The 54,416-nt window shown below is 40.9% G+C and overlaps 1 long non-coding RNA gene across 1 annotated transcript; it reads right to left on the bottom strand.

Moving 5' to 3' along the window:
* Nucleotides 1-21,598: 21,598 nt before the first annotated feature.
* Nucleotides 21,599-36,049, bottom strand: LOC116695657 (uncharacterized). The gene is made up of 4 exons (XR_004333509.1): nucleotides 35,796-36,049; nucleotides 35,201-35,206; nucleotides 26,945-26,948; nucleotides 21,599-21,609 (listed from the first exon to the last, which is right to left on the bottom strand). It is a non-coding gene; the product is annotated as an uncharacterized LOC116695657 (long non-coding RNA).
* Nucleotides 36,050-54,416: the final 18,367 nt, after the last annotated feature.

Raw genomic sequence — 54,416 nt, 5'->3', positions numbered from 1 at the left:
TCCAATTTGAAAATAAAAGTAAACAGTGAGTTTTTTTTAACTAACTGTGGAAGAAACGGAGACACGTTTAGCGTCAATCATTCAGATTTTAATCCCAAACCATGATCGTTTTCTTAATTGAACTCGTTGGTGTTGGTGCCTAAACATAGCCACAATGCGACCAATTCACACATTAACGCGTTTTAACCACGACCGTTCATGTTACGTTCTCTGGTTTAGATATAAGTTTGGATTTCCTGCCATCGCCAGGGGCGCTAATTTATGAAAAGCTTGTGAGGGTCGTATTAGAGGTAGGAATATCGTTAGACACCTCCTACCAAGAGCCTGGCTCGGTCCCAGGTTTCTTCCTAAAAGGAGTTTTTCCTCACCACTTTCCGGAGGGAACTCCTAAAACTGTTGGGTCCTTGTAAATTATAGAGTGTGGTCTAGACCTTCTCTATCTTTAAAATGTCTTAAGATAACTCTTGTTATGAATTGATTCTTCAAATCCTTGTTTCTTTCAAAACTTAAAAAGTCTTAAAGCACCATATTATGCAGGTTCATTTTCAGGTTCATAATTGTATTTTGAGGTTGTACCAGAATAGGTTTCCATGGTTTCATTTTCCAAAAACACCATATTTTTGTTGTACTGCACATGGCTGCAGATCCTGTTTTCACCCTGTGTGTTTGTAGCTAAAACAAGTGCGATGTCTCACTCTGTCACTAAAACAGAGACCCGGAGTGAGACATCTCACTTCTCTGCTATCTTTGTTGGGAGTTGCACATGCTCAGTAGTTCAGTAGCAAATATGAATCCCCACTGCCTACAGGCCTACAGGTCTAAGGATTATCTGGGTCACATATAATACATTTATAAATCATGTCAACAATTTTTATGTTATTTTAATAGCCTAGTATTCTATGCAAAAGAGGTATGTATACAGGCTTTAGGGAACCCTACTGGTTATTATAGGCCCAGGTTATTATGCAACTTCATTTTCTACAACATATGCGGTAGGAGAGCCCTACTCAGTCCCTCTTTCAGCTTAAGGTTCCCTGGCCTAAAACACTATGAAGACCCCTGGTTTGGAGGACCTGCTGAAAGAGTGAATAGCAGTGATCTATGAAAAATAATAAAATGATGTAATATGGAGATACAAGATTTCTACAAGCACCCGCAAATGGCTGAGCCATTGATTTGCTGATCTCTGATCCGTGTCCAGCCAATCAGTGCCCACTGTCCAAACGCCAGCCTAACACAGGCGGATGCAGAGCAGCACCAACGCATCCCCGTCCTTTCATTACTGAACGGCTGCCAGTGACGTCGTCTGGTCCTCATCTTAATCAGCCATCATCTCCCGCTGATAACACACTCTGGAAACCATCACCATGGGAACTGTTGCATGTTATGGGTGGTTGTCTAGGAAACCTGGCTGAATACATGGTCCCCCTAGGCCTGACTCACTTGTTCTGCGCCGTGTTCCTGCGATGTGAAAATAGCCGCGCGCTCGCGGAGAGTGTGTTCGAGATGGAGGAAGAGGATGTGAAAGGGCAAACTGTGTACTTCTGGTGATAATCCCCCCCCCCCCGACAGCTCCGTATTTAGGATTGTTCATGAAGTTCATTTCCCCCCCGCCCCGCTGGTATCCACATGTAACAGTGGGGACAGAAGGTGGACTTTCTTTGGTACTTTACATGATTGTATATCACATGGGACTCAGCCCAGAAGGTCTTGCAAAGAGCTTTACAGTGTGTACGCGAGAATAAGTTTGGCACTATGAAGCACATTTTAATTAAACTTTGTAATGAATTTATTATGAGTCATATGTCTGTTCCCAATTTTTATTTGGTTGTACACACTCTTTCTTTTTTCTCAGAGTATGCATTTTTTTTTGTGAATCTTTCATTCTTATTTCTTTGTATTTGGGACATGGGACAAGAAATCTTTTCTTGGGGGGGAATTTTTGGTTCCTTGTAAATTGTAGAGTGTGGTCTAGAACTACTGTATCTGTAAAGTGTCCTGAGATAAATCTTTGGATTTGACACTATAAATGAAATGTAACTGGATGAAGTAAAGTGTTGTTGAAGTAGTTCCTTTAACTTGGCTTTGTACTTGTACTGTTCCTGGGTGAGTTCCAGAGTTCTCCTCTGGGTATACATGTATTTTTAGCATGCATCCTAATTAATCCCAGTTAACATATGCAATGGAAATGACTCCCTCACATTGGGGCTAACGACTTTGATCATTAACTGGATTGTGTTAAAGTCCACGTGTTTTACTTCAAAGATTTCAATTCTCAGCATCTGTTCTCTCAACTCATAGCCAACAAACCCCTTATCAACTTACTTATTATTAACTTCATTATTTTATCTAGCCAGTAGGGCTGCACAATGTAGTTTTTTTTTTACTGTCAACATATACATTGCGAAAGGCCGCGACAAATCACAATTACTGATTTCTTTTGTGTTTGTTGAAAGAATAAAAACAATTATCCGGAGAAAACTGCACTTTAAAATGTAACTGTCGCTTTGTTTTTAGTGGAGCCTTTAATATTTAATATTAGGTACAATTTGTCCTTGAATGTTGGAAACAATTTTCTTTTATTTGTTTTAAAGTCAACAAGCAGTTTGTTGTAATGTAATATCGCAATGTATATTGCAAGTAATATCGTTATTGCGATATTCAACAACATTATTGCATATTTTCCCATTTAGTAGCTGTTTTTGAGCTTTGTAACAGCTCATTTTATTTAGCAGATGGAATTCTAAAGAAGATTATCTAAAAACTTTTAAGATGTTTTTTCTGACTTCTCATCAAAAGTTCATTCTTTATTGGGCCTTGAAGATTAGATTTTAAGCCATGTGATGAGAAGTGCTTGGAAAAATTGACTTTTTTTAGAGATTTTTTTCAGGATGTTTTCCTTTATTAGATAGAGACAGTGGATAGACTTGTGAAACGGGGAAAGAGAAAGATGGGGGATGACACGCAGCAAAGGGCCACAGGTGGATTCGAACTGGGCCCGCTTGCAGATCAGCCAACTGGGGCGAGCGCACTTACTCAGTGAGCTATAGGCCGCTGGAAAAATTGAACTTTAAACAATTCCATGACAAATGGGCACAGTCCACCTGCTGATGATATGTGATATGTTAGAAAGGTCCAGAACATTTGTAAATGCCCCTGAGCCAGCATGCACAATACCATATTTCATTAGTTACACTTTCAATACTGTGACAGAATGTTATCCAAGAGAAACGTTACTGGTGTACTAGGCTATGTAACTACAATGGATCCTGCATTGTTAACTCATATTTCTTTTTGTTGTTGTTGCTTTAACTCTTTATGGCCTTTGTGTCGCCCTGACTGCTACAAGACATCATTCCTACCATCAAACTTTACATCACTGAGTGTTATAAGACTCATGTACATAACAATACTACATAGATGTACGTTTTACTTACAGTACACCTTTACAAATACTATTTTTTTAAGGTCCCATGACATGGTGCTCTTTGGATACTTTTACATAGACCTTAGTGGTCCCCTAATACTGTATCTGAACCCTCTTTTATACAGACCTTAGTGGTCCCCTAATACTGTATCTGAACTCTCTTTTACATAGACCTTAGTGGTCCCCTAATACTGTATCTGAAGTCTCTTTTATACAGACCTTAGTGGTCCCCTTATACTGTATCTGAAGTCTCTTTTATATAGACCTTAGTGGTCCCTAATACTGTATCTGAACTCTCTTTTATATAGACCTTAGTGGTCCCCTAATACTGTATCTGAACCCTCTTTTATACAGACCTTAGTGGTCCCCTAATACTGTATCTGAACTCTCTTTTATATGGACCTTAGTGGTCCCCCAATACTGTATCTGAAGTCTCTTTTATATAGACCTTAGTGGTCCCCTAATGCTGTATCTGAAGTTTCTTTTCCAAAAAAGGAGCAAGATTCCAGATCGGCCCATCTGAGCTTTCATTTTCTCAAAGGCAGAGCAGGATACCCAGGGCTCGGTTTACACCTGTCTCCTTTTTTTAGCCACTGGGGGCAATAGGCAGGCTGGGGTAACTCATATTAATGTAAAAAAAAAAACTCATAAAGTAAAATTGTCAGGCCATGGGACCTTTAAAACTATATAATATATACTAAAATAATTGCCCAACCCTAACCCACATTACCAAAAAAAATTATAAAAATTAAAACTGGAGCCCATGAACTTGAAACTTGAAGGTGACAAGAAGGGAGGAAAATAACAAAAAAGACTTAATATTTTCTTCTGTGGGGCCTGTTGCAAACCACAAAACTGATAAAAGGAAAAACATTGTCCACCCATGTACTGTGTGTGTTTGCCCTGACACGGGAGCTGTTCTCCAGCACCCTCCGCCAACTGATTCCAGAGCCTCAGCTACAGCGCAAAGTAGATAATACGGGTCTCCAAGACCTTTCCATATTAAACATTGTCTTCTGCTGAACTTTAAAGTTCAACAGTCTACCTGATGGTGTAACACACGCAATAACTACTCATTTTATCCGCATACATTCACAATTAGGTGCCAGAAGACGTGTTTCGGTGTCAGTAACATAATGTTTTTGTGCTGGTTACTGACCTTTCAGAGATTTGCGAAGACTGCTAAACCCTACCAACACAGTATGCTATACTATTGTTATTAAAGGTGCTATACAAAAAAGTTATTATTACTGTTATTATTGGAAGTTTAGGAAGTTTAACATACAGCATTTTTGAAATTGCATGCTGTATTTAGTAGTTTGTCATCATGTCTCTCATTGTTCCGCCCAACAAGGGGGGATTTGTGCAACAAAAGAAAACAGGTTAGACAACCTAGCTATCACCTGACACCTAAGTGAAACTTCAGCTCTGCCTGGACCTGCTGCATTCTGCTAACGTGCACGCTGTTGAAAATATCAAACGAGTGCAGGATGTCTAATGACTCCTCATGGGTCATGGATTGTGTAAAGCTGCCATCTAGTGTAAATCAACAATACACAGCTAAACAAAAGAGCCAGTGACAGTTTACACCTGCGCCTGTTATCCAAAATCCTACCGCAACTGAGTCACTCTAACGCAGAGGAATTTGATTGGAACTTTTCATTTTTTGTCTTTTAATTAGTGAAATAACCTTGATGAAAACAATAAAGAAGGACTCATTTGACTGACCTGTAATGCTGCCTTCATGTGCCCTTTTTTTACTTTTAAAGTTCAGTAAAACTGTTACAACTTCCTTAACATTTAGGCCTGATGTCTCAGGAAATAAAAAGTCAAATTTGACTTCACGATAGCATAGTCTGTACAAGTAAATAATCAGGATGAGTTGTTTAAATGAGTGTTTAATGGTTTTAGTGGTGGAATGTAAACTGAGTTCCTCCTATACACAGTGAAGTATGAGTTTGAAGGTACTTGCACTTTCATACTACTTTACTCCTACATCATTTCAGAATGAGGCATTCTGCACTAGATCTGACAGTAGGGCTGGGCAACATATCAATATGAATGGATATCATGATATGAGACTAGATATTGTTTATATAGTTATTTTTAACTAACCAGTTACTAAGTTACCAACACTGACCTGTTGTAAATGTTCTGTCCTTTGCCTACACAGTTATTATATCCACATTACTGATGAGTATCTATCACAAATTGCATTATAGGGTTACTCCTTGAGGCAGTGGACGCAGGTTCAACTCCGACCTGCAGCCCTTTGCTGTGTGTCATTCCCTTATCTCTACCCTTTCATGTCTTCAGCTGTCTTTCATGAATAAAAGATGCCAAATGCCCCAAAAATGAATCACTGTGAAAATATTTTGTAAAAGCTCCAATTGTCAACCCTACAGTATCAATGTTGTCATTGAGGCATTTGGTCAAAAATAACGTGATGTTTGATTTTCTCATATTGCCCAGCCCTATTTGAAAGCCTTATTTAATAAAAACTAACTTTTCAGATCTGAATTTTACATCCAAAACATGTGATGAGCTTAAAAAAATACAAAACACTGTTAAAATGTAGTGTTTCCTAACCTTTGTGGCTTGTGACCTCGCACATAAACACTCGTCCTCTTGTCCAGTCTCTTTTCACATGTCTATTATTTGATAGCAGTTCCACCATACATACATGTCCCCTCTAAATTTCTCAGATAGTTTCATTTAAATGGCTGTATGTATATTATATCCTCTAGCTCCGCCACTAAAATGCTGTTTTCAAAATGACGTATCTACATCAACAATGCAACTTTATGCAATATCAGGCACTGTGGCCAGTTTTTCTGCAGAATAAAACCAAAGTACTTTTGATACTGTAAACATATTTTGTTGGTAATAATTTTCTAAGCAGAATTTTAACTTGCAATGGCGTATTTTTACATTATTGTATTAGCAGTTTTACTTAGTAGGTGATATAATTCTACAGTTGAAATACCATTCAATGAATTAAATATGGATTGATTTGATTTATTAAAAGTATTTGGGTGAATTGTATGGCAAGCCGTGTTAACATAAAATCTAAACTTTTTATCTAAAGGATTTGAATTATTTAACTCAATAATGTTTAGATTTTATGTTAAAACGGCTTGCCACATCCAAGAGTTGTTCTGGCTTTCTATCTTTTGATATCTTATTTCATTTTATTTATTATTTGAAGTATATTTCTTGCTATTTGTGTATTTTGTGTGTGTGAGTATGTGTGTATATCCTTGTAACTTGTAACAGTTTTAAACAGGTTTTAATATCTATCTATCTATCTATCTATCTATCTATCTATCTATCAGCACCCACAGATACAAAGTCATTTCAGGTGTCTATGATTTCACACGAGGATGTGAACACACTCTGGAAGCCTGTGGTTTGGCCCACGCTTCCTACAAAATTAGCCTTTAAGCATGCTGACAGTGACAGTTTGTGACTCGATTACTCAATTCCCAGGAGACAGAAACCGGGAGAAGACACTTTGGATCCTTTTTGGATTTCAGATGCCAAATACCAGCTACTTATTCTCGATATTCCTCTCCTCTGCAATATGAAGAGCTGAGAAAATCAAAAAAATCTCAATTGGACATGTTTCCCATTCAGATATAGCTAACTCTGCAACACGTTCTCATGAACAGGCTCGTTAGATATCATACAAAAATGCATGCACATCCATACGCATGATATCGCCTGTGTGGGAACCGCTGTGTGGTCTGGAGCATGGGGCTCCTGGCACGGTCTCCCATGGTAAAGCGGTTTAAGGTGAGGGGCCAGACCAAAAAAAAACCTATGAATCAACAAGGAAGAGGTGAAATAACCATATGAGGAAGAAGTCCGTGGCCCCCATTTGGAGCAAGGCCCAGTTGGAGGGCTCCACAGCGAGCGCCTGGTTGCCTGGTTCGCCTAGAAGCAATGTGGCACCCTCTCCATATCCCATGGGACCAGCTCTTGTGGGAGGCACCCCTAGGGCCGGGTGCGCTACCACGTCGTTTCCAGTTTCTTAAATGGGAGTATTTTTTGACATTGAGTACTTTTAATACTTTAAGATCATTTCTGATGATATTTATATACTTTTGGTTGAGTAAAATATTTAATACAGGACTTTTACTTAACATTACATCACTTTTTGTAATTTATCAAACTTCACACAGCTCTCATTGGACACGCAAAACACTTTATACACAATTCACATGTGCTGTCGGACTCCCCAACGCACTTTCATGTGGAAAATCAGTCGAGTTGCCCTTTTTCTGTAGAGTGTTCTGTAAGGTAGTGGTAGAAAGTGAAGATGTCTCAGGGCTCTTGGCTGTGAGCTTTTAATCATCATAGTATGTTGGCATAAGCCTGACCTCAGCACTGCAGTAAATTAGACTGGCAGAGAATCAGATTTTCTGCCCATGGCTCTGCATCTGCACCACCTTTATCTTGCTTTTACTATGTTTTTGAAGGTAGTAGATAAAAAAAAAGAGCCACTGGGCTTTTTGCTAAACAACCTGTCCACCCAGCCCAAAATCAATAATGGAAATGTTACTTTGTACACAAGTAACACTGGCACAGAGTTCTGTCAGGCCCCAGCAGGATACAGTCTTCTGGCCATCACTGGCGTACATACAGTATGACTCCAGAAGTCAAGCACACCAGCTCTGAGCATCTTTTATTTCTTTTCTTTGCTCTTTGCTCGTCGTCCAAATTCAGCTCCAGCAGGACCATCTTTAATTTTTTTAAGTGCCCATATTATGAAAAGAAATCAATGTTTCTGGGATTTGGGGTGTTATTTTGTGTCTCTGGTGCTTTCACATGCATTCAAAAAAAATGCTGTTCTGAGTGAGATCCGTTTCTGAATGTCCTCTGTCTTCAGTCTCAGGTGAGCTGTTCAACATCTGCATGGCTTTCTACGTCACTAGAGACGAGGTGGCTAACTGTAGCATGCTAGCTCGTTCTCAATGGCAAAACACTGCTCCAACAGCCACTAGTTGATCATAATCTCCAAAAGAACTACTTCCTGTCCCTGTAGTGCAGGTATTCCACAAGTGGCCCTCGTCTAGAAGAAGTCTCCCAGCTAATCCTGCCTTGTACTGACCAAAGCTGGAGAAAGAGTTATCTAGCTGATGAGATCTTACCTAGCTACTGAGCATGTGCAGCTCCCAACAAAGATGGTATAGAAGTGAGATGTCTCACTCTGTAGCTAAAACAGAGACCTAAAGACACAGGGTGAAAACAGGACAATTATGAACCTGAAAATGAGCAGAATATGGGCGCTTTAAAGATTTAAGGTATTTTAAGGTCTTTATTTGACGGGACAGATTAGACTCGAAAGGGGAGAGAGACTGGAAATGACGTGCAGCAAAGGGTTGGAATTGAAGCCGCGACCCCTGCGATGAGGACCAATATCAGGCGCCCCTGGGACCTCCATCTCTGTCAGGTCTCCAGTCTATGTCGATGACGTTCCATTTCCGGGATTGTTCAGGTGCTACCAGATGTCCGTCCCCTTCCACTTTCTTTGGGTGCTTTGCTTTATTTCATCAGCTTTCCATGGCTAATAGTCATTGGCTACATTTCCCCTTCAATCTATCCCCTGGGCATTGAGTATCTACTTGAAACACATGACATTCATGATCCAGACATGCAGACAACTGGCATAGTCCAAGAAAGAATGACAGAAGCCAAATCAAAGCCAGATCAGCTTCAATCTTAAAGTTTAACACAGAAAGACCACCTGGCGGGACCAGTAGCATGAGTGCACCAGCTGGATACTTGACCTGATAGCAGATACACTATTCTATTCCGTTTGCCAACACAGACACACAGATTGTCAGTGGTCTACTTCTGGAGTTTAATTTTTTTTAATCAGACTCAAAGGGAAGTGTTTCTTTTTGCCCCAATTGTTGTTGCCTTTGCAAGATAGATATATAGACAGATGGATAGAAAAGGCAAGGCAATTTTATTTATATAGCACACTTCAGCAACAGGGCAATTCAAATTGCTTTACACAAAACATAAACATTAAGAAATTAATTAATAACAAACCAAAAAAACAAACCAGCAAGAATACAAGAAAAAAATTCACAATGCAGTATAACAAAATGAAAAAGGCAACATCAAAAAGAAAGGTCTTCAGCCTTGATATAAAAGAACTGAGAGATAAGCGCAGCAAAGAAACTGAACGCTGCTTCCCCCTGATAGACAGACGGACAGACAGACAGACAGACAGACAGACAGACAGACAGACAGACAGACAGACAGACAGACAGACAGACAGACAGACCCAGGTTGACGAATACCAGAATTCCCTTTGAACGGTCTCAGTTGACAACAGGTATTACGAACGGCACTAGACAGTACACAGTGCGTGTTGCTCACAACTTTGGACCTTTCTCTCTAGCTCAGTACAGCTCTAAGAATCAGATCAGACTCATGCAATCACAGACACATTCTCCCATCCCTGTGTCCCATATTTTCCCACTTGTCTATCTCCCTGCCGGTTCCCGTGGCTGTGGCGAGGTGTGGCTGAGCCAGTTTTACCCACCGTGCAAATCGTATGTGTTGCTGGCTTGCAGAGTGATAAATGCTCACCTGCTGGCACTATCGTTTGGCTGCACTCAGTCTAAATTAGCGTGCCATAGTAGATTCTGGGTCGTTGACATTTGTGGTTTGCCAGAGCTTGAAGTCTTTAGTGGCATTTTGCAAATGCACCAATGAAACCTCATCCCATTAATGCATGTTACTAACTCAACTTCTTCCCCTTCCCGTAGTCTTGTGCTTTCTCGCCCCTCTCCTCACCTGCTGCCTCCATGTTCCTGCTTGACACCCGCTGCTACAATTCTCCATGTCTCTCTCTGTCTCTCTGTCTGTCTCTCTTCCTCTCTTTTCTGTCTCTGGCTGTCTCTTTATCCCAACCCCAACCGGTCGAGGCAGATGACCGCCCACCCTGAGCCATGGTTCTGCTCGAGGTTTCTACCTCTTAAAGGTAGTTTTTCCTTGGCTCTGTGTCCTAGTGCTTGCTCTTGGTGGTAACTGTGGGGTTTCTGTAAATAACATTCCAGAGTACGGTCTAGACCTGCTCTTTATGGAAAGCACAGTGCGATAACTGTGAAATGGCGCTATATAAATAAAATTGAATTGCACTGTTAAACAAGCTAAACTAAAGATTTCTTTGTTGCACTGCAGCCCTTCCCCCCGCATCTGACAGAAAAAGTGGGCTGTTACTGTAAGTGAGCCAACGCCAGATAAGCTGCTCCCGTTGGCCAATGAGAGGCTCTTGCTGGCATATCATCAGTGTCTTGCCCAAGGACACTTGGGACTGCCAGGGATCGAACCACCAATCATCTGATTGGCAGGCGACAGCTGTACCACTGAGCCACAGCCAGAAAAAGGAAGACATTGATGCATATATGCAAAAGAGAAGGAATACCAGAGGTGTTCAGGATAGTGCATAAAGATAAAGTGACGGCTTAGAGGTGAAGTGACATGTGATGAGCTCAGAGCTCACGAGTTCAAAAGTGGAATGGCAGCGGAGGTAAACTCTTCACCGCCAACACACTAACAGCAGAGGGACACCTGGGTTTCTGATGTTTCTCGGTGTGTTTCTATGCCTGCACATGGCCCGTAGGAATGTGAGAGCCTGAGAGAGAGAGAGAGGAGCAGGAGTAACAGATCTGACACTAGGTTCACACAGTGCGGATGAAAGACACGCTCAGTGCTCTCATCTCAAAGTGTGAACAGTGGTGTTTGCCAGCAGAAAGAACTTAGCAGTCCTAGGAGTCCAGGATTTTTTTTTTCCCCCATGCTGCCTCTCCTTAAGCCCTGAGCTCACCAGCAACTGAATGACATTTGACCTGTTTTTGGAAAGGTGGAGAAGCTTCTGATGTTATTCCTTTTCTCATCTCACCTCCATCGTAACACAAAGAAAGGAAAAAAAAAAAAAAACAGCCTCCCCGAGCCTGAGGCGATGGGATGGTGAAAAGAAAAAAGCTTTTGCTTTGGCATTCGGAGCCTTGACAGCATCATGTACACTTGTATCACGTAGAGCTCTAAAATAACTGCTCTGTGCGCTATGATTCATGCTTCGTGGAGCTTAAAGTGTCCTCAGCCCTTCACCCAAACACCCCCACTTCCATTGATTTTACATTTATACCCAGCTAAAGTGTCCCAATACTGCTATATTTACTTTATTGTATTCATTTAAAAATATAACTAGAGAGAGAGAGCTCCCTGGAATCCTTATCTTATAACTTCAGAAGTATACATTGTTAACCCTCACGTTGTCCTCGGGTCAAATTCACCTTTTTTCTATATCAATGGTCTTTTCAACCCAATTGTAATTACCCAAAAATAACATGATTGAAACGCTCTTTAGCAAGTACAAATCTCTACTTTCATTCATTTTGGGGTGTCCTATTCAATTTTATAGCATTTGATACGTTTCCTGATAACTGTTAGAGTAGGACTCATGTCGCATGCAGCCACAAGGGGGCACTGCTTGGACACAGTTCATTATGTAATGGCCTTAGACAAAAACCAGCACTTGTATTCCATATCAGGAGATGGGAGATTGTTTTCTAATCTTGAGCATTAAAGAATTTGCTATGCAATTTTTGCATCCGTTCATTCTAGATGCATCAACCACTGGAGAGCTTTACAAAACAAGCACCGTTAATGTGTGTGAGGTGGAGGAGCATGCCAACACAGCGTGCTTTTGATGTGCCGACACATGACGTGCATTCTGATTTCACATGAGAAGCTCTCTTCACACTGCGGCGGGTCTGTTGTCATTTCCTGTGGAGTGGGGGTATGTAATTTATGAAAGGGAGAAAGAGAAGATGAGAAACACAGATAGGTAGGTACAGAACGGGGGAAGCAAGGGAGGTTGGTGAAACAAAGGAAGGATAGAAAGGTGATAACATTTTCCAAAACTGCTATGACACCCGTCATCCTCGAGCAAATCTTCTTGAAGATGAAAGAGGTCAACGAAAATAACCCTAATGCCTGTGACACCTCTCTTTCTCTCTCGTTTTCTCTCTCTCTCTCTTTCTCTCTTTTTTTTGTTTTTTTTTAGATAACTGGGGGCTTTTCCTTTTATTTTATAGTGACAGTGAATAGACATGAAAGGGGAGAGAGATCTGGAATGACGCACAGCAAAGGGCCACGGGTCGGATTCAAAGCAAAGGACTCAGCCTACATGGGGCGCACGCTCTTACTGGGTGAGCTAGAAGTTACCCCCCCTCTTTTTTGAGCATCCCCTGTCCCTCCCATACAGGTGTCAGTTAAAAAAGAAGAGGTACGTTAGAGTCCCAGGCTGAAAACGACAGTAGGCACACACGACGATGCTGCAGAGGGACACACACACACACACACCCACACACACACACACACACACACACACACACACACACACACACACACACACACACGGAGGTACAGTATACTCTCTGCTTAGGATAAGGGCCTATCACGTTTTTTTTCTAAAAACAAGCATATCATGTTGAGATGCACTGACACAAATACTTCTAAAATATACTATGTGTTCTCACTGTTAACACTCACAATTACTGCAAAGTTGGGTTTTGCAGTAATGAGGTCTGCTTCTTCCCCAGTCTAAAGTTCTGGTACATAAACAAAACAAAAAGTCATTCCAACCTCATTTTGGTTCCACTTTAACTTCTGCGCTGCATGTGATGCTAGTTAAAGTAACACTACACTAGGTAGATAATGTTAGCCGACCGTTAGCTAGAAGCTCGCTTGAATTTCGTTCAAATTCTGAAAGCTAAACTGTCTAACGTGTGGCTGTACGTACAACAGTCTGCAGCTAAAGACACAGAGGAGAATAGCTGCACTTTGAGACAGCATGGACACTGCCATGCTGCCAAAGACGGAGTTGTAGGAGAAACATCGGGACTTAATGGTGTGTTAAATTGCACCTCGTAAACTCATGGTGTATTCAAGTGCACAGAAAAAAACTCAAGCTGTTGTTGTTGCTGTGAAATACCCTTCTGCCATCTGGTGGTTCTTCTTTTTGTCGTTTAAAAAAAACATATTTTAATTTGACCATATGTCTTAGCAATAAACAAGCAGTTATTAAATGCTGTCAACTGTCACTTTTTTTAATGTTAAGTATTGGTTCAGGCAGCAAAGTATTGTTTAAGCAATGGTAACGGCGGAACCCCCAAAATATCCAACACTTCATGCCTAAAAAGGTGTTTGGGGTGTCCATTTGGCAACTCCACCACTCAGTCCCCTCCAGAATGGTGCTTAGAGCAAGAGGCTATAATGCAGCAGGGCCACTCATAACAAACACTACATAATACATGCAAAATAAAAAAAGGTCTCTTTACACAGTCAGTTATTTATTTATTCAGATCAACCTTGTGGTGCAACTACCAAGAGAGATCCAATAAGCACAGTTTAGTTCATCTACTTTGGCTACTCAGAGACCAAATAACCATTTCAGTACCACTCAGTCTTTCCTTTGAAGAGAGTCAGACAAGGTCTGATTAATCAATTGTCTGAGTGACTAGACTGTGTCCTCACCTGAGTACTGTTTTGGCCATCTGATGTTGTGATGGATGAGCTAAAACAAGCTGTCACATTAATATGTCTCCCTGAGGTGATGAATGGGAGCCCAGGATCTGACAGGGAGGTTAAGAGCCACGATCCACTGCACAGCGACCAAAGGGAGAACACAAAATGCCCATTTCTTATGACAACCCCAGACACTCATGCTTTCTGACACTTTATGCACTTAACAGTGTTCACTGGTCTCTCTGATGCTTTCAAAGACATGTTCACTTTCGTGTTTTCTCTCTGTTTCTCACTTTCTTCCTCCTGTCCCTACCTTCAGGTTGATCTTTCTACCTGTCGCACTTTAGATCTCTTTGTTTTAATTCGGCTTGACATTTGCTCCAGACTGTTTTGTTTTTTCATACCTTTTTTTTTTTACTTTTTCAAAAAAGATTGTGCTTTTCATCTGTGTCCCTCCTTATACCATCTCTCTCCCTTTGTATTGTTTCTGTTATGTATACTTTCATCATTTTCTGTTAGACATAAAAATAATAGGCTTTTTCTCAGCACTGTGCGCTTTCGTTCAGACTTCATAGCCCGCATCCTGCTACAAAAATTAAATGACATACTGGCACATTCCTCGTCATGCAAGAAAAGTAGTCGTTATCAAAATGTCACGAGGAAATTGTTTTGACTATATTACAAACTCCCCGTCTACCTCCCCGGGCACAGCTCCACAGCCCCCAAAAGTAAAGCAGAGGCTGACAGAGAAGCAGGCCCATGAGACGTGTTGAATAAACAGCAGGTTTCTGAAGTAACTGGTGCGAGGTATATAAGGCTGTCACTTCTATTTACCTTTTCCAGTTTGAGCCCATTTGAAGACCCTTTGTGTTTCATTGTAAAGGTCACACGTCCTGCAGCTCCATGATGAAACCGCCCCACTACGATAAGACTTATGTGGCATGTTTTTCCACGGCCAGCATCATGGGTCGAATTTCATATCTTCCAGCGACTTGGCATTAAATGGGTTTTCCCGGGAACACATGTAGAGCTGCAACTAACGATTACTTTCACTCTTTTAATTCATCTATTGATTATTTTCTTGATTAAACTATTAGTTGTTTGATTTCTAAAATCTCCAAAAATGGTGAAAAATGATTTCAGTTTGTGTTTACCAAAGATGACGTCCTCAGATGTCTTGTTTTGTCCACAACTCAAAGATATTCAGTTTACTGTCCCAGAGGAGAGAGGAAACTATCATATAACTTACATATTCACATATATACACATTTAAGCTTTCTTCTCTGATTTGAATCAGAGAATTTTGACTCAAACCGATAATTCGAATTGAATAGTTGGTGAAAAGTTGACAACTAATTAATTAAATTGATTGATCTTTGCAGCTCTACATATAATTTTTACATGCAGTAAAGCCTACGTGATTGTGTAAGTTTCATTTGCCCCGTTTTTAAAATATTTCTCACCGACATTTCTGCCTCCCAGCCAACATAATGAAGGCAGAGGGAATTTTGTTTGATAAAAAACATAAAAAGCAGCATCTTGTTCCAGTGTCCCTCTTACTCTAGCCTGGTTCCACACCTTGCACCAATGCCTGAATCATAGTTTATTTTTTTTTTATTGATCCAAATCTAGCATTGTGCTCATTGATGGCTGTATCCTCAGTGTGCCAATGCAACAAAGCCAATGGGAGTTTTGGAGGCAGGATTAAGAATGGTGACGTCATTGGGCCAGAGCTAGCAACATGGCAGCAGAAAATAACACCAAGAAAGGCAAGAGATTAATAGACACAGCTAAAAGGTTTTTGTAAATTGGCTTACAGAACTTAAAATAGACCGATTTGTGCCCCTAGAGACCATGACTGCTGATCGCCAACTGCGTTTGTGAGGACTGAAAATGGCCAAGTGTCCATCTAAATGTATGTCAAATTTTAACCACATTTCAAGAAAATCTACAAAAGCTAATGAATAAATCTGTGTTTCCAACCGTGTGAATATTAGGAGTTGGTGCATTGAGATAAACCGTTGGTGGTGCCAAATCTCCAGCCAGGTGCCAATTGGTCCACAGCGCTGTGGATTACAGATATGTTCTTTAGAGACTAAATGCAATGAACATGTACTTTTAAATCTTTTACAATCATTCCCTGAAAGAAACAAGCAGGCCTGCTGTGTTGCATGATTCACATTTTTATCAAAACCTGACATTTTCAACATTTCGCTTGCAAGCCTGAAGTTTGTTGTTTTCAAAAGTGAAGGGATATTGAGAACGGCAACACACAGAGAACCAACGGCGCTTGAGCCAGGATTTATTCTGGAATTGTATTTCCAATGTATTTCCATTGATCCAGACCATAAGTAGCAATAAAGCATTGCAGAAGTACAATAGGACAAGGCTGGTGGCTCAGTCTCTGGCCCCTGCAGTCTACATGTTCAATTCAGTTTGTATTTATAGTATCAATTCAGAACAAGAGTTACCTCAAGACACTTTACAGATAAAGTAGGTCTAGAACACACTCTAGAATTTACAAGGACCCAACAGTTGTAGTAATTCCCCCAAGAGCAAGCATTTATTGTGACAGTGGCGAGGAAAAAGCCCTTTTAGGAAGAAACCTGGGACAGACCCAGGAACTTGGTAGGGGGGGGGGGGTCTGATGGGGTGTAATAAATAGTGGAAATAATAGTAACAATAAAGATAACAGAACAGTGACTAGAAATAGTTTTGTAGTAGCTCATGGCATGGCAGAGCCAGCGGGACCCAGCAGGACGTAGCAGGGCACCGCAGAGCGTAGCAGGATGTAACAGGGCATCGCAGGACGTGTAGCGGGACCACGGCACAGCTGCAACAATGGTTTTGGTGCCTCCCCTAATCCGAGGAGATATGCTGGGGGGGAAAGAGCATAAGGACTCTGGGGAATGACTCCCAAGAACTAGGTTAGTAACAGGCATTTCTGGGACATGGATACACACAAATGGAAAGATAAAGGAGAGAGAAGTGTGTCAAAGGAAGTCCCCTTGCAGTCTATTTAATGTTCTAAATGTGGTAATGTAAAACTGAATGCTTAATGTACATATGTTACGAGCTGGCCCGTTGTAATGATGGGCGTACATGAAAAGGATGAAGGTGGAGGAAGTAATACAAAAAGGGAGACGAGGTTACGAAAAACAGAAAGCATTTTAACACAGCAGCTTTTTAACAACAGTGTAGCTACCCGGACCACATGGCGGACTGTCTTTACATTCAGCCGCCCAGACGGATGAATCCAAGAGCACTTTTGAACTCTCACTGGGCTGATTGAAGGAAGTTGATTGGTAGGATCCCCAGCAGCCGCGCCAATCAACATCAAGGCCTGGAACCGGGAAGTGGGCGGAGCCGTCACGCAGGCCAATCCTCTCCGGGCAACCACACAGACAAATTTGAATACACAAACACTAGCAGCCTAAACTAAGCTAGAAGGCCAGGGGCCGTAACAACCTACCTTTATAAAAGGAAAATAGGAAGTAATCTATATAAAAAGTCTAGTAAAATACAAGGTAAAAGACTAAGTTATTTTGTGTAAAAAAACAGAGCTTAGTTCATTCTAATTTAGTTGTGCATTACTCACATGTGGGATATTAGCATCTAATTGGTTAACAGTATTTAGTTAATTTGTAAAAAATTGTTAAATATTACTATTACCTAATTCAAATTGCCATGTTCATCTGCCACACTCTGCGTGCCCAGCTACGTCCTGCTGAGCCTTGTAATGCCACACAGTGCCTGCTATGCCATGAACTGCTACAAAGAACTGCTACAAACTACTATTTTTTTCTATTTTTGTTATTTCCACTCTTCATTCTAACCCCAACCGGCCCGTCAGACACCGCCTACCAAGAGCCTGGGTCTGACCGAGGTTTCTGCCTAAAAGGAAGTTTTTCCTCGCCACTGTCGCACTGTTGCTTGCTCTGGAGGAAACTACTAGAACTGTTGGGTCCTTGTAAATTTTCTTCTGTAAATCTGTAAAGTGTCTTGAGATAACTCTTGTTATGAATTGATACTATAAATAAAATTGAATTGAATTGAAATTGAATTAAATAGAATTGCCATCTACCTAAGTTAAATAATTGCCTTAACTTGTTGAAATACTTACCTTGATCTGTGTTTCCTGCAAAATGATTTAACCTTACCTTACCTTGAAAAAAACCTGTTTAATCTAAATGTTTTTCATTTCTTTTGTATTCAAAGGTTTTTCACCTGTTGACCTGTTCACCTTTGTAACACTGGTACCTGTTTAACTGGTCAAAATAAATCTTTCTGAGTGAAATCCGACATCTGGTCCTTTTCAAGTGTGGACACCTCACAATTTAGAAGAACACTTGACCCAAACTATAAGCTTTATCAAAGAGGAGAGTTTTAAGTTTACTCCTAATTGTGGAGACGGTGTCTGCCACTTAAAGCCAGACCGGAAACTGGTTCCAACATAGAGGAGCCTGATAGCTGAACGCTCTGGCTCCCGTTCTACTTTTAGAGACTCCAGGAACCACAAGTAACCCTGCACTCTGGGAGCGCAGAGCTCTGGAGAGACAGCAAGGCTCTAAGAGCTCTGCAAGATAGGATGGTGCCTGACCATTTAGAGCGAAGGATTTTAAATTCAATCCTGGATTTAACAGGATGCCAATGCAAAGAAGAAATATGATCTCTTTGTTTAGTTCTCGTCAGAACATGCGCTGCAGCATTCTGGATCAGCTGGAGAGTGTTAAGGGACTTATTTGAGCATCCTGATAATAAACAATTACAGTAGTCCAGCCTGGAAATAACACATGCATGGATTGGTTTTTCAGCATCGTTTTGAGAGAGGATGTTCCTAATTTTAGCGAAGTTACAAAGATGAGAAAAGGTTGTTCTTGAGGTTTGTTTTAGATGGGCTATAAAGGATATATCCTGATCAGTGCTGGAGGCCAGGGCAAAACCATCAAGAGTAGCTATATCTTTAGATAATGAAGTTTGGAGGTGTTTAGGGCCGAGCAAAATAACTTCAGTTTTGTCTGAGTTTAACATCAGAAAATTGAAGGTCATCCAGTATTTTATATCATTTATGCATGCTAGAAGTTTAGCTAACTGACTGGTTTCATCTGGCTTGATTGATAGATATAATTGGGTGTCATCCGCATAACAATGAAAATTGAGTGTTTCCTAATGTTATTGCCTAGAGGAACATATAAAGAGAATGGAATTGGTCCAAGCACTGAGCCTTGTGGAACGCCATGGCTAACTTTAGCGTACTTGGAAGATTTACAGTATGGTTACCATTAACAAATTGTGATTGATTGGATAAACACGACTTAAACCAACTGCAACAGTGCAATACCTGTAATGCCAACTAAATGTCCCAGTCTCTGTAACAGGATGTTATGGTCAATGGTGTTGAATGCAGCACTAAGATCTGGTAAAAAAAGTACAGAGACAAGTCCATTGTCTGAAGCAGTTAGAAGGTTGTTAGTACTTTTCAACAATGCCTTCTCTGTGCTATGATGCGTTCTAAATCCTGACTGAAAGTCCTCAAGTAAACTATTGCTATTTAGAAAATCATATACCTGATTAGCGACAACCTTCTCAAGGATCTTGGAGACAAAGGGAAGGTTAGATATAGGTTTATATACGTAGGGCTGAGCGAGTACAGCATTATCTGTATCTGTATCTGTTTACTACTTGAATTATCTGTATCCGGATCCATACTTGGACTGTGTGTGTGAGTGTGGTGTGTGTGTGTGTGTGTGTGTGTGTGGAGTAAGAGAGAGACACAGAGAGAGAGAGAGAAAGAGAGAGAGGGGGCGGGGGGCAGCTGACAGTTAAAAAAAAAAAAAATCTCCGATGGCAGAGACGCAACGGGAGTCGCATTTAAACCAAGCAGCATGTCTGAAACCTACGTTCACCAGAAATCTACTGGTTACTATTTAAGGACTACAAACCCCACGTTCACCAGAAACTACTGGTTGCTATGTAAGGACTACAAACGAAGTTAAAAACAAAACTGAAGCTGAAGAACCTAAAAGTTAACGGAACAGATCGCGGACTGATGACTGACGAGAGAGAGAGAGAGAGAGAGAGAGAGAGAGAGGAGAGAGGGAAAAGAGCATTTCTCGTGTTCTGCGTGTGTGGATACTCGTATTACTCGTATAATACTTCTACTCAGCAAAAGTGCTTTATCCGTACCGGATACTCATTTCAGCCGGGTACTCGGATCACCCCTAGGTTTATAGTTTTCTAAAACCTCAGGGTCGAGGGAGGGTTTTTTCTGGAGAGATTTTATCACAGTTACTTTAAATGACTGCGTTACATAACCTGTTATTAAAGACATAATGATCATATCTAGTAGTGAAGTGTTAACCACGGGTAACGCTTCTTTAAGTAACCTTGTTGGAGTGGGGTCAAAGAGAAAGGTCGATGGCTTAGCTGAAGAGACCTTTGACATCAATTGTTGGAGGTTTATAGGCTAAAAGCTAAGTATATGTCATATGTTGTCATTCTTTCTAGCGGCCCTGCGTTTAAAGGTGAACCGTTAAACCAAAGTATCCTTGGGCACGATACTGAACTCCAAACCCCATCAGCGTGTAAATGTTTATCACTCCACCTCCTGATTAGCAGCTGGCACCTTTCATTGCAGCACCTGCCATTGGTGTATGAAGTGAACATGAACACAATGCCAGACTGAATAATGAAGTGAAAATAGCACTTCACTCTGATTATCAGGCTATAATGCCTTTGCACCACAATAATAGTCCCTATGCAAACTGCTGACAGCATGTTCTGAAGATGAGCAAGAGTAATGAGGACATTGTTTCAGTAAAGATGCCGTCTATTCAATTGACCTCCATTGTAATAAAGGGGAGGCAAAAATATTTAAGCCAAATGTTTATTCTTGTAATTTGGGTTAACCCTTTGGGGTAACTTTCAACTGTTTGATTTTCCCAAATATAGAAATGTATAGAAATATACAGCTGCTTTATAAGTCGGACCAGTGGTGTAGTTTTTATTGACGCAACCCAAGCTGGAGCACACAAATGGTTTATAAGAGGCTCTGACAGGCAGGCTTTGATCTGGAGTAACCCAGCTGTCTCTCCTCTTTCTGAAAGAGGGCCCCAATTGCTCTTCAAGGCTCTGGATATAAGATGCAAAGGAAAAAAGAGTTCTCCTGACACAGATCAGTGTTAAATATTGTATCATGGAGTGTATAAAGAGATGAGTGCCCATTCATATTTAATTGTTTGGCGCAGCATTGCGCCACACTCTTGCTTGTGCATGGTGTGTTGTCCTGTACAAAAAGATCAGATGTACAGCTGTAATGAGCATCTGACTTGTCTTCAACTTTTCTGCATCTGTGCTCTGGTCCAAGCCCCCAGATAGCGACCAAACAGTGGAATTACAACTTCCATGTCTGTCACTTGATGCCGAGGGGGCCTAAAAAAACTTTTCCCCAGAGACTTACATGGGGGTTGGTTTTAGTGTAGCTTCTTACTTTCATAATACGTGGTGTGTAGTATTGTCATAACTTAACTACTTCCAATGAGGACTAGCTTGTAGCACCACATGCTAAAGTTGTAAAGTAGCTTTCCCAAGAGGGTTTGACTCCGACCAGCAGCCCTTGGCTGCATGCTTTTCTCCCGTCACTCCCCCCTTGCCTGTCTACAAAAATGTTTTTGTTGTTTATAGAGTATTGTTCAATTTACAATTCAACAAATGCTATTTCACAAACTCACATGGGATAATCCAACTGGATTAGGGTATCACCTAAATCATTGTTGCCATGGCCCTGTTGCTGTGCCTGCTACACCCTGCTCCGCTCTACAGTGCCCTGCAATGTCCTGCTATGCTTGGGTGCCCGGACGTCCCCGGTTTCCGGGGACAGTACCCGGTTTCCGGGGACAGTACCCGGTTTTGGTGACCGGTCCCCGGCTGGATCTGTCCCCGGAAATGTCCCCTGTTCTCACTGTGACTGGCAGACCCGAAATTGGAATGAAAGAAAGAAAACACTGACAAACGGAGCTGATCGAGCAGCGCAGCTCAGAGCTCAGAGATGTTTTAGAAAGCCGTATTTTACGATGCTAAAATTACTGATTATTTACATGGAGTCTGGTGGGTTTAGCAAATGCAATTTTGTGGACTTTTATGTTTTAAAAAAGGATGTTAATCTTTAACAGAAAGGTTGACCTGCAGTGCCCTTCTACGCCATGAACTACTACAAACTAATATTTCTAGTCATTGTTCCATTGTCTTTATTTGTGACTATAAATACCCCAACCGACCCCGTCAGACACCGCCTACCAAGAGCCTGGGTCCAGTTTTCCCTTGCCACTAAGTGCTTGCTCTTGGGTGGAATTTTTAGAATTGTTGGGTCTTTGTAAATTATAGAGTGTGGTCTAGACCTACTCTATCTGTAACGTGTCTTGAGATAACTCTTGTTATGAATTTATGCTGTGAATAAAATATTTGAATTGAATGGGAACATAACTACTCAGTTCTCAATCTCAGTGCTCAATCTTCTCCAAAAGAAACTGACCCAACCACATTTTTGTTCACAATAACTTCCGTGTAGAAAATCCCTGCTTCCCATATCTAACGGCGCTGAGCAAGCAGGGGTGAGGAAGAAATACTCTCATTTAAAATGCTTGTTTGATGCGTTTATATGTCAATACTTGATTCTTGTCATGATATAGAGATCTTATTGACCTGTTGGGTCACAGACTGAAGAAAATGACTCCACCCATCCATCAGTAAGTCTGACCGCAGACCCAAGGCCCAAGAAATTAAACATATTCAGATTGTGTTCCCCAAGTTTTGGAATGACAATGATAAAGTAATTTATTAGAAAATTTTAAAGGTGACAACCAGCAATCCAGGTGGTGACGACAGTGCTGGAAAACCCACACTGGCTTTCAGGGACGTTACGGTCAGCAAGGATTTGTAGACGTGGTAGAATAGTGCGAGCAAATATCTTGCCGCAAGACAGAGTAGAGCTATTCCCCTGAAGTTGTTACAGTATGCGCGGTCCCCCTTAATGGTGATGATGTTGGCGTCTCTGAGGACATCTGGGAGATAGCCACTGTTCCAACATGTCGCAACCAGGTGATGTAGCACAGAGACAAGAACACCGTCTGGGGAGGCCGTCAATGCCGGGATACAGCTAGATACAGTCTGGCTTATATGTAAGTTTACAATTACTCTGCCTTGCAGTGGTGGAATGTAACTAAGTCAATTTTCTCAGCATTGTACTTAAGTACACATTTTAGGTACTTGTAATTTACTTTAGTCTTTTTTTTTCATGCCACTTTTTAATTGTACTCTACGCTTCATTTGAGAGAGAAATATTGTACTTTTCACTCCACTACATTCATCTTTACACGTTAAGATTCCTGCACACAAAACACATGTCATTTATAAAATCTGATATTTTATTATAAATCAAACTACTGATCAATATAACAGCCACAAGTCCAGCTGAAATGATTATCTGATTAAACATGTAGTTAACTTGTTTGGATCGTTTCCAGTTTGTAAAATGTGAGGATTTCTCAGCATTGAGTGCTTTTACTTGTATTACTTAAAGTACATTTCCCTGATTATATGTATAAACTTTTATATAAAATAAATCATTTTAATGCAGGATGTTTATATTTAAATAGCATTGTTACTGTGTGGTATTAGTACTTTGTACTTAAGTAAAGGATGTGAATACTTCTTCTTGGGTTTTGCACTGCAGTGCCCTATAGAAGCAGGCTGTTTTACTACCCTGGGCCATGCACACTCATCTCTCATGACACAGTGCTGTTCTGCAGTCTCTAATGGGCAGTGTACAGGCATCGAAGTACACTGAATTATTATAAAAGGACATAGTGTTACTGCACCTTGTGAGCTAGTTTTATTCCTCCTGTGTCATGGTGGTAGAAAAAAACCACCAGTTACACTTTCTAAAGCTCGTTTTTGCTTTCAAATGGAAAATGCTGAAAGTGTGCGTTCACTATTTTTAAAGCAGTGCAACACAGTCGGGGGTTTATAAATTTCAATTCCTTTATAAGGAATTTCATTTCAGTGCTGTATTTAAATTTTTTTTTTTTTTTGCTCCAGTTCTCCAGACGTAGTATCAAAAGCCGATGTTCTCCTCAGCTTCTTGCCTTTAATTTTACTTTCATTTTGCTTGCTGTCTTCATAATCAGCCTTCTGCACAGTGACGGGGGCGGAGTCAGATGTTATAAGCATTCTGGGCTCAGTCCATTTTTCTGGGGGGAGTTTGCGTGCTCCATTTAGAGCAACTATTTGCACTATTTTGAACATTTGATAATGAAATGCCTCAACTCTAGATAATTTGGGGAAAACCTAATAGCTGTCAAGGGAAAGATGTATCCTGTAGAATGTAGAGCATACATGCTATTTTGTATCTACTGTCATTGTTTCTGTAACTGTCTTATCTTTCTGAAACACACAAATGTTGAGGTTGACTCATTTCCAGTCCTGCCATCAAAAGAAAAGCAAAAATTGATGTTCCTATTTGGAAGTTACATAACATAGTTAAGGTAGAAATGTGGCATAAACAGTATTATTTTTCAGGATTATTGATTATCCACTCAGAGACTGAGATCAAAATAAGTTATTTTACCCCCCCCCCCCCCCCCAAAAAAAAAAAAAGATTAAGGGCTTTTCTTTGAAGGGTGTTTTTATTGATTTTTTTTACAATCTGATCCACTTCCAAAACAGATCACAATGCATTCAACCCGGCCAATTATTCTTGTGTAGATCTGGATTCAAAGAGACAAACTGGGATGGTTGGGTGGGTTTATATATATATATATATATAATATATATATAATATATACACACTACCGGTCAAAAGTTCGGGGTCACTTCAAAATTTCCATTGCACTCCATTATAGACAGAATACCAGTTGAGATCAGTTGCATTGTTTTTTTAACCAGGGCAGCAGTTTTCAGATTACATTATGTGCTCACATAATTGCAAAAGGGTTCTCTAATGTTTTCTCAGTTAGTTTTTTTAAAAATAATATCAGATTAGTGAACAGAATGGGCCTTTGGAACATTGGATGAATGGTTGCTGATAATGGGTAATGTAGATATTGCATTAAAGATCAGCCCCCCACTCAGATCAGCTGGTATTCTGTCTAACATCGAGTGGAGTGGAAATTTGTAAGTGGCCCCATACTTTTGACCGGTAGTGTATATATATATATATATATTTTTTTTTATATTTTCCCATGTTCAGCTCAAGCACACATCTTGTCTACAAGGTGAATATCATTAGTAGTGTTAGTAATGGTTTTCCTTTTCATTCAAAAAGTGATCACCAATCTTTCTTATTAAATACAATACATTGTTCAGCTGCTCTGGCAAAACAAAAGGGTTGGACAGCCACTTCCTGTCACCTCACAGGTGACCACCCCAGGTTATGAAGAAACAGCAATGAATGCTGATTGATTCATGGAGGAACACTGGATTCAAATGAATAACTGCAAGTCCAGTTTTATTGTCTTAATTGTGTCGACTGCACCAGCTACAGTTTCAGATGGATTTATTGGTACTATACTGTTTTATAGATTTTTAAACATGAAAAGAAAATAGTCATGAACGTGTAAGTGTATGAGTGACTCAGAGAGCTAGTCAGAGGTGAAGGCACATTCAAAAACCATTACTAGGAGGCTGGTTTCACAGTCCTGTGCAGCACTCTACGAAGCATTCATTGTGGCAGCTCAGGGCTGTAGGAGATGTTATTCAGCACCCACAGCAAGACATTGCTTAATGGCCAACATCAGAATATTGTCAGTGGGTTTGAAAGTGCAACTTGAAATGTGGAATTGTAATTTTGTCTTAGTAGGAACAAAATTGTCAGCTTAGAACCAAGAAGTCCTATGTTGTCCTATGTCACTGTGCGACGGGTGGGGGGAAAATCAATGGCAATACTGCATTCACGCCATGTATCGATCTTTTATTATTAATGTGCTGGTCTCTTTGTCTGCTTTGCAATCCTATTTTGCAGTAATAAAACTGTGAGATGAACAAACAGAGATGAAACAGATGTTGACAAAGTTTCCTTCAACTAAATTCCACAGATTTTCATTCTGGATCACCGCTAGTCTGAGGCAACGGAAGTACATTTCTGAAGAAACGGAAGTACATTTCCAGGATAATGTTGCCGTTCTCAAACTCCGAGCTAGTGAGATACATGCGGAAAATACCAAGTTTTGAAGAAAATGTGGATCGTGCAACAAGACAGGCCTGCTTGGATTCTTCGGTGAATGATTGTGAATATGTTAAGGGAATTTCCTCTCTAACTGGGTCGTTTAGGGACTGATTGGTGGGATCGCTGTGGATGAAGTACACACGGAGATACACTGGTTAAGAGCCAATGAGGTGTAACCATGTATCAGCTAATTTAAATAGCTCATGTTTCAGTATTGTGTCAACAGTTAACTTTATTTAATATTGCATGTGGGGTTTTCTTTTTCGGGCACCAGATCAAGTTCCTTCTTGAGACTATTTAGCAGAGCCACTTTCGCTCCCGCCCCACGGTTTGGGGTTACTTCAGTGTTTCTTATTAACAAGAATAGGACCCTATTCTACAGTTGCTTAATTCATAAATCCCTCCAGAGTAAAATCATTTGATTCTGTGCATGTTATCTCGGACTGGGTGAAGTGAGCCTTGGCACTCCATGATTGGATTAGCAGAACCATGCACAGGGAGCGGTATAATACAGCCTAGAAATCTAATTTGATTTAGAAAGGATCGAGGAATGTAATTTGATGTTTCTTATCTCGCTTAGTGCCGGACAGAGGAGAGGTGAAGAAAAAAACACACAACAGAATAGCTTATGTGAAAGCTGTATTGATCCAGTACATATTGAACTTAGTCTATAGGCTGTTAGAAAGAGCCTTTAACACAGTCATCCAACAGCAATGGGAGCAGTGGAGTTTACATCGGTATAACACAGTTCTTTGCTGCTTGTTTTCCTCAAGTTGTTGCATTGCTTGTTTGAGACTAGAGATAATAACGGAAGATCCCGCACTCTGCTCTTGCTCAACATCACAATTTATTGATATTTATTATACTACAACCGTTTCTGCCCTTCTGGGCCTTCATCTAGAGTATTGCTGTTTACAACAATGGTCTTGAATAATGCTCCGCCCATTTTGTCGGACAATTACTCATCTCTTGAGAGTCTCTCGGTAATCAGCTTGGTTTTTCCTGTTCATTATTTAATTCCCTGTTTGTTTCGTGGTGTGTGTTACCCGTGTTCTCTGCATTGTTTTCCTTGTTCTGGCCATGTCATTTATCATGCTTCAGTTTCCTATTTTACCTTGTTGTATCTGTTTCTCTTGTGTCATGTCTTGTTTAGTCTATACAGAGGGGCTCGAAAGTTTGGGTACCCCAGGTAAAAATTTGTATTAATGTGCATAAAGAAGCCAAGAAAAGATTTTGATTTTAGTTCCATCATTTACGCTTTCAAAATAACAGAAAAAAAAAAATTGCATCTGCAAAAGTTTGGGCACCCTGCAGAGTTAATACCTTGTACCCCCCCCCTTTGGCAAGTATCACAGCTTGGAATTGCTTCTTGTAGCCAGCCAAGAGCATTCCATACTTGTTTGAGGTATCTTCAGCCATTCTTCCTTCCAAAAGTCTTCCAGTTCTTTGAGATTTCTGGGCTGTCTGTCACGCACTGCTCTTTTAGGGTCTATCTATAGATTTTCAATTATGTTGAGGTCAGGAGATTGTGAAGGTCATAGCAAAACCTTCAGTTTACGCCTCTTGATGTAATCCACCGTGGATTTTGAGGTGTGTTAAGGATCATTATCCATTTATAGAAGCCCATCCTCTCTTTAACTTCAGCTTTTTCACAGATGGCATCAAGTTAGCATCCAAAATTTGCTGAAATTTTATTGAATCCATTTTTCCTTCTACTCTTGAAATGTTCCCTGTGCCACTGGCTGCAATACAACCCCAAAGGATGATTGTCCCCCCTCCCATGCTTAACAGTTTGACAGAGGTTCTTTTCATTAAATTCTGTGCCCTTTCTTCTCCAAACTTCTCATTGCAGCCAAAAAGCTATTTTAACCTCATCGGTCCACAGAACTTGTTCCCACAATGCATCAGGCTTGTCTATATGTTCATTTGCAAACTTCAAATGCTGATTCTTGTGGTGAGGACGTAGAAGAAGTCTTCTGATGACTCTTCCATGAAGACCATATCTGTATTAGTATCTCTTTATAGTGGAATGGTGTACCACAACTCCAGTGTCTGCCAGGTCTTTCTGGATGGATCGTGGAGTCAAACGTGGGTTTGGACTTGCTTTTCTCACAATCCTGCAAGTTGTTCTGTCTGATATTTTTCTTGGTCTTCCAGATCTTGCTTTAACTTCCACTGTTCCTAATGATGGCCATTTCTTAATTACATTCCGAACAGAGGACATTGGCATCTGAAAACGCTTTGCTATCTTCTTATAGCCTCTCCTGCTTTGAGCGTCAACTATTTTCAGTTTCAGTTTTCTAGACAACTGCTTAGAAGAAGCCCATGGTGCTGATTGTTGGGGCGAGGTCAGATGAGTCTGAACATTTAAAACCTTAAGATTGACATCACCTGGTCTTTCCAGACGATTATTGAGAACAATCCATGACACTGTCAGGTCTCAGCTTTCCAAAGTGGGCAGTCCATGTTAGAAACTCTGCAAGGTGCCCAAACTTTTGCAGATGCCATTTTATTGTTTTATTTTATCATTTTGTTGTTATTTTGAAAGTGTAAAATTGAAAATGTGAAATTTTTTCATCTCTTCTTGGCTTCTTTATGCACATTAATACACATTTTTACCTGCCCAAACATTCGAGCCCCACTGTGTGCGTGTATATACACACACACACATAAACATACACACGTACAGTACCTTTGAAACCTCACGTTGCTTCCTCGTCTGCATTTTTGTGCCCAAGCCTGCACCATTTCTGACCAATCGATTAGTTGATTGACAGCAACTATTTTGATAATCGATAAATCTTTAATGTCATTTTCCCAGGTGCCCAGACAGGGTTTGACTCCAACCTGCGGCCCTTTGCTGCATGTCTTCCCCCCTTTCTCTACCTTTTCATGTCTTCAGCTGTCCTGTCAAAAATACAGGCCAGCAATACCCAAAAAACTCGAAAAATATAAAAATGTTTTATGCCAAAATAGCAGAAAATGCTAGCTTCAGCCTCTCATATGTGGATACTTCCTGATTCCTCTGTTTTCTATCATAACAAATACAACATATTTGGGATTTGTACTGGAATAACAAGACATTTAAAGACATTACCTTGGACTTTTTCCCTATTTTCAGACATTTCAAAGACCAAACAATTAATCAAGAAAATAATTGGCAGATTAATCTGAAATGAATACCTAGAAAACATCTGGCTGTGAGCTTTCATAAGTCATTCAAACTGGCGCAATCTCATGAATCCCGACAGGATATTCTCCAACGCACCTGATCTAAGTGATCTCTGGTCCTAACCTGATTGGATAGATAAGACACTAACATCCCTCTAGGTCCTATAGGAGAATACACTTGGAATAGATGACTCAAAAAGGGAGTAAGCGTTGGGTGACCAGTTGACAATCTGAATGCTTGTCACCATGAATCAACATAACAAAAACTCACAGCATTCACTGTATACCAAAATAACAGAGCTCTTAATACAAATAATAAACAAAAGAATTAAGTCCCTTTTGCGTTGGGTGTTCCAACTCTATTGCTCCTCTGTGTTGATGAGGAAGTTCTCGTTCTACTACTACTTCCCAGGTACGTTAGTGTGTATTTCTTATCTGTGTCAGACTGACAACACCATCCACAGATCTGCTGGGCAAGGCTCGCCATCCTATCCTTCAGTTTGTCAATATTTCTGGTACTCAACAAAAAACAACAACCAGAGTCCAAAGTCATTTAAAATTGCATCCAATAGGTTGACATCTTGCGACCTAATAATAGAGCAACTTATCAACACAGAAAGGATTTGATCTGACTGGATTAATCAAGGTTTTGGAACTGTTTTGGGAAATGCTCCGTTCATATGGGTTACATAACATTACATAACACCACATTTCCTTTCTTTGTAAAGACTAGAGATGAAAAACAGACATATGAATGGAAAATGCTTTCAAGATAAGCATCATCTTGGTCATAATTGTCCCCCCTGTCTGTAAGGCCACGTTCAGACTTCCTGCATCCGCTGTCCGACGGTCTGCTAAAATGCAGGTCTTTCCATCCACTCATATATTCTGCCAACAAAGTTTACTACAAGGGTAAAAAAACAAAAAACGAAACACAAACAGTCAACTGTCAGAGAGTTTGCGTAATAGCTGCAGTTCCTGCAACAACAAAACACTCGTTATGTCTCGCCCGTCTCTTTTCTTTCTCTCTCTCCTGTGAAAAAAAGCTGCCTTCAAATGCAGTTGGAAACGTCGAAATCTATAAACGATCTGACAGGAAAACAGTCATTTTGAAATGTAAGGTCAATATAAGGTCTACTTTTGCTATGTTAGAGGAGTTTAAGAAAACAGGACGTCATACAAAAGGGCCATTTTATTGACACTCCCCCCGCCAAATTGCCGAATCCCTTATTTTGGTCTGAATGCCCCGTAATGAGACCTCAGATTACTCTCTCTCCCTCAACTGGCAGCAACACATGACTGACACTGATGTACAAAAGAATGTGCTATGTGAGCGTCAATAAAAAGGTCACTGAGCAAGAGCTGTAGCAACATCAGAGTCTGTCTGGCTCTTTTATGCACATCAGAACAACGATCACGAGTTGTGATAAGGATGATGTGTGCTGCCATCTACACCTGACGTGTTGCTTGTTAGCCAGTCACTCATTCTGTCAGTTACTTGCTATTGTGCTAATTAGCTCCTCCGCCACTCAGTCAGCCATGTGACAAATTAGTCATTCTGTCAATCATTTAAGTCCCTTTCACACAAAATAAATATAACTGTACTGGCAACTTCATACTTTGGCCTCAAGTTTGAAAAATTACACAGGGTTAGGAAAGTAATATTCTGCCTTCTTAAAATCTCAATGCAATCCCAGAGAGAGCATCTTTAGCTTCTGTAATGTACTGTATGTTCTACTGAAATGTGGACAGGGTATGGTTTCAAAAAGTGTGATTAAAATAGTTCAGGCATTTGTTTTGGTTGGTGTAAAGTGGTTGCTACTTAGCAAGCGTGATGGACCTGTAGCGGGCTGTTAACCTAAACCCCATTTTTGCCAACGGCGATAGAAACACACACTTTCTATAATACACACTCGCTAATTGGAGCCGAGAGTTTACATGTCACAAAACTGCTACGCCACTAGTGGGATTCCTGCCATACCCTCTCTTTCTCCCTGTTTTCTGTCAAGCTGTCCAATATATGTGAAAACTGCAACAAAAAACAAACATTATATATACATATATATAGTAGTTTGTATTAAAACACTCCCATTTCCATTTGGAGGCGAACTCTGCTGGAATGAAAGTCCTGTCTTTTAAGCAAATACTACTGCTTAACTTTTTATAGCTTTTTAAACGTATGGTTCATCATAACAGGCTGTTATTTTCTGTATAGCAGACCGTTGCTAAATAAAACTGACCATTGATAAAGGGATATTTCACTGCTGGAAAGAGGAATATGTATTTTAATTGGCTCATTTATGTAGAAATGTGATTCTTTTTATTTTTGGTTTTTTGTACAAAAGACAAAAACTCCCAGAATGCACTTCCCTACAAGGCCACTCCCAAGCCATGCCTACTGTTTACAAAGGGCAGTCAAGCGAAGTGGGTTTTATTGTCATTTCAACGTGGCTAAAGTGGTGTTACACATTTACAATATATAAAACAACATTTTATAAAAACATGACTATACATGAAGTGCAATTACTACTTAAAGTAAAACATTTATGATAAGAGACAGGGCATAAGTAGACTTGTAACAGAGCACTGATTGTTATAAGTTAGGTTGGATGAGAAGCATGATGGATGAGACAGGTGGCTAGCTGGCATTAGCTTTCCACCTAGCTCAAACTCCTGCCCTCATTCTGCGTTTCCGCTTTCTCGCACACACTGCTTTCACTGCCCCCGGTCTCCGGCATCGCAGGCTGAAGTGAGTCTCTCAATCTGATGCTCAAGTACTACAACACTGCCCATCACTAACAAACATCACTTTTCTTCCATGATATTATTTTCCAAGTGCTTTACCTTCCTCCCATGAACAGGACGTTAAACAGCATAATGAGCAGCTCTGTTTGGATAAAGCCAGAGACCCATTGGGAGAGCCATGTTTGCATCCAGTAATGCCAGTCAGTCTACCCAGTCACTCACCTGCTCACTCCTGCACACTCTCACCCACACTTTAACTTTTGCATGCTGCCTCTCATCAACAAGCATCTCACTAGACAGTGCAGCTGCACTATGCCGAGCGAAGCACACGACAGCCTTGTGCAGGTCATTTATATTGTGCAGCCAAGCTCATTAACTCAGAGCCTAATGTTTGTTTGTTTGAGCTTGTTCCATTTGATCTCCATTAAAATGCTGTTGGACCTTTCCGAGTTGCCAATGGGAGGGGCTGCCAACATTAATGTGCTGCACTGACTGAAAACAGGGAAATAATAATGCGAGAGGCTTTCATGTCACAAAATGCCATATCACAGGAAGAGTTCTGATACAGTGTATATCAAAGTCTTTTTTGATTCCCTTTCTGGTTCCATCATCATTTTATAGCATGCCTTTGATAGTTTGAAAAGAAGGCTGAGGCTCGACTACAAACTTTTCTCTGGGAATGTCCTCTACTGACAAGCAGAGCGACCTTGTCACATTTTTTTTCACAGCTTTTTCACCACAGGCTGTAATTATTTAATGAGAGTCCCAGTGTACGCTGGCCTGACCCCACCTCATATCTTTCCCTCCCTCTACATGTGCTGCGATATTACAGCTTGGATCTTTGCTTTGGATCTTTTAGTCCATTCACTGTCTGCCCAATATCCCAATATTTCCCAGATGATAGGAAACGCAACAGAAATAAAGTTCAACACACAATATATTTTCTGACAGCAGCAAATGCTCTACAGTGAGTTCAATATGTTTCTACTTCTAAACTGGCCCCAACATTTCAACAAAATACAGAGTTGCCACACATTGTGTGTTTAAAGTACATATCCATTTTCCAAATGGAAATGCCGTGATTGGTAGAACAGGCAGTATGTGACAGTACTCTGATCCAATGGAAATCAAATCTGTCATATTGACAGCACTCTAGCCCAGTGGATGGAGTTGGGGCAATTATATTTCAGAGTGGGTGGGGGGCAAGAGCCACACCCATCCCCCCCCCCCCAATCCTGCTAGACCAGCCCCTGTATGTGGGCAGCATGCTGGTAGCGTCCCGGGGACTTTTGAGAAGTGGGGCATGGAGTTGCCAGCTCCTCATTTGTATGAACTTAAATCCAGGCTACTTTTTACAAATCAGGGACATCCACCTCTCAAAAACACATGTAGTGTACATCTCTTAAACTGACAATCTGAAATGAAGACATATTTTGCATTTAAATGTTTTCACAAACCCATTACTGTGAACTGTTTTCCACTAGTTTCCGAACGAGCCTCCATGTTGCTCTGTTTCAAAATTTGGGAGCTCATGAGTGAAGCGTTTGTCCAATCAGGTGCAGCCATTGAAGGTTGTAGGAAGGTGTATGTTTTCTTTGCTTGGTCATTGATGGGAAATGATAACTGCTAGTGGCAAGCCCACCAAGTGTCCAATGCTGAGACAACGCCATTGTGGACATGTACCATGACAGACAGACAGACATTCCTCCCCTTTCTTTCCTGTCCAGACTAAACTGTTGCGATACCACGGCAACCACCATGTCATGTTTGTCATTGTCCGTTTTGAGTCTGAAGACGGGTGCTGCCATGCAACCAAAGATCAATTAAATAAATTGTGCTCAGAGGCATTTTATCAAACAACTAACCATTTTTTTCATTGGTGATTCCCTAAAAATGGGCTGCACTGTATTATTTCATTTTATTTATTGTATGTATTTATTAGCAATTGCCAAGAAACAAGAGTCTACAGCAGCCCTGTGATCTTGGCACAGCAGTGCTTTGAACTAAATGCTAACGGCAGTATTCTAACATTCTCACAATGCCAATGTGAGCAGGTATAATGTTTAATGTCTTAGTTTGGCGTTTTAGCGTGCTAACAGTTTGGAAGTAGCACTAAAACTCAATTAAAGGTAATAGGAATGTCATTAGCTTTGCAGGTAGCATAGTACAGTGTAAGTACAGGGGTCTTCATCTTTTTTAGGCCCTTAGCTGAAAGGGAGACAGGGCTACTACATATATTGTATGTATTCATGAAACTTAAATGCGCCCAAGGACTGCAAAGGACTTGAAGTACTGAGGGAAGAAATAGGTTTGGAGGTTTATAGAACACCGTAGCTGCTTACAGCACACTGCACTCTTGGCTCTAAGCCTGCCAGTAGTGTGGCCATTTGTTTTGCGCTACATACCGTAACCGGGATGTTGTTCTGAGAGGGGCGAAGCAATGTGAGATGAAATACCACAGAAATAGGATCAGTTCACCGGGATCTGAGCACTGCTCCTGCCAAGAAGCAAGCTCCATTTAATCCAGAGAACGGTGTCCTTTGTGTAAAAAGGAGTGTGATGTAGAAGATCCTGCTTGAAGAAGACAGCCAAATGTCTGAGTCATAAACTACTTTTTTTAAATTGAAGGTTAGTTTAGTTTTGGATAAGCTACCCTCCATGTGATTCATGCTACTTTCATTGTCAGATCTACAGGATATTGGGAAGTGGATAAATATAAACACACATCTGCATAATTTGACTAAACAAAGATGTTATCTTTTTGTAATTGCATGGGAGATTCCTGTGTAGATATGAAACTGTAATATCTGTGACTAAATCATCTGTACCATGAAAGCCATTTGACTGAGACAAAATACATGCCTAATCGTATTTATTTTAACATGTATATAAAGTGTGAAGAGTGGCGAGACTTTTCCACTAGGTGGGGCTATGGCGCTATAGGTAGCTCCGTGTATTTTGGCCGTTTTTGTATTTTCAAACATTAGTATTTTGAAAGTATTTCTCATGTCACAGAAACCACTGAGTGAGAACTTTATGTTTTGGATGTTATTATCACATCACATTTCTGTTCTGGTGCTCTGCACAGACACCTGCCCGCCCGTCTGCTCTCATCCCCGGCTTTTCGACCACCAACCCGTTGCAAAAAAAAAATGTTTTAAATTTGGACCTAGAAAAAAAAAAAAGGTTGCATGTCAACGAGAAGACAACAGAACGGTTAAAGAAATTGGGGAATACACAAAGTAATCGTTGGAAGCTATTACATTGACAGGTACTATAGGAGTTCTATGATGAATCCATTTGAGACTTTCCTGTCTTCTCCCGACACATAGATCTAATGCATCATTATAGATTGGCCAATGATTTAATCTCAGTGGGTCTCCAAAAGCCTCTCTGTAGCCTCAGTTGCATGAGTTAATATAGTATTAACTTGTTTAGATGAAAGGCAGAAAACCTTACCTTGGAAAGTCAATAATTCATTATGAAAGAAAAAGCATCTGTTTTAGAATAATCATGGCTAAGGAGTGATGCTACTCTGATCCTGGTGTTATTTGGGACGCTCTATAATCCAATGTGGCTAATGTCAATATTCAAAAGAAATGTCACATTGAAGCCTGTTAATGAAAGGATAAAGTTATTCTATATTGTTCTTATTGTCAACAAATACCATGAACAATAAACAATGGGCTTCATTCACCCACCTTCTTAAGAAGAAATGTGTTCTTAAACCCCACTAACGCAGTTTTCACAAAGATTCGGGCATTGGTTAATGTTTTCTTATAAGGTAAGAAAAGAATCAACGCACACTCAAGAGCACTCTTACACACAAATGAGGGCTGACATGTTGGCGCAAAACCAGTAGCTACGCTGTTTTCGTCCTTTCCAATTTAAAATTTTAAATTTTTCTCAATTTTGTAACTAATTATTTAACACATAATTATGCGTTTGTTTTGATAAATACACACTACTGCTCATTTGTAGAGCACTTTGAATTGCCATTGTGTATGAATTGTGCTAGGCCTATATAACCCTCATGTTGTCCTCGGGTTAAATTAACCCCTTTTGCTATATCAATATTCTGTTTATTCCCCAAAATATCATGATTGATTCCACACAATGTTCATTGGCAAGTACAAATCTCTACTTTCATTAATTTTGGGGCATCTTATTCAATTTTATAGCATTTGAAAAAAACAACTGAAGTGGTTTTGAAATAGGATTGAGTAAAAGTTGACATATTCCAGTCTGTGACTATCCATCAACATCCATTCCTTTAATTTTAGTCAAAATAATTCCTAATTTCTGCTTTTCTAACTCAAACATCAGGCATAATTTCCTATAAATGAGGTTTATTGACCATGAATTCCAAACATAACTGGAAAACCAAAGTTAATAAGTTAGTGTTACATAGTGTTAAAAACAACAAAAAAAAGTGACAAACATCCAAAAAAGCGTCATAAGTGTTGAAAAAAGAAACAAAAACATTAGAAAAAGTGTTGATTTTTAATTTTGAGGGGAGGACAACACAAGGGATGAATAAACTGTCCTTGCTTTGTCTTCAATTCCCTTCGATTATGTTAATGGTTAACCTGCCATCCAATAACAATAGATTAGATAATAATAATACAAAATATATAAATAAATATAAATATAAATAATACTTTATTCATCCCACAGTGGGGAAATTCCCTTATTACAGCAGCAGCGGTTTTCTACAGTAAAAGAAAAAACAAAAAAAGTCAAACACACAAACAAACAGGCATAAAACAGACTATAGACTGGATGCAAAGTGGCATCAAATAAATGTATTGTAAAGTGCCATAGTACAAAAAACAATATTGCAGTGTAAGTGAGTGACGTTAAAATTAAATTGAATGTGTAGTTAAAATAATATAGCAAAAGTAGGTAACCATTATATAAATTATATTAACTGTGGACATAAATAACATTGAAAAAGTAAGTACTTGAAATAGAAAAAAATATAAATACAGATAAAAAAGATATACAGAGAGTGTGTGGAGTAAATGAAACACAGGAACAGAAACTGCAACAATATCAGGTAATGCAGATGTTTTAGAGTCTGACCGGGGCCGGGATGTAGGACCTGCGGCACCTCTCCTTCTTACACCGGGGGGGGTATCAGTCTGCTGCTGAAGGAGCTGCTCAGGGACCCCCCAGTGTCATGTAGGGGGGGGAGGTGTTGTGCATGATGGATGTCAGCTTAGCTAACATCCTCCTCTCCCCTACTTTCTCTATGGGATCCAGAGGATAGTCCAGGACAGAGCTCGTCTGTTGAGTCTGCTCCTGTCCGGTCCTAGCTTCCCCCCCTCCAGCAGACCACAGCATAAAGGATGGCAGAGGCCACCACAGAGTCATAAAAAGTCCTGAGAAGAGTCCTGCACACTCCAAAGGACCTGAGTCTCCTCAGCAGATGGAGGCGACTCTGGCCCTTCTTGTATAGAGCATGGGTGTTCCAGTTCAGTTTATTGTTTAGGTGAACACCCAGGAATTTGTAGCTCTCCACTACCTCAATATCCGATCCCTGGATAATGGGATGTTTTCCTCCTAAAATTAACAATCATCTCCTTTGTCTTGCTAGTGTTGAGCTGTAGCTGGTTGAGCTCACACAAGCTGACAAAGTCCCTGATAACCGACCTGTATTCTAGATTGTTCCCCTCAGAAACATAACCAACAACGGCTGTGTCAACGGAGAACTTCTGGATGTGTCAGTGGGTGGTGTTGTGAGTAAAGTCTGAGGTGTCAAGGGTGAAAAGGAAGGGGGAGAGCACCGTACCCTGAGGGGCACCTGTGCTGCAGTGCACCACATCATCCACACAGTGATTGAGCCTCACATGCTGTGGTCTGTTGGTGAGATAGTCCGTAGTCCATGCAGCCAGGTGTTGGTCCACTCCGTCACTCTCCATCTTCACTTTGAGCAGCGAAGGGTGGATGTTGTTAAAAGCACTGGAGAAGTTGAAAAACATGACTCTCACAGTGCTCCCGCTGTCCCCCAGGTGGAGCAGCAATCTGTGCAGCAGGTAGATCACTGCGTCGTCCACCCTAATCCCAGGCTGGTAAGCAAACCGCAGGTGGTCCAGCTGTGTGCCCACCGGGGTCAAAGGTGATGTAGAATGATCTTCTCCATGGTTTTCATCAGGTGAGAAGTCAAGGCAACAGGCCTGAAGTGGTTTGGCTCCCTGGGGCGCAACTTCGGTACCGGGACAACACAGGAGGTCTTCCACAGGGCTGGGACCTTCTCCAGGCTCAAGCTTAGGTTGAATAAATGCCTGATTACACTACAGAGCTGGTCAGCACAGTCCCTGAGGAGACTTGGGCTGATGCCGTCCAGGCCCGGGGCCTTCCTTGACTTGATCTTCTTAAGTTGACTTCTCACCTGATCATCTGATATGGAGAAGGGGGTGGAGGATGACTGGGATGTGGGTGTGCAGATGGTGGGAGGTGAGAGTCTCAGGGTGGGGGAGAGGGGGGTGGTGAACTGATGAGCGGGGCAAAGGGGGAGGAGCGGGCTGGTGGGCTTATTGTTGTTGAGGGTGGGTGAAGGTGGCAGGCTGAGGAGGGAGGGGGGAGGGAGAGTAGGCCAGGGGAGGTGTGAAAGAGGGGGCTGGGGGGGTGTGAAGACGGCGAGGAGGCAGAGTCAAATCTGTTAAACAGATTCAGCTCATCTGCCCAGTCCTTGTCTCTGCTGGCTTGGTAGCTCCCCACACCTTTGCCGTGGCCGGAGATGTTCTGCAACCCTCTCCAGACGTCCCTGGCGTTGTTCTGTTCCAGAATCTTTTCTAATTTCCTCCCGTAGATGACCTTCCCCCTCCTGATCCTGAGCCGGAGTTCCTTCTGGACCCTACGCAGCTCCTCTCTGTCCCCTGATGCAAAGACCCTCTTCGTCTCATTGAGCAAGGCCTTAATCTCAGAGGTCACCCAGTTGGGAAAACACTGATCAACTTGGAGGGCACAGTGTTCTCCACACAGAAGTTGATATAATATGTGATGCATCGGGTCATGCTGTCAATGTCGGTGCCATGGGGGCAGCAGAATGCTTCCTAGTCTGTAGTTTCAAAGCAGTCTCTGAGCCTATCACTGACCTTCTCAGACCACTGCTTCACAAGCCTCTTCACAGGTAGTTGTTTGGTCACAACAGGGGAGTACTCTGTGACCAGATGGACGAGGTTGTGATCTGAGTGGCCGAGTGGGGGGAGGGGGGATGAGGTGTATGCATCTTTGATGTTAGCATACAGTAAATCCAAAGTTGTGACGCCCCTGGTGTGGCATTTAACATACTGGGTGAAGGTGGGGAGAGCAGAAGACAGGGAAGCATGATTGAAGTCCCCGGAGATGAGGAAGAGGGAATGGGGTGCTGGTTTTGAAGTTGAGAGGCAACAGTGTGAATCTGATATGTAGATGCAGCAGCGACCGCCAAGGGGGGGGGGTGTACACTGTCACAGCAAACTTGTGAGAACTTGTGAGGTAGCGTGGCCACATGCTAACAGCTAACAGCTCTAAGTCTCTGGCACAGAGTAGCTCCTTCACACTGATGTGTCCCGGGTGGCACCACCTATCATTCACAAACACAGCGATCCCCGCTCCCTTCTTCTTACCGCTCTCTGTTGCTCTCCTGTCCGCTCACAAAAGATTGAAACCATCCAGGGTGACGTATGAGTCGGGAGAAAGTTCACACAGCCACGTCTCAGTGAAGCACATGAGGCTGCATTCCCGGTACTCCGTCTGCAGTCGGGTCCGCGCCGTCAGCTCTTCCATCTTGTTGGAGAGAGATCTAACGTTCCCCATGATGACAGACGATGAACATGGTTTATACCGATTCGCGATTCACACCCGCTCTGCACCCTCTTCTCCAAAAGTCAATACGATCATAAGATCTCATCAGCTAGATAACTCTTTCTCCAGCTTTGGTCAGTCCAAGGCAGGATTAGCGGAGAGACTTCTTCTAGACGAGGGCCACTCGTGGAATACCTGCACATTAGAGACAGAAAGTAGTTCTTTTGGAGATTATGGTGAACTAGTGTGTGTTGTAGCAGTGTTTTGCCATTGAGAATGAGCTAACATGCTAGCGCTAGCATGTGCTATGGTTAGCCACCTCGTCTCGGCTAGTAACACAGAAATCCGTGCAGATGTGGATCAGCTCACCCGGAGACTGAAGGCAGAGGACATTCAGAAACTGTATCTCACTCAAAACAGCATGGATACTTTTTATACATAGTATATTTTATATTTTATATAATTCATTGGGATCTCCTGCCGCTCCGCACAGAGAAGGGGTGTGTGGCGTGTGATCCTGGGTGTAGAACAATGGGGCCGTCGTTGAATGGGGTGCTTTGTTGAATGAGTTTCCCATAGCCGTGCAAAAGAGTTCCAAAAACAGCAAGAGACAAGCTACAAATGTAACAATATGAACATCCATAGCTGCCCACTTGCTTAAAGTGTCGATGTGACCAGGAAAAAAATAACAAAGAAAAACAAAAACAACGTAAAAACACTAAAAAGATGTAGAAAACTGCAGAGCTGCTGTAACGAGCTGCCACTCACTCTGCGCCATCTTGCTATCTAATAATTACAATAATTATATTATAAATTATTGATCACGCTATTAATACAGTACGCAGAGAGTATATTGTATGTTTTGAAATATTTAAATTTGCCAGACATTCCAGATCAAACCATTTCTTTTTTACTTCATCAATTCCTACTCAATAGGATGTCTCCTTTTTTGCTAACTTCTGGCAGTAGTACCTTTATTTCAAAATTGTTAAAGTGTTTCTTTCTTTTGGAGTCTGCCTCGTCTTTTGGACTTTTCTCTAAGTGTGTACATACCTCTCATGCCCTTTTATGGGGATTAAAGGGATGTTTCCCTATGCTAAATAGGAGCAACGGCTACACGCTTTCAATTTAAGACATGGGGATTCACCATTCTAAGAACACATCTGCGAACAATTTTGCTGTTAAGAACACTTCATGATTCAGACGTAGACTTTTCTTAGGAACCTTGTTAATGGTCCCATGGCATGTAAATTTCAATTTATGAGGTTTGCGTTCCCCCTGCCTGCCTATGACCCCCAGTGGCTAGAAATGGTGATAGGTGTAAACCGAGCCCTGGGTATCCTGCTCTGCCTTTGAGAAAATGAAAGCTGAGATGGGCTGATCTGGAATCTTGCCCCTTATGACATCATACAGAGTGACTTGAGTGTGCATTTATACCTTTTTCCTTGTGCCTTTATTCACAGAGGTGAAAAATCAGCAAAAAAACTTTTTTCATACCTCACCAAAAATCCAAGGGAATACAATATCCAAGCCGTTTTACCAGCTGTTCATCACACAAACTTGTGGTTTCTGGCTAAGTTTCAACAAAAAAAAAAAGCTAAACTGTTTTTCATTTACGGACTTTCGCGTCTCCCTTCTTCCCATGGACAGTTAAAGAAATGGACCAACAGATCCCATTGCTCTGGACAGAGACCAGTGAAGTCTGTTAGAAGCACTTTTCTGGTGAAAAGTCAGCTTGAAGACGTAGATGTAACGTGAGCAACCTTTCAGAAAGTTTTAAGTCTTCTGGTAGTTGTGTCAAGAGAAATCTCAACCATTCCCAATCAGACGGAGAGATAGCATAGGCAAAGGCTAATTATTGCTAACTAAAATACATGCTTGATATGGGTACCCCTGCATTCTTAGAAGTCTACTGGTTCCAGTGAGACCTCAAATGAGCCAATCCGTCTACGGGGACCTGGGAGAGCCCTAGAGAAAGCCAGTCAAATTGCTGATGTGATGTTAGACCCATGTGCAGAAGATTGACATTTGCTCGGACCAGTTAAAACTAATGTTACGAGACCCTCCTACCTGTTTAGCTAATAAGAAGACAAATCCACTGACAATGGAATTTTGACCCTGCTGCTGTAGCTGTGACAAAGCTTAAACAGGGCCTTATTTATTACATTTCACACCCTGACAAATTCATAATTACTTATTTCTATTTATTTATGTATATAATTATTTCAAGTTTGTGTGTGATTGATGTGAGTGTGTTTGTGTATTTGAAAAGTTTTGTATTTTGTACTTTTTGTCTTTTTCAAATGCACTTTACAAATGGAAATAAGAAAAACTAGAAATTCTTTTTCTATTTTTGAGTCTTTTAGCTTCTTTACAGCTTTCATATACTTTCCAAAGTATATGAAAGCTGTACCCCTTTTAATTTGTGTATCACGTTTAGACCAAAAAACATGGAATTTCAAGCGTTTCTTAACTGCTGGATGGATTGCCGTGGCATTTTAGACAGAGATTCCTGTTCCACTCAGGATAAAAAAAGAATACATACCTTAATGATCCCCAGGGGAAAACTATTATAATTCTAATTTATTTTTTAAATGAATATATGACTGTAATAATGTTGGTGCTTTCCTGACTTTGACTAAAGCCATCATCGTGACATTATTCGTCCAATACTTTTAACAATTTCGTTTTTAGTGCTAATTAGCAAATCTAAGCATGCAAACTTGCTGAACTCTAAGATGGTGAACAGGTTCAACATTACACTTGCTTACCATCAGCATATTAGCATTAGCTCAAAGAGCCTGTGAAAATATGCACACATACTGTATATTTCAGTATTCACTTGCTGTGAATGAAGTACATCATTATTGGTCTCTCCATGGTAACATATCTCATTACCATGCATACGTTTCACAAATGTATGGAATGGCATCCTAATGACATATTTATTATACTGTGTATACATTGGCACATGTCAAGGTAAGCTTTATGTGCACAATCCAGTGCTATGCATATTCATAGTTCCACTAAGTAAACCAAGGGAGAAAGAGGTGTGTGTGTGTGTGTGTGTGTGTGTTTGTGTGCTTGCGAGAGAGTGAGAGACAGCAATCAGCCAGCCAAACAGGAAGGTGTGTGTGTCCAACAGTTCCCCGCTGTGTGGAGGCATTGTGAAGCTGCCCAGCACCGGAGGTCACTCTGAACAGATGGGTCTGGTAGGGAGCACCGGAAGATTTTTGGGGAGAGTACTTCTGATGTTCATCAACATTTGAATCAACCACTGGGGAAGGGAGAGATCTGGGGGACATGGGAAAATATTAATTGTCTGTATGTCTTTGTCTGTGTGTGAAGTAACAGTGGAAAATTGTCACGTTTTTTTTTTTTTCACGTTTGCCATGTTTTAGCTGTTGAACAGCCAGCAATTATAATCTGTCTGACGGAGCATGTCACTGTAAGTGCCTTCAACCAACAAAATTAGTTTTAGTCCTAACGGAGGGAGTGACACAGCACTCGTCATCAGAGCTGCCAACTTTTCCAAAAACCTTGAAGTGTGATTTGGGGGGGGGGCACCCCATATTTTGCCGCGTACAAAGCAATTTCTTTGGCTCTTTTAGCATCATTATCCTTCAGGGTTTAAATTGGGATTTTTTATGTGTGGGGGGATCGGGGGCACTCCCAAGGGGGGTCTGGGGGTATGCCCCCCCAGGATTGTTTTTTGAAAAATAAACCATTAAATGGCATTTTCTGGAGAGTTTTGTGCAAAAAGTGGAGAAATCAAGTCTTACATAATATGTGCAAAACTGTATGGTTAAGAGCCTTTGCATTGTTGTAGTATCAACAGGTATTAGGGAATTTAGCATTTACATTATTTAAATTATTAACTTTTTATGATATAAGAACTGACCCAGACAATGTGCCAAACATAATGAACAACATGAAGAGACAGTAGCATATGTCAGCAACAGCTGAGAAGATTTGGGTCTGCGGTGAACAGGTCCAGGGGTCCCTGGTGTAGGGACCAGGGACCCAAGATTAAATTAATGTTGAGGGATCAACTAAGACCTCTGAAATTCTAAAGAAAAAGAACCACAGATTTACATGAACTCAACTCTTTTAACCTTTGTGCCAAGGCTCAGTAATGTTTGACCTTCTTCCTCTGTGCCCCACTTACTGTATTTACTTTTTTGGGAAAATAAAGACTATTTGCTCATTTTGTGAAACATTGAATTAATTATTTACAGTTACATTTAGAGATGCACCAAGGTTAGAGAAGCACAATAGTGGCCCAACGTTGCAGTATTGTATAAATATAGTATAGTATAGCTCAGATGTGTTTCATCAGATTTCTGCTCATGTTTACAACTATGTGCACAGAGTTGTAATATAGTCTGCTGTGCATGTTATTGCTCCGCTGATATGGTAGTATCTCACTCAGACCGTCTGACAGACACAGAGGCTCATTTGGGTCTCTGACAAAGTTTAGAGGTGGCTGTATGCTGCTCATCATCAGAGGTCAACGTATGGATGCAACGCGTCCCTGCCCCCCCCAGAGCAAGTCCACTAAAATTAACTGAAGTTTCTACACTACCAGCCGCGCTGCTCACCTCTATTGTTACAGAGAGAGTGGTCACGAAGCGACGGACGGGTCTGTGATACTCAGAGCTCATACCTGAAGCCGGGAATGCACCTGGGATGGCTCGTGAAAAAAATGTTCTCAGTTTGCGACAATTCGAAAATTCCACAGACAGGGAACGCTCTTGAACCCCCTCACAGTCTCTGAAAGCTCAACTAATCGATCACGAGTGGCTCAACAGCTAGATCTATAGATAAACTCATCTTTCAGAAATTTGACGGACCGGGTTGACACTTCAGCGGGAGAAATCGAGGGGGTGGCGTGTGAGCCCGGTCAAATGCATGTGTCTCACGGCCAATGGGTGAGAGTTGGCCCTGATCGTCATAGTAATAACAGGTGGTATGTGAATCGCCAACAAATTCATTGTTCACTGTACATCCATCAGTCATTCAGTGAGAATGAATTACCGCAACAAGACTGCCACCCCTCACAAAAAATATTAAAAAAATAAAATAAAAAATAAACACAATTTAAATTAACGCAACGGCATTAACAATAGTATACAATATTCAGCCTTCAGGAGAGTGGGCCTTATGTAACACAGTTCAACTCTGTTCAACGCAAGTGTTACAGTTGTAACAGAAAACAGATAAAAAAGTGGTTAAAATGACTTGAGCAACGACCCAGGAGAAATTAATTAGGTTGCTGATGAATTAAGAGCATCAAACTGTGTCCAATTCCCATGTAGATTGATTTGAAATATTTCAATTTGTTTCTTCCACCCACAACACCCTTTCCAAAAAAATACCCCAGTTCATTTAGAAAGCATTCCACGGCTTCTCTTAAAGGTTATGCTTTTCTGTAGTTTCTGTCATATCTATTATGTTATTATGTTGGATTTTAATGTTAAATGTGGCCAAAACAAATTATGAAACATCATTATAGAACTCAAATAATGAGGGTAGCATATTTTAGAGAAATCCCCGTGTTCTAAAACGTTTCCCAAAGGTTCCAAAAGAAGTTTCTTCTCTCGGCTTGGTGTCTCTAACACTAAGCCGGCCTTCTGGTATTGCTCATCTGCTCTAGACAGGAACTTCTGGAGTGATTTTTTAACATTGTATAACATTATTAAGTATTGCTATATACACTCACCTATAGGATTATTAGGAACACCATACTAATTAGGGATGAGCCGAGTATTCGGCTGAAACGAGTGTCCGGTACGGATAAAGCACTTTTGTACAAGTATTATACGAGTAATACAAGTCATTATCTGTACTCGGATTGAATAAAACTCCTCAGCTGACCATGGCTGCATTCTATGATAGTCAAAGCGCCCCCCCCACACACGCGCTTTCCTCACTCACACACAGAACACGGAGAACAGCGCTCCCTCTCCCTCTCTCTCTCTCTCTCTCCTTCTCTTTATCGCTCTCCCTCAGACACTCAGGTCCGCGGGTCTGTTCCGTTAACGTTTAGGGTTTCTCAGCTTCAGGTTTGTTTTTAACTTTGGTTTGTAGTCCTTACATAGTAACCAGTAGATTTCTGGTGAACGTGGGGTTTGTAGTCCTTACTTAGTAACCAGTAGATTTCTGGTGAACGTGGGGTTTGTAGTACTTACATAGCAACCAGTAGATTTCTGGTGAACGTGGGGTTTGTAGTACTTACATAGCAACCAGTAGATTTCTGGTGAACGTGGGGTTTGTAGTCCTTACATAGTAACCAGTAGATTTCTGGTGAACATGGGTTTCAGACGTGCTGCTTGGTTTAAATGCAACTCCCGTTGCGTCTCTGCCATCGGAGATTTCCTTTTTTTTAACTGTCAGCTGCCCCCCTTTCGCCTTCAGAACTGCCTTAATTCTACGTGGCATTGATTCAACAACGTGCTGAAAGCATTCTTTAGAAATGTTGGCCCATATTGATAGGATAGCATCTTGGGGGATGCATATCCAGGGCACGAAGCTCCCGTTCCACCACATCCCAAAGATGCTCTATTGGGTTGAGATCTGGTGACTGTGTGTGCCATTTTAGTACAGTGAACTCATTGTCATGTTCAAGAAACCAATTTGAAATGATTTAAGCTTTGTGACATGGTGCATCATCCTGCTGGAAGTAGCCATCAGAAGATGGGTACATGGTGGCCATAAAGGGATGGATATGGTCAGAAACAATGCTCAGGTAGGCCGTGGCATTCAAACGATGCCCAAATGGCACTAAGGGGCCTAAAGTGTGCCAAGAAAACATCCCCCACACCATTACTCCACCACCATCAGCCTGCACAGTGGTAAAAAGGCATGATGGATCCATGTTCTCATTCTGTTTACGCCAAATTCTGACTCTACCATCTGAATGTCTCAACAGAAATCCAGACTCATCAGACCAGGCAACATATTTCCAGTCTCCAACTGTCCAATTTTGGTGAGCTCTTGCATATTGTAGCTTCTTTTTCCTATTTGTAGTGGAGATGAGTGGTACCCGGTGGGGTCTTCTGCTGTTGTAGCCCATCCGCCTCAAGGTGTTGTGGCTTCACAAATGCTTTGCTGCATACCTCGGTTGTATTTCAGTCAAAGTTGCTCTTCTATCAGCTTGAATCAGTCGGCCCATTCTCCTCTGACCTCTAGCATCAACAAGGCATTTTCGACCACAGGACTGCAGCATAGTGGATGTTTTTCCCTTTTCACACCATTCTTTGTAAAACCTAGAAATGGCTGTGCGTGAAAATCCCAGTAACTGAGCAGACTGTGAAATACTCAGACCGGCCCGTCTGGCACCAACAACCATGCCACGCTCAAAATTGCTTAAATCACCTTTCTTTCCCATTCTGACATTCACTTTGGAGTTCAGGAGATTGTTTTGACCAGGACCACACCCCTAAATACATTGAAGCAACTGCCATGTGATTGGTTGATTAGATAATTGCATCAATGAGAAATTGAACAGGTGTTCCTAATAATCCTTTAGGTGAGTGTACTCCGTTGCAGTAAAACAACAGTGGAGCCGAGATTCCAGGAGACTCAGAGATGCGGAAACACGCTGGCCAATCAGAGCAGACTGGGCTTTTTTGGGAGATTGGCAGACTTATCCTACAGTCACATAGGCTACAAAAGAGAGCAACACACACTCGCTTGGGGGCGCTCCTGGCGTGCCTAGCCTATGCTTGGTTGCTTGGTAACAGTAAGCAGATGTCTCTGTTGCTACCTTCAAGCACGTCGTAAAAGTTACTTCAAAAGGTGAAGTTAAAAGAACTGTATTTTTGGATTTAAAAGTTTTTCCTTTCTCGATAGAAGTAACAAAATATGAGATCAAATGCCAAAAATAACAGCTATGTACAGAAATGCAACGTCCTTAAGCACTTCTGCCATCTTGAATTATTTGCCTGTCACTTTGTTCCTGTGTCTTGTAGCTAATGTGACTGTAGCGTCAGACATAGGTTGAGTACAGCAGCAGCCGCCATTGGCAGTATGAGAAAGAAAGTGTTTTTTAAGCATTAAAGCATGTACACATGTTCTAGTACAAACACAGAATACAAGTATGACCCTAACATGCTATATAATAGTTAATAGTGGTAATAGTTGGTCTTGGTATTGGAATAGAATTATGCACAGCAGTACTTTGAGCTAAATGCTTACGTGGGCAACAGTGTGAGCTCCATCTTAGTTTAGTGTTTTAATTAGCACTTAACCACTGTTAGCATGCTAGCATTTGCTAATTAGCAATTACCCCACTTGTGGTGAGGTTGATGGGAATGTCATAAGCATTTATTTGGTAAAAAGCTACAATAATGGACAAAGTTGGACGTGATAATGGCACCAAATGATGGGCTCACATAAATGGAACAGGATGAATATCTCTATTCATCCTGTTCCATTTATGGCAATCTGTCCAATAGTATGTGAATCATTTCAATCGTAACAATAACATTTCTGCTGCTGGGACTAGATCAAAAGTTAGGGTACCACCAAAAAGAAGGTTGAAGAAAACGGAGGCACTCAATAGGGTAAAGCTTAAAAGCCTTTAAAATAGCCTTCTTGGCTATAAAGTCATTAAACATGCCTATGCATTTCAGCTATTAAGCCAAAGGCCTTCATATGTACATCAAGTACCACCAATATGATTCATAATAAACTGTCAGTCATATCCTGCCTGGAAGTGACCACAGAACTCAACATAGATGAGCTTTACAGCAACCAGCAGGTATCCTAAGTGCTTTCCATCAAGGGCCATAGCTGTAATTATGTGTGTAATGAAATGTGATGGCCTGATTCTAACTGTGAAAGACTTGGCTTCCGTTGCTATCTTTTACTTTAAGTTTGAACACAAGCACATAATCGTATGTAATCTCATGCATAGGTTCACTAATGTCAATCTAGAGACCATCATCATTCAGGTGTGTATGTGTGTGTTGGTGTACCTGCCCAACCCGGTCTCACGGCAATTCGTGAAGTTGTCACGTTATTTTGATTTATTGATTCGTCATAGTTTATTTCTAATTCTAACAGCTTCTCATTCTACAGCTCTGAAACTTGATGCAGCAAATTTAAACGTTTTACTGAATTAGGTCTGACATGAGACGTGGAAATCACTTTACTATTTTCTATTAGCTGCAATATACTAGCAGTGTAAAACGGAGTTCAGCAAATTGGGACCAGGCATAAAAACATCATCCAAAGCGGCAATGTTATGGTCGGAAGGAATTATACCACATTTGATATGCAACTAAACGTCATGCTGATTAATAACAAAGTGAACTATTAATGTGTGATTCATAGAAGCTTCTTTTAGAGCTAGCAGGGGGCGAAATGGCCCGAGACCAACAGCAGCCTTGTGAGTGAAACCACTAGGATATCCTTATTTAGGTTTTCTAGTTTGCATTTATAATGTTTTCCCTCAGCTGAGAGTCTGGATCGCTCAATTATTTAATGTTGAATATAGACTACTGCTATTTCCATAGGAGGTTATTAGTGGACAATGCTTTTTATTAGGGCTGCTGGATTATAGAAAAAAATCACTCACTGAAATCCTGATTAGTTAACATGATTACTCATTGACTTTTAAAAAGATGTTGGATTTATTAACCCTCATGTTGTCTTTGGGTCAAATTATATATATATATATATATATATATATATATATATATATATAGATAGTATATATATTTTTAACTACGCAATTGTAATTCCCAGAAACAACATGATTGATTCCACACAACGCTCTTTGGCAAGTACAAATCTCTACTTTAATTAATTTTGGGACGTCTCATCAATTTTATAGCATTTGAAAAAAAGAATTGAGGTGATTTTGAAATAGTATTGAGTAAAAGTTGACATATTCCAGTCTGTAATTATCCATCAACATCCATTCCTTTAATTTTAGTCAAAATAATTCCTAATTTCTGCTTTTCTAACTCAAACATTAGGTATAATTTCCTATAAATGAGGTTTATTGACCATAAATTCCAAAAAAATAACTGTAAAACTAAAGTTAATAAGTTATTTTTACGTAGTGTTGAAACAGGCGAAAAGAGTGACAAACATTCAAAAAAAGCATTGAGTGTTAAATAAAAAGGTACAACATTTTTAAAAAAAAAGTTAAAAACATCCATAAAAAGTGTCAAAAGTGTTAATTTTCAATTTTGACAAGACAACACAAGGGTTAAACTTAAATAAAACAGTGAAACAGTTAAACCAACAGTAAAAACACCTTGAACTCTTGAAATTTCAATGTTTCCATTTAATTTTTTTTCACTTGCAAAATGTAATCACAATTCGATGGATTGCACAACCGTAATTTTTAGCCGGTTTCAAACAAAACTCGGAACAACAACTGATCCTGACCTGGTAAGCTGACCGTGCTACCTAAGATACGGGGGCAGTCTAGCTATGGTGACAGAGAAAGAAAACTGGCTTTAGACTAAACTTAACCCCCCCTACCCTGGGAATCTAGCGTCGTAGTTGTAACCAGCTACTCAAGGAGTGGCCACTTTTATAATAATAACCACTAAGTGTACCTGACAATAAGAGATATTCGAGGTATCTAGATGTTCTGAATTGGGCCAGATAGGAAGATTATAGGTTTGCTCGCTGAAGCCAAAGGATTGAATCACCACAGTGAAAGAACACCACAAGTCCAGGAGAAAGTTTAACTGAATGTATTAAATGCAATGCGTAATGAGGAAAATAGCATTAATACATTAACAATTATAAAACACCAATTGTAGTAAGGTACGTGGGATCCCATGTAAAAAAGTAGAAAAAAATACAAAGTATCAAAATGATAAATGTTCAGTCCAGTTGAATCAAAAGAAATTAGACCCATGTCTGCTAACAATTCTACCAGACCCCTTGGCCAAAGGTGTTGTGGGTCTACTATTTTCTGTGTCTTTTTTCCCTTTTTGTCTGTCTATGTATCATCGGCCGCCAGAGGGCGCTCCTCCGAGGTTCCATGAGAGGCGTGTCTACTCATCCCCTCCTCCATCTTACTACACAGCTGGTATCCATCATCATTATCACCTCATCCATACTTAAACCTGGGCCGACCACCTCTTCGGCGCCAGTTCGTTACCTACATTCCCGTGGTAACTGGTCCAGTACTAAGCTTGTTGGTATTCCTTTACCTTGCCTATGTACGTACCTTGTGTTTCTGCCACAGCGTTCGTGTCTCGTCGTCTGTCTTGGATCTCCTTCATCTCCCACCTCACCTCTCGTGTCTGGATTGTTTGTGTGTTTGTTTTTATGTTGGTTATTCTGTTCCATCAGAATTAAACCCATTACTGTGTACATCACTCCCTCTTGTGGTCGTTCTGTGTCAGGGTCCAACACCAACACCAACACTTAACAAAAGGGGTAATAGATCAAGTTTCTCCGCTGTAAGTTCTCTAGGTTGCAACCTCCTGGCCACGACCGGGTTCTACATCCAGTGGGCTTGGCTCGCCATCCAGTTTCTCTACGCTCTGCAATGTTTCTCTGTTGACTTCCACCGCCGATCTAGACTCCACCAGACTGCGATCCCTCAACTTTGAATCCAGCCAAAAACCTTACCTATAAGTAATAGATCGACATAAAATTACCTTAGAGCTAACACTGTTGACATTGCTGTCGTAGGCTAAGGCTTGCATCAATTTCAAAACAACTTAACGGAGCTATTCCACTCCTAGTGGTAGTAGTACGGAACGCAATAAAAACAAATAGCTTGTTTTATCGTTAAATCCAAGTTAGTAATTTATCAAAGACAATACACTTTAGCTGTTAGCTCAAGTTAGCAGCACAATAACAATATGCCATTGTGTCAGAGGATTTCAATGTTAGCAAGAGATCATGTAAACATAAAGCATTTATTTATACTTATATATAGTTTTCCTATTTATTGTGTAAACACTTGTATATAATTACCAATATGTTTATTACATATTTATTTCACTCAGGACTTCTTTATTATATGTAGTACATAGTACAGCCTTCTGGTCCCTTGGCTATGGCGACATAATCTGTCCGCCATGTGATCTTAATTTTCCCGGCGCACGCATGCCCACCATTCAGCTTTGACCCAGAATGCTTTAAGGTCCATGATCCATTGGAAGCCCTCAGCTTCTAATGGAAGCTGATTACCATGATGGCTGCACTCTTATCTGTCCAGCCTCTCAGGAAGGAGAGGATAACATAACAGCAGGGACGCTGACCTCAGGCTCTTTACCCACCAACCAGCAGCCCCAGAGGAACCCTCTTCACCAGGCCCGCCCCACTCTACGGACTCTGAATTAATGAGTGTGAAGCAAGCTGTATGAAGAGTAAAACACTTGCAGCTGGCCCTGCAGAAAGGTGGGCTTCACTTTTCTAATCACAACTTGACATTACATGGCAGGAGGTGAGTCACTTCGTTTGGTAGCATCCGGTAGCTGGTGCGCTCAGAAACAGAATTACACCTATTACCCTGATGTTCCAGGAGACCTTTGAGACTCTTTTCACAATGAAATTATGCACATTAAGTTATTTATAGAAGACATTGACGTCCGCACATGGAGGGTACAGTGATCTATAGAGATGACACCGGATGTCCGTCACCTTCAGCTTTAGCATTTTAAACACTGGTGGATTCATGAGGACTATGGTTACCTGAGATCTCTGCAGGGTAAATCCAGACAGCTAGCTAGACTATCTGTCCAATCTGAGGACTATGGTTACCTGGTCCTCAGATCTCTGCAGGGTAAATCCAGACAGCTAGCTAGACTATCTGTCCAATCTGAGGACTATGGTTACCTGGTCCTCAGATCTCTGCAGGGTAAATCCAGACAGCTAGCTAGACTATCTGTCCAATCTGAGGACTATGGTTACCTGGTCCTCAGATCTCTGCAGGGTGAATCCAGACAGCTAGCTAGACTATCTGTCCAATCTGAATTTTCTCTTGCACGACTAAAACTACTTTTGAACGTACACATGTTCCACCAAAACAAGTTTTTTCCTGAGATTATTTTGCAGAGGCACAGTTGCTCCATCTGGCGTTTAGCACCTCCCAAGAAGAGTGTGATTGGTTTAAAGAAATGCCAATAAACCAGAGCATGAACAGGTCTGGCAGGACTACAACTACAGTAACTTAAAGTGTATGGACAACCATTTTGAAGAGAAGAATATGTTTTCCCTTGTATGCACACACATCCGCGTACCTAAACCACATAGGTAGATTTCGAAAGAATCCGAGAAAGGGAACGAATTAAGTTTAGTCAACAAAAATACTTAGTTAGGGTAATGAAAACATCAGGGATTGGATTAAAATATTCAAAGAAAGTGAGTGAAGTCCGCACAGCTGAATGCTCGGGAAAAAGACATAAAAATGCACATGAATACAAATTTTCTTTCTAGAAGTTTGAAATAAGTCACAAAGTCCGTAAAACTCATAGGCTCTGTAATTTCAAAATGACACGACCCCGCTCTCCTGGGTGACAGTCCTGTGTTTGACCCATCCTTACATACTACTTGCTGCTCTCCCCGGTACGTTACACACACACACACACACACACACACACACACACACACACACACACACACACACACCCCAGAAGGGTGCTTTTTTCATCGCATCGGAAGCGGACAGCCACTGTCCAAACATCTGTATTTTATGCGTTTGGAGTGAGAACGGGTTGCCATTTAAGAGGTCTTTACTGTCTGTATCCATGCATATGCTTTGGCCTGCTGATGATGTCTGAGGCTGTTTAACCCACTGGGTACAGAATGTGGTGTGTATTACTGATGTGTCACATGTCCAGTGTTGGAAGAAGTATTCACATCCTTTACTTAAGTAAAAAGTACTAATACCACACTTTTAAAAATACTCTGTTACAAGAAGAAGTCCTGCATCCTTGCATTGTCTTTAAAAGATTAAATCATTCAAACGATTCTAGTTGTGGTCTTGCAGTGTGTGACCCTGCAAAAGCCATAGTCATTACACATTATTACAGTCTTCAAAGTCTTCTAGTGTATTAATTTTCTAGTCATATCAGCTGGACTTGTAGGCCGATATATTGTTGGGTAGTTTAATTTTAATAAAAAATGTCACAATTTTAATCCAGTTTAAAAAAAAAGGTACAACGCAATGATTTTCAAAAAATTATAACCTATCACCATTTCTAGCCAGTGGGGAACCATAAGCAGGCTGGGATAATGCATATTAATGTTAAAAAACCTCATAAAGTGACATTTTCATGCCATGGGACCTTTTAATGTCTGACTGAAAGAGCAAAGAACATCCCATCCCATCTGTCTTATCCATTTCAAGAAGCGCTTTAAAGGAATGAAAGTGGATGGCTGTTGCCATACAAACTTGTCCGCCACTGGTGTAAAACTAATGTGAACAGGAATAGTAGTGGATTATTCACTTTCATTAGCCATGTAAACAGCAGAGTCAGAGCATTTTACTTTTTTTTTTTTCGAAATTAGGGCAAAAACCGTAAA

The sequence above is a fragment of the Etheostoma spectabile genome, chromosome 2 (genome assembly GCF_008692095.1).
Source record: "Etheostoma spectabile isolate EspeVRDwgs_2016 chromosome 2, UIUC_Espe_1.0, whole genome shotgun sequence".
Taxonomy (NCBI): domain Eukaryota; kingdom Metazoa; phylum Chordata; class Actinopteri; order Perciformes; family Percidae; genus Etheostoma; species Etheostoma spectabile.
Note: the sequence above shows the minus strand (reverse complement) of the source record. Positions and strands in the feature narration are given on the sequence as shown.